Source organism: Panicum virgatum, chromosome 4N, assembly GCF_016808335.1.
Source record: "Panicum virgatum strain AP13 chromosome 4N, P.virgatum_v5, whole genome shotgun sequence".
Taxonomy (NCBI): domain Eukaryota; kingdom Viridiplantae; phylum Streptophyta; class Magnoliopsida; order Poales; family Poaceae; genus Panicum; species Panicum virgatum.
Genome location: NC_053148.1, coordinates 34,373,723 through 34,444,784, shown reverse-complemented (window position 1 = coordinate 34,444,784; position 71,062 = coordinate 34,373,723). Strand labels below are relative to the sequence as shown.

At 47.8% G+C, this 71,062-nt stretch overlaps 2 protein-coding genes and 2 long non-coding RNA genes across 9 annotated transcripts; 3 read left to right on the top strand and 1 right to left on the bottom strand.

Annotated features, from left to right (window-relative positions):
• Positions 1–17,432: 17,432 nt before the first annotated feature.
• LOC120670791 lies at positions 17,433–18,302 on the bottom strand. Of its 2 annotated transcripts, none has more exons than XR_005673371.1 (3): positions 18,070–18,302; positions 17,892–17,984; positions 17,433–17,484 (listed from the first exon to the last, which is right to left on the bottom strand). It is a non-coding gene; the product is annotated as an uncharacterized LOC120670791 (long non-coding RNA). The 2 variants fall into 2 exon arrangements; XR_005673372.1 differs by having other exon boundaries at positions 18,082–18,302.
• A 2,881-nt stretch (positions 18,303–21,183) lies between these two features.
• On the top strand, positions 21,184–24,620 carry LOC120670622. 5 transcript variants are annotated; one of them, XR_005673280.1, is made up of 5 exons: positions 21,184–21,866; positions 22,547–22,608; positions 22,810–22,885; positions 22,973–23,051; positions 23,514–24,618. It is a non-coding gene; the product is annotated as an uncharacterized LOC120670622 (long non-coding RNA). The 5 variants fall into 5 exon arrangements; XR_005673281.1 differs by having other exon boundaries at positions 21,188–21,866; positions 22,973–23,640; positions 24,115–24,620; XR_005673279.1 differs by having other exon boundaries at positions 21,190–21,866; positions 22,973–24,016; positions 24,115–24,620.
• Positions 24,621–44,602: 19,982 nt separating this feature from the next.
• On the top strand, positions 44,603–49,601 carry LOC120670617 (ent-kaurene oxidase 2-like). Its single transcript, XM_039950762.1, has 8 exons — positions 44,603–44,921; positions 46,949–47,109; positions 47,590–47,751; positions 47,858–47,998; positions 48,164–48,418; positions 48,522–48,680; positions 48,778–48,972; positions 49,082–49,601. Exons 1-8 carry the CDS (start codon positions 44,792–44,794, stop codon positions 49,397–49,399), a joined length of 1,521 nt encoding a protein of 506 aa, XP_039806696.1. The 5' UTR covers positions 44,603–44,791; the 3' UTR covers positions 49,400–49,601.
• A 7,498-nt stretch (positions 49,602–57,099) lies between these two features.
• LOC120670803 (ent-kaurene oxidase-like 3) lies at positions 57,100–60,315 on the top strand. The gene is made up of 8 exons (XM_039950971.1): positions 57,100–57,283; positions 57,583–57,743; positions 57,967–58,128; positions 58,232–58,372; positions 58,458–58,712; positions 58,897–59,058; positions 59,187–59,381; positions 59,694–60,315. Exons 1-8 carry the CDS (start codon positions 57,190–57,192, stop codon positions 60,018–60,020), a joined length of 1,497 nt encoding a protein of 498 aa, XP_039806905.1. The 5' UTR covers positions 57,100–57,189; the 3' UTR covers positions 60,021–60,315.
• The last annotated feature ends 10,747 nt before the right edge of the window (positions 60,316–71,062 follow it).

Sequence of the window (71,062 nt, the reverse complement as noted above, 5' to 3'; positions counted from 1 at the left end):
ACCCCGATTGCGGTGAGTATCTGACCTTTATACCTTCCAGTCAGAAATGTGCCATCAATGCAGATCACTGGAAGACAACACTGAAATGCTCTAACACAAGCACCTATGCAAACGAAGGCTCGTTGCATAATTCTTTGCCCCCTAGTCACGGCTGGTACGAGGTATGCGTCATAAAAGCTTCCAGGATTTCTAGCAGCAACCTGGGATAACATACGAGGTAGGTTATCATATGATGCCTCGTATGTGCCGAACCGCATCTCGAACACCCTTTGTTTAGCCCACCATGCCTTCAAATAACTAATGGTGTACTGGTAAGTCTGCTCAATGTGTCGAACAATCATTTTTTGCTCATAATTTAGGTTGTCCATAATGAACCCAAACATTTGCTTTGCAACAAAGTCGCATGATATATTACGATGCAAGGGAAGAACTTCTGACAGCATACAAGTGTGCTCTGTCATAATGGAACATTTCCAGTTCGACTTCCATTTTCCCTTGAATGCATGTACTCGCCATGGACATCCATCATTCACACACTTCACCTCATATTCTTTACTGCCAGACTTTACGATTCTGAATTCTCGTTTCAATGATATTGCCCATAGTCTCACAGCATCTTTTACGGCTTCAATGTTTGGATATGTTGCACCTTGCACTACCTCATTCCCTCTGTACTCCCACTCCTGATTTCGTACGTCTTCTGCGACATGACTGCCAAAACCATGCTCCTTCCACTCTTTTGGCAATGAGTACTGCTCGTCATCAGATGAGCCCTCATATTCTTCCATCTCTATTGCGGTTTGGTCTTCTGCCTCCATCTCGTCCACAATGCTATGTATCCTCTCTCCCTCATCAGCAAGGCCCTGTGGTCCCATGTTTTGGTTCTCTGTCTCTTCTGACTCATCTTACTCAACATAATTGGTCTCTCTTCGAATACTCGGAGTTGCTTAATCTGCACCATGTTGGATTTCATTTTGTGTCTTCTCCCGGATTTGAACAAGAATGGCCAGAGGCCACCCATGCTCTAGAGCTGCTTGCATGTACTTCTGCCAGTCATCAGTGCTGTGTATCATCATCAATTCCCATAAATCACTTTCTACCTCCCAATTAACAAGAGACTGGACGGTGATCACATGTGTCAACGGATCAACACGGAACCCACGCTGCAGCCACTTACATATGGAACCAAAACTCCTTTCCAAAGGTTTATCTATGGCGCTAGATGTGCACTTAAAGACAGAAAGATCTACTCCATTTGGCCCATACAAAATATTGTAGTCACCATAAAATACTTAAAACTGCATCTTACTCGACATATCTGTATATCACAGAATACTTATCGAGTTATACTCCTTACTTCACTACCTTATTCAATAATCCGTCAAAACTAAGTATGAAATTCAACTACAACGTATAAGTATTCATAACTACGTGATGACACTCAAATTCTATACTGCATATGCCAAATTCTATTCTAAATCATAATTAATTTATAAACACGTCTCTAATAGTACTGCAATTGTAATAATAAATACGCAGTACTAATTTTCTAAACTAATTTACTACTACGTAACTAAAAACTAAAGTATCATTAAACTCCTACTTAAATGGTTCTACTATAGCACTAATTAAATTAAATTGCTCTACAATACCAATGAAAAAAATACATAAACTAAATGTACTAACCTACAGATCACAAGTGCTGAATCCGGCAGGGCTTCGCCGCTTCTCTTCTCCTCACCCCTCTCTTTTTTTTCTGGAATTTTGGTGGAATTTTCGGGCTCAAATGAGGAGAGAATAGGGGTCGGATGAGTCGCCCGAGGGGGGGGCGACAGGCCCCCTGCCACGCCTGTGGGCGGGGCCCAGTGGTCGCCCGAGGGGGGGGCGACAGGCCCCTTTTTTTTGCCAGGGATCTCGTTGCAAATTTAAAGAAAAAAATTATACTTAAGGCATGTCGCCCTATGGGGGGCGACCGGGGGTATTTTTGAAATATTTCAAAATGGACATATATTTTTGAAATTTTAATTTTTTTTAAATATAAAAAAGAAAAAAAGGGCCAGATTGAGGGGATGGGGAAGTAGTTTGGGCTGCGACAAATGGGCCCGGAGGAGAGGGATAGCTGGCGATTTGAGCCCAAGACCCAAAAGAAGATTGGGAGGTCAGTTTTGTAGTGTTATTTCATATTTTTTTTATACATATACATACTATACACTATGTATATACATTTTTCTACCAGAAATTTTGGGTATTCAACTGAATACCCATGAATACATATGGGGCCCGCCCCTGCAGCCAGGAATATAGTTGGTTGAACTCGTTGAAAAGTACAGAACCGGTCCTGTATGTTGTCTAGCTAACATCTTCAAACGATTGATTTGTTCTTCCGCTGTTCTTTTTCCTTGCCCGAGTCTAGGCTAGAAAACGGCAAGATGGTTCATAGTTTGCATTTGTCTTGACGTTCGAGGAAGCTGCATGCATTATTTGCATGCGTACGCAAGATAATCCAGTGCTGTAACCTGGCCAAACGTTTTCTCTGCTAGTCAGATCAAAGGAGAACGATGCTATATACCGACAACAATTTGTAGTATAATACGTTGTTAAAGTGGGATTTGGTCTGTGCGTGACAACCACTGCTGGAATCGGCTACTTTGCCGTGTGCCTGAGGCACACGGCGAAGCCAAAAAGCACACGGTGAAGCTCCCACGGCGAATAGCGGCGACGGCAAAGGCGGCTTTGTCGTGTGTTATTTATTGCGCACACGGTAAATAACTTTGCCGTGTCTTTGCCCGGGCACACGGCAAAATAAAGCATGGGACGGCGCGGGGACGGTGACGGCGGCAGGCAGATAGAAATATGGCATCAGTTCTATACCTGATTCTATAGAACTGATGCCATATTTCTATCTTCTTATTTTCTTTTCTCTCTTTCTTTCATTCAGTCTATAGTCTGAAAACTGTGACAAATGTGAAATATCCTCTGATCTCTCTTTCATTGAAAGTTGGCAGGAAGTCAGAATTTAGTCTTGTTTTCACTATTGTGAATATCCAGGTATCATTATTCCCCAGCATGTCTCCTATGAACCAGGTAAGAATGTTCGTAGCAGGCTCATTATTCCTAAATTCTCTTGTCACTTGACTTTGTATCAGGGGAAAACGATGTGATTTGCATGGTTCAGTAAAACATGATAAGTTTAAAAGGTTTGACTAGCTTGAAACTTGCGAATAGGTAAAATGAGTTGGCACGGTGCCCATAGCAAAGTTTAAAAGATTGTAAGCTTGTACTTTTCCGTTGCTCCCAATGTAGTAATATCCCTATAGTCAAGGGCAGATCCCGAATTCGAGGTTTGGGTATTCGAAATTTTCAACGGGTGGAAATTTTTTGTTTGCAGCCTAAAGTATATATTCATAACACATAATTAAGTACTAAAATCACAATAGTTATCCTAACTTAAAATTGTTCGATGCATAGATAATATATGTACTAAATGATCAACATATCCAAGTTGAAACACGTGAAATAAATAGATGATAAAATAGCAAACTTTTCTTAAAAAGGTGAAGTAGTGTGGATGGGGAAGCAGTTGGGCCAACCCAACTGGGCTTGAAGGAGTTGAAATAGTGAGCCAATTGAGCCCAAGATACAAAGTGCAATAGGAAAGTCTGTTTTATGGTGTTATTTGGTAATTTTTACATACTCATGTTATACACTATATAAACAATTTTTTTGTCAAAAATTTTAGGTAGTCAATTGAATACCTAAGAATACACATTGGCCCCTGCCTATAGTCTGAACGTGGATTGTTCAGAGACATACTGAAGAATCTAGATAGAATATGTCGGTACCCTACAGCTGGGGTACCCACTCCTACTGTGCCAAGACTCGCATAGTTATCCGTAACTACGCTCTAAGGAGCTGAGCAGCCGGACCCTTGGGGTCCGACTCCATCTCACCGGACCAACGGTCCCGGACCCACTTCCCTCTAGGGGACGAGTCCGGTGTCACCACGTGTCCTAGAGGTGGAAATGCTCAGCACCTGTGACTGCGGACCCGGACCCCCGCAGGTGGGTCCGGGACCTCCACGTGCCATCCGGGCTCCCGCAGATGGGTCCGGGACCTCCACGTGCCTATCCGGACCCCCGTGAGCTCTCGACTCAGCTAGCTGCTCGGGAGGGGTCTGGAGCCGCCACGTGTCACGCAGACGCGGGCGCGGACACAAGCCTTCCGCTGGAAGCTCCCTCACCCACCCGCATTAAGTGCGAGTGGTTGAGGCGGGCTTTGCTGCCTCTGGGCACGGGGCAGCTTTTGTCAGTCCACACTGTGGATCGCCAGTTACCGAGGCGGCTCGTCAGTTACCAAGACAAGCATTAAAGACTCAGCGCCGTGCTCATGGGTGACGAGTCATGATGACCAGCTACTGGCTGGAGCAACATTGCACGCTGCTACAGTGGACTGAGTTAGTAGTTCGGCGCTTCATCATGACCTCGACGCGCGGCTGCAGAGACTAGACTCTACTCTGACAGGACAACTGAAGACCATCCCTGGTCAGAAGCTACGCACGGAAGCCGACGACAAGATCTCCGGATCTGAGGCATTGAAGGCCAAAGTGTAGTTTATAATACATCGCCGGGTCCACATGTCGGGGTCCCGCTCAGTGTACGTGCTCCCCTTGGACATATAAAAGGGAGAGCACGCCCGCTAGAACAAAAACACAGATTCGCAGACGCTCTCTGGACGGGGCACTAGACACGCCAAGACTCTCAACCTCTTGAGAGCGTAAAAAATACAACACACAGTGGACGTAGGGTATTACACTCCGGCGGCCCGAACCACTCTAAACCTGCTGTGTTCATCACGTTCCACCACCGAGATTGGGCTAATCCTAGCTAACCCCCGAGTACTCACCCTCTGGGTTTAGGCGGGTGCATTACGCCACCCGGCTGTGGGTTTGCACACCACCACATTTGGCGCACCAGGTAGGGGGCACTTTAGCTAGTTTTAGTTCATCTCTTACTCATCTCCATGGTTCGGATGGTTGAGCACTCCCACCATGATGACGACATAGAGATGACGGAGGGTGTGGCGTCATCCATGCCACGCGCCTCTCGCCTTCCTGCGCCAGGGGCAACCGTGCCCGTGGAGCAGCCACCGTCGGCAGCGGCGCGCACTGCACGTCGGCGAGGGTTAGGGCGCCCGTCAAGTGCCCCCTCACAAGCTACGAGCGGCGGAGCGACAAATCCCAGCTCGCAGCATACCTCACTCTTGTGAGGAAGCCCGCTCCGGTGGAAAGCCGACTCCGGTCGCACCAAGCCCGCTCCGGCGGAAAGCCAACTCCGGTCGCACCAAGCCCGCTTCGGTGGAAAGCCCACTCCGGTCGCACTAAGCCGACTCTAGTGGCTCTCTCCGACGTTAAGCCGACTCCGGTCGCACCCCCGACTCTACATCTCTGTAAGTCCTACCCTTAGAGGCCCAGCAGGGAATAAAACATTTTCCTTTGTAACTAGGTAGTACTTTCGTGTGGTCCAGTCCAGTGAGCCTCCCCCGTGGAGGGGTCCGGACCTCTACAAACCAGGTTCAGGGAAGCGTACTCACCCTCCGGGGAGGTCCGGAGCCGTGTAGCCACTTAGCCTGGTTCCGTACCCTAAGCCTGCATGCTCTACCTCCCTAGGGCGAGTACCATAGTACCTAAGACTGGGGGCCCGGAGGTCCGGACAGCTCCGGCCTCATAAACCCGTGTTCTGGCTTATATCGCACATCTCATGTACATCTAGTTATAAGGAAAAGTTTATTCTCAGTTCGCCTCTAAGGATGTTATATTCCAATTTTAATCTACGCATTCTGTTTGCGCTAACCCCCACGTGGCTTCTTACTCTTGTGTGGTGATTGTGGTCCGAATTGAGTTGGCTAGTTAGTTACTTAGTTCGAGACCCCTCATGGAAGAGAGGGGTTCGGACCCCTGGGAACCTGCAGGTTCAGGGAAGCACACTCATTCTCTAGGGATGTCCGGAGCCGTGTAACCGCTTAGTCTGGTTCCGTACCCTAAGCCTGCACGCACCACCTCCTGTGAATGAGTGCCATAGTACCTAGGACTGGGAACCTGGAGGTCCGGACTTTCTCTTAACCTAAAGGCCAGCCCCTTGAGCTCCGTTCACTGAACCTAGCTGTCTGTTTCAAAGGATTACAACCAACAGGATTTGGGACCCGTGGGCACGCTACTAAGCATCTACCTTGAGTCATGTGCAGGTCCAAACGTGATGATGCAGCAGGTGACCCAAAGGATGGACGACGTAGGACAAGACCCTTGCGGCGTGCACCGCTGGGCGCCAGAAGCAGCCTAGTTGCTCACAGTAGTGGTCCCATCTGCGGGTTCGTTGCCTCTCCCGAGGCGGGCCCGGGGGCCTCTGTCGGTACCCTACAGCTGGGGTACCCACTCCTACTGTGCCAAGACTCGCATAGTTATCCGTAACTACGCCCTAAGGAGCTGAGCAGCCGGACCCTTGGGGTCCGACTCCATCTCACCGGACCAACGGTCCCGGACCCACTTCCCTCTAGGGGACGAGTCCGGTGTCACCACGTGTCCTAGAGGTGGAAATGCTCAGCACCTGTGACCGCGGACCCGGACCCCCGCAGGTGGGTCCGGGACCTCCACGTGCCATCCGGGCTCCCGCAGATGGGTCCGGGACCTCCACGTGCCTATCCGGACCCCCGTGAGCTCTCGACTCAGCTAGCTGCTCGGGAGGGGTCTGGAGCCGCCACGTGTCACGCAGACGCGGGCGCGGACACAAGCCTTCCGCTGGAAGCTCCCTCACCCACCCGCATTAAGTGCGAGTGGTTGAGGCGGGCTTTGCTGCCTCTGGGCACGGGGCAGCTTTTGTCAGTCCACACTGTGGATCGCCAGTTACCGAGGCGGCTCGTCAGTTACCAAGACAAGCATTAAAGACTCAGCGCCGTGCTCATGGGCGACGAGTCATGATGACCAGCTACTGGCTGGAGCAACAGTGCACGCTGCTACAGTGGACTGAGTTAGTAGTTCGGCGCTTCATCATGACCTCGACGCGCGGCTGCAGAGACTAGACTCTACTCTGACAGGACAACTGAAGACCATCCCTGGTCAGAAGCTACGCACGGAAGCCGACGACAAGATTTCCGGATCTGAGGCATTGAAGGTCAAAGTGTAGTTTATAATACATCGCCGGGTCCACATGTCGGGGTCCCGCTCAGTGTACGTGCTCCCCTTGGACATATAAAAGGGAGAGCACGCCCGCTAGAACAAAAACACAGATTCGCAGACGCTCTCTGGATGGGGCACTAGACACGCCAAGACTCTCAACCTCTTGAGAGCGTAAAAAATACAACACACAGTGGACGTAGGGTATTACGCTCCGGCGGCCCGAACCACTCTAAACCTGCTGTGTTCATCGCGTTCCACCACCGAGATTGGGCTAATCCTAGCTAACCCCCGAGTACTCACCCTCTGGGTTTAGGCGGGTGCATTACGCCACCCGGCTGTGGGTTTGCACACCATCACATTTGGCGCGCCAGGTAGGGGGCACTTTAGCTAGTTTTAGTTCATCTCTTACTCATCTCCATGGTTCGGATGGTTGAGCACTCCCACCATGATGACGACATAGAGATGTCGGAGGGTGTGGCGTCATCCGTGCCACGCACCTCTCGCCTTCCTGCGCCAGGGGCAACCGTGCCTGTGGAGCAGCCACCGCCGGCAGCGGCGCGCGATGCACGTCGGCGAGGGTTAGGGCGCCCGTCAAGTGCCCCCTCACAAGCTGCGAGCGGAGGAGCGACAAATCCCAGCTCGCAGCATACCTCACTCTTGTGAGGAAGCCCGCTCCGGCGGAAAGCCGACTCCGGTCGCACCAAGCCCGCTCCGGCGGAAAGCCAACTCCGGTCGCACCAAGCCCGCTTCGGTGGAAAGCCCACTCCGGTCGCACTAAGCCGACTCTGGTGGCTCTCTCTGACGTTAAGCCGACTCCGGTCGCACCCCCGACTCTACATCTCTGTATGTCCTACCCTTAGAGGCCCAGCAGGGAATAAAACATTTTCCTTTGTAACTAGGTAGTACTTTCGTGTGGTCCAGTCCAGTGAGCCTCCCCCGTGGAGGGGTCCGGACCTCTACAAACCAGGTTCAGGGAAGCGTACTCACCCTCCGGGGAGGTCCGGAGCCGTGTAGCCACTTAGCCTGGTTCCGTACCCTAAGCCTGCATGCTCTACCTCCCTAGGGCGAGTACCATAGTACCTAAGACTGGGGGCCCGGAGGTCCGGACAGCTCCGGCCTCATAAACCCGTGTTCTGGCTTACATCGCACATCTCATGTACATCTAGTTATAAGGAAAAGTTTATTCTCAGTTCGCCTCTAAGGATGTTATATTCCAATTTCAATCTACGCATTCTGTTTGCGCTAACCCCCACGTGGCTTCTTACTCTTGTGCGGTGATTGTGGTCCGAATTGAGTTGGCTAGTTAGTTACTTAGTTCGAGACCCCTCATGGAAGAGAGGGGTTCGGACCCCTGGGAACCTGCAGGTTCAGGGAAGCACACTCATTCTCTGGGGAGGTCCGGAGCCGTGTAACCGCTTAGTCTGGTTCCGTACCCTAAGCCTGCACGCACCACCTCCTGTGAATGAGTGCCATAGTACCTAGGACTGGGAACCTGGAGGTCCGGACTTTCTCTTAACCTAAAGGCCAGCCCCTTGAGCTCCGTTCACTGAACCTAGCTGTCTGTTTCAAAGGATTACAACCAACAGGATTTGGGACCCGTGGGCACGCTACTAAGCATCTACCTTGAGTCATGTGCAGGTCCAAACGTGATGATGCAGCAGGTGACCCAAAGGATGGACGACGCAGGACAAGACCCTTGCGGCGTGCACCGCTGGGCGCCAGAAGCAGCCTAGTTGCTCACAGTAGTGGTCCCATCTGCGGGTTCGTTGCCTCTCCCGAGGCGGGCCCGGGGGCCTCTGTCGGTACCCTACAGCTGGGGTACCCACTCCTACTGTGCCAAGACTCGCATAGTTATCCGTAACTACGCCCTAAGGAGCTGAGCAGCCGGACCCTTGGGGTCCGACTCCATCTCACCGGACCAACGGTCCCGGACCCACTTCCCTCTAGGGGACGAGTCCGGTGTCACCACGTGTCCTAGAGGTGGAAATGCTCAGCACCTGTGACCGCGGACCCGGACCCCCGCAGGTGGGTCCGGGACCTCCACGTGCCATCCGGGCTCCCGCAGATGGGTCCGGGACCTCCACGTGCCTATCCGGACCCCCGTGAGCTCTCGACTCAGCTAGCTGCTCGGGAGGGGTCTGGAGCCGCCACGTGTCACGCAGACGCGGGCGCGGACACAAGCCTTCCGCTGGAAGCTCCCTCACCCACCCGCATTATGTGCGAGTGGTTGAGGCGGGCTTTGCTGCCTCTGGGCACGGGGTAGCTTTTATCAGTCCACACTGTGGATCGCCAGTTACCGAGGCGGCTCGTCAGTTACCAAGACAAGCATTAAAGACTCAGCGCCGTGCTCATGGGCGACGAGTCATGATGACCAGCTACTAGCTGGAGCAACAGTGCACGCTGCTACAGTGGACTGAGTTAGTAGTTCGGCGCTTCGTCATGACCTCGACGCGCGGCTGCAGAGACTAGACTCTACTCTGACAGGACAACTGAAGACCATCCCTGGTCAGAAGCTACGCACGAAAGCCGACGACAAGATCTCCGGATCTGAGGCATTGAAGGCCAAAGTGTAGTTTATAATACATTGCCGGGTCCACATGTCGGGGTCCCGCTCAATGTACGTGCTCCCCTTGGACATATAAAAGGGAGAGCACGCCCGCTAGAACAAAAACACAGATTCGCAGACGCTCTCTGGACGGGGCACTAGACACGCCAAGACTCTCAACCTCTTGAGAGCGTAAAAAATACAACACACAGTGGACGTAGGGTATTACGCTCCGGCGGCCCGAACCACTCTAAACCTGCTGTGTTCATCGCGTTCCACCACCGAGATTGGGCTAATCCTAGCTAACCCCCGAGTACTCACCCTCTGGGTTTAGGCGGGTGCATTACGCCACCCGGCTGTGGGTTTGCACACCACCACATTTGGCGCGCCAGGTAGGGGGCACTTTAGCTAGTTTTAGTTCATCTCTTACTCATCTCCATGGTTCGGATGGTTGAGCACTCCCACCATGATGACGACATAGAGATGACGGAGGGTGTGGCGTCATCCGTGCCACGCGCCTCTCGCCTTCCTGCGCCAGGGGCAACCGTGCCCGTGGAGCAGCCACCGCCGGCAGCGGCGCGCGCTGCACGTCGGCGAGGGTTAGGGTGCCCGTCAAGTGCCCCCTCACAAGCTGCGAGCGGCGGAGCGACAAATCCCAGCTCGCAGCATACCTCACTCTTGTGAGGAAGCCCGCTCCGGCGGAAAGCCGACTCCGGTCGCACCAAGCCCGCTCCGGCGGAAAGCCAACTCCGGTCGCACCAAGCCCGCTTCGGTGGAAAGCCCACTCCGGTCGCACTAAGCCGACTCTAGTGGCTCTCTCCGACGTTAAGCCGACTCCGGTCGCACCCCCGACTCTACATCTCTGTAAGTCCTACCCTTAGAGGCCCAGCAGGGAATAAAACATTTTCCTTTGTAACTAGGTAGTACTTTCATGTGGTCCAGTCCAGTGAGCCTCCCCCGTGGAGGGGTCCGGACCTCTACAAACCAGGTTCAGGGAAGCGTACTCACCCTCCGGGGAGGTCCGGAGCCGTGTAGCCACTTAGCCTGGTTCCGTACCCTAAGCCTGCATGCTCTACCTCCCTAGGGCAAGTACCATAGTACCTAAGACTGGGGGCCCGGAGGTCCGGACAGCTCCGGCCTCATAAACCCGTGTTCTGGCTTATATCGCACATCTCATGTACATCTAGTTATAAGGAAAAGTTTATTCTCAGTTCGCCTCTAAGGATGTTATATTCCAATTTTAATCTACGCATTCTGTTTGCGCTAACCCCCACGTGGCTTCTTACTCTTGTGCGGTGATTGTGGTCCGAATTGAGTTGGCTAGTTAGTTACTTAGTTCGAGACCCCTCATGGAAGAGAGGGGTTCGGACCCCTGGGAACCTGCAGGTTCAGGGAAGCACACTCATTCTCTGGGGAGGTCCGGAGCCGTGTAACCGCTTAGTCTGGTTCCGTACCCTAAGCCTGCACGCTCCACCTCCTGTGAATGAGTGCCATAGTACCTAGGACTGGGAACCTGGAGGTCCGGACTTTCTCTTAACCTAAAGGCCAGCCCCTTGAGCTCCGTTCACTGAACCTAGCTGTCTGTTTCAAAGGATTACAACCAATAGGATTTGGGACCCGTGGGCACGCTACTAAGCATCTACCTTGAGTCATGTGCAGGTCCAAATGTGATGATGCAGCAGGTGACCCAAAGGATGGACGACGCAGGACAAGACCCTTGCGGCGTGCACCGCTGGGCGCCAGAAGCAGCCTAGTTGCTCACAGTAGTGGTCCCATCTGCGGGTTCGTTGCCTCTCCCGAGGCGGGCCCGGGGGCCTCTGTCGGTACCCTACAGCTGGGGTACCCACTCCTACTGTGCCAAGACTCGCATAGTTATCCGTAACTACGCCCTAAGGAGCTGAGCAGCCGGACCCTTGGGGTCCGACTCCATCTCACCGGACCAACGGTCCCGGACCCACTTCCCTCTAGGGGACGAGTCCGGTGTCACCACGTGTCCTAGAGGTGGAAATGCTCAGCACCTGTGACCGCGGACCCGGACCCCCGCAGGTGGGTCCGGGACCTCCACGTGCCATCTGGGCTCCCGCAGATGGGTCCGGGACCTCCACGTGCCTATCCGGACCCCCGTGAGCTCTCGACTCAGCTAGCTGCTCGGGAGGGGTCTGGAGCCGCCACGTGTCACGCAGACGCGGGCGCGGACACAAGCCTTCCGCTGGAAGCTCCCTCACCCACCCGCATTAAGTGCAAGTGGTTGAGGCGGGCTTTGCTGCCTCTGGGCACAAGGTAGCTTTTGTCAGTCCACACTGTGGATCGCCAGTTACCGAGGCGGCTCGTCAGTTACCAAGACAAGCATTAAAGACTCAGCGCCGTGCTCATGGGCGACGAGTCATGATGACCAGCTACTAACTGGAGCAACAGTGCACGCTGCTACAGTGGACTGAGTCAGTAGTTCGGCGCTTCATCATGACCTCGATGCGCGGCTGCAGAGGCTAGACTCTACTCTGACAGGACAACTCAAGACCATCCCTGGTCAGAAGCTACACACGGAATCCGACGACAAGATCTCCCGATCTGAGGCATTGAAGGCCAATGTGTAGTTTATAATACATCGTCGGGTCCACATGTCGGGGCCCCGCTCAGTGTACGTGCTCCCCTTGGACATATAAAAGGGAGTGCACGCACGGTAGAAAAAGGAGGTTCAAGTCCAAAAAACCAAGACAACTGAGTCACAACTCTCAGAACACTCTGAACATATCCTCCCTCTCGGGCTCAGATAGCACACTCGGGGGTCAGGCAATACAACACACAGTGGAGGTAGGGTATTACGCTCCGGCGGTCCGAACCACTCTAAATCCTTGTGAGCTTTTCGTGTTCATATGCCTCTAGATCGAGCATTCCTTGGCTGTCCCCAAGCTCATCCTGCACTTAGGATTAGGCGGGTGCAATCTGCCACCCGGCTGGAGAAATCCTCCGACATTTGGCGCGTCAGGTAGGGGGGTAGCTTGGTTTCCACTTGATCGCCCACTTGGCATCTCCATGGCTCGGATTGTCGAGTCCCATGACCACCCGATGGGGGAGGGCGTGGCGACACCTACGCTGCAGGCCTCTCGCCGTCCAAAGCCGAGGGTTGCTGCCCACGGTGCGCAGCAGGGTGCAGCGGAGCACGCCCCTAGAGTCCCCGCGCAGGCCGCTCCGAGCGAGCCGATAGCCGCGGCCAGGGAGCTGCTCCGCAACCCGCCAGATCTGGCAGCCTCGCCGGACGTGATGAGGCAGTGGCGCGACGACATCAACCGCCTCATCATCCTGGCCCAGGCCACCCCCGGCTCCACGGGGACTGGGTCGGGACAGCATCAACGATAGGGTGGCGCACCAACCTCTAGGCGCTCTCCTACAGTGGGAAGCGCGTGGACAGCTGATCTGCGGGTAGAACTCAACTGCAGGCGTGCGAGAGAGGACGCCCGCGTGACCATGGAGCGGGCACGTGAACGCCGGCTCAACATTGAGGGTCGAAACCTCAATGCCGATCTCGGCGCGGCAGCACCAAGGTCCCAGGGTCATATCCAGACCCCGGTGGCTGGTGTGGGCTGCGTCGCGCTCGCGGAGCATCGTCGCATGGTGGCCTGGCCACCCAAGTTCCGGCCGCACCTGCCGGAGAAGTACGACGGGACGACCAACCCATCGGAGTTCCTGCAAGTCTACGTCACCGTCATCACCACGGCAGGGGGTAACCACGCCGTCATGGCGAGTTACTTACACATTGCCTTGACCGGGCCAGCCCGGACTTGGCTCATGAACCTCTCTCCCGGGTCGATCCAGTCCTGGGAGGAGCTCTGCGCGCAGTTCACAGCGAACTTCACCTGCGCGTACCAGCTGCATGGCATGGAGGCCCACCTCCATGCCGTGAGGCAACAACCCGGAGAAACTCTCTGGGCATTCATCTCCCGCTTCTCCAAGGTACGCGGAACCATTCCATGTATTTCAGATGCATCCATTATCACTGCCTTCCGCCAGGGGGTCTGTGACCAGAAGATGCTAGAGAAGCTGGCCGTACATCAGGTGGAATCCGTTACCACCCTGTTCGCCTTGGCGGACAAGTGCGCCAGGGCCGCTGAGGGCCGTGCATGGCACTCAGCCCCTCAAGCTCGGGCCGCCTAGACGGGTGGTCCGGGTTCCGCTACTCACTGCAGCGACGATGAGGAAAGCCACGGCGTCGACACGCCGCAATCTGGCACCCCGGTCGCTGCCATAGTGCCCGGGGGCTGGAACTCGCGCGGCAAACGCCCGCGCCAGCAGAGCCGTGACAGCGAGCCATGCCCTGTCCACCCCGGGAGCCACCACAGTGCCTCCGAATGCTGCGAGATCCAGAAGCTCGCGAAGCACGTAAATAAGCGGCGTGAACAAGCCTCCAGCGACCACGAAGGCGATCAACATACTGATGGTCGCTGAGAGGTCCGAGCAACCTACGAAGGAGGTCCCAGCGGTCCCCCCAAGCGGAACGTGATGGTCCGGCCATCACGAAAGACAACAAGCGGCCCTACCTCAGGGGTCCGGCCAGGTCCCGACCCGGAAAAAAGGCAGAAGTCCCAGACTTCGACGCACTGGAGCTCCAACACGCTCCACGTGCACGCTCCCCAGCAGTAGATGACCTCTCCATGAGGGCATCAACTCAGGCACCCGTGTCTGAGGGCGTCCGCGAAAGATGGCTGCTGGGACCATCCGCCTAGCCTGCCAAACTAGGCGAAGGGGGTCGGACTAGCACCTCGAAGCTAGCGGTCCCGGCGGTGCTCCATCTATGGGGTCCGCTAAGGATTGTGGGCGCCACTGAGAACCCCGATGCATGGATCTCCGAGATTCGGGAAGACCTCGAGGTGCCACATCCAAGATGCTCAGGGAGGTCCCGATGCACGGATCTCCGAGATCCGGGATCACCTGAAAGACAAGATCCTTCCTAAAGATATGTATCCGCTGAGTACATAGTGCGGTTGGCTAGGTGACACACGGTCCGCCGTGGCGCCAATCGCATCTTCACGCGGTGCATCAGCCAGGAGGAGGGCTGCGAGCTGCTCGCAGAGATCCGAGGAGGCGAGTGCGAAAGTCATCCTTCGAGGTATCCCGCACATCGGTTGGAAAAGCCTTCCGGCGTGGCTTTTACCGGCCAACTGCGCCTTCAGGATGCAGCTGAGCTGGTGAGTCCTGCGAAGCATGCCAGACTCATGCAAGCAAATGCACACACCAGCTCGAACCCTGCAAATGGTTCCACCCGCTCGGCTATTGGCTGTATGGGTGGAATAAGCCGACTCCGGTCGCACTAAGACGACTCTGGTCGCACTAAGCCGACTCTGGTCGCACTAAGCCGACTCTGGTGGCTCTCTCCGATGATAAGCCGACTCCGGTCGCACCTCCGACTCTACATCTTTGTAAGTCCTACCCTTAAAGGCCCAGCAGAGAATAAAATCTTTTCCTTTATAACTATGTAGTACTTCCGTGTGGTCCAGTCTGGTGAGCCTCCCCCGTGGAGGGGTCCGGACCTCTGCGAACCAGGTTCAGGGAAGCGTACTCACCCTCCAGGGAGATCCGGAGCTGTGTAGCCGCTTGGCCTGGTTCCGTACCCTAAGCCTGCATGCTCTACCTCCCTAGGGCGAGTACCGTAGTACCTAAGACTGGGGGGCCCGGAGGTCCGGACAGCTCCGGCCTCATAAACCCGTGTTCTGGCTTACATTGCATATCTCATGTACATCTAGTTATAAAGGAAAAGTTTATTCTCAGTTCACCTCTAAGGATGATACATTCCAATTTCAATCTACGCATTTTGTTTGCACTAACCGCCGCGTGGTTCCCACTCCTGTGTCCGAATTGAGTTGGCGGGCATGTGGTTTAGATTGGGACCCCCTTACTGCTAGAGGGGGGTCCGGGTCCTTAGGAGCCAGCTTCGAGGAAGTGGTGCTTGTTCCCGGGGGTGGTCCGGAGCCTTGTGCAGCTGCTTAGCCTGGTTCCGTACCCTAAGCCTGCGCACTCCACCACTATGTACCAGGTGCCCTAGTACCCGAAACTACATACCTAGAGGTCCGAACCTCATTCTAGCTTGAGGCCTGGCCTCCTAAGCTCTGTTCCATAGGTCTGGCTGCGTATCTCAAAGGACCTCTGCCAACGGGATCCGGGACCACATGGGCAAGTTACTAAACGCCAGTCCTAAGATGTGTACAGGACGGGGGCCAGAGTACCTGGAGACCAGCAGCGCCAGCTACTGGCGTTGCAGGGGACGAATTCCTCGTGGAGAACACCGGCGCGGTCCGTCCGAGCAGGCGTCAACCACGACATGGATTTATCCCCACCTGCGGGTTAATACCTCACCCGCAGGTGGTCCCCGGGGCCACTGCCGGTAAACTCAGACAGGAGTACCCTCTCCTAGAAGACAAGGATGAAGGCGCTCAGGAGCGGCAACCACAGACCACGGGTCCGGACCACGGGTCCGGACCACCGCGGACAGGTCCCGAACCTCCGCGGGCCGGACCTGGGCCTCTACAAGTGGAAGCCGGACCTCCAGGAGGCCTGAGTCATCGAGCCAGCCAAGGGACCCGGACCCAGCACCCTATTTGGGTAGGAGTCCGGAGCCCTCGCAAGCCCCTGTGGGCGCGGCCGCCGACCCAGGGTCCGGCGCCGCCACGTGTCCCACAGGGCCGACCTCCGGACCTCCGCTCCCGCTTGGGCAGGGGTCCGGAACCGCCACGTGCCCCTGTGGGCGCGGCCACCGACCCCCTGGTCCGGTGCCGCCACGTGTCCCACAGGCACGAGTCTTCTCCTGAAGCCAGCCCTCCTGCCGCATTAAATGCTGGTGGTTGGGGCGTGCGCTGCCAGAGCAGGGCATCGGATACCCACTCATGGGTTGGACAGGCGTGACATGACAACATAGTAAGCCTGCCTGTTTCCAAGGCGGCTCGTCTGTTACCGAGGCACGCAGCAGTGTCTCAGCACCGCGCGCGTGGGCGACGAGTCATGATGACCAGCTACTAACTGGAGCAACAGTGCATGCTGCTACAGCGGACTGAGTCAGTAGTTTGGCGCTTCATCATGACCTCGACGCGCGGCTCCAGAGGCTAGACTCTACTCCGACAGGATAGCTCAAGACCATCCCTGGTCAGAAGCTACGCACGGAAGCCGACGACAAGATCTCCGGATCTGAGGCATTGAAGGCCAAAGTGTAGTTTATAATACATCGCCGGGCCCACCTGTCGGGGTCCCGCTCAGTGTACTGCTCCCCTTGGGCTTATAAAAGGGAGAGCACGCACGGTAGAAAAGGAGGTTCCAGTCCAAAAAACCAAGACAACTAAGTCACAACTCTCAGAAAACTCTGAACATATCCTCCCTCTCGGGCTCAGAGAGCATACTCGGGGGTCAGGCAATACAACACAGTGAACGTAGGGTATTACGCTCCGGTGGCCCGAACCACTCTAAATCCTTGTGTGCTTTTTGTGTTCATATGCCTCTAGATCGAGCATTCTTTGGCTGTCCCCAAGCTCATCCTGCACTTAGGATTAGGCGGGTGCAATCCGCCACCCGGCTGGAGAAATCCTCCGACAAATACCATTGAAAATAATTTTCAGATAAAAGTCATCCTAGAACATATGACAGACTCTTCCATGGCATTTCAGGAAGTGGCAAAATACAATTTCAGAAAGTAGCATTCATGTACAAGTTAAAATGCATACCATGGATCAGCCCCAGATGATATATGGACCCAACCAACAGACTTTGCAAGCTCCACAGTTTTAATTTCCTGGAATCATTAGAAATATTGCAAACTATTTGTATCATGGCAATATTTTTCAGCCAGTTAGCTCATTATTTTGAGCACCATTACTTGTAATGCAGCAGCAACTCTCTCCTGAAATGTCAGGTCATGTATCTGTATCTAACCTATAAACAAGGCATGTACACATACAGCCAAGTTACAGTTACAGTATTACCAGAATTTTAGTTTTTTTAACCAAGCTAAATAACAAGGCAAAGTAAGAAAAAAATATTAGTCTTTCACATGCTTTAAATCTCAAGAATGTATGTCCACACTCAGCTCTCTGCACATAAGTTGGACCAATCAATCAACATGTATAATCTTGCCTAAAATCTACTGTAACTGATAAGCTTCTGAACATTAATAAACGATGTCGTGGCCAAAAGGAGTACCTCGAGGTTGTGGAAGCCATCCCCAGCCCGGATGGAGATCTTTCTCAGCGTGTAGCTCTAGCCGAGCTTGAAATCCATGTAGAGCGCAACAAGCTGCCATGGAACACAAAACAAATTAACCGTGAATCCCATGAATCAAACAAGCCAAAAGGAATAGCATGTCTACTGAAGCAAGCACCTCCAACTGCACCTTCATCTGGAACTGGATGTTCACCAGATGCGGCTGCGCACCGTCCGACCTGCCGCGGTGCTCGCGCTCAAGCGCCGCCCGCGCATCGAAGCCGGTGTCAGCCCGACGAGGAGGTGTTCGGGGGCGGCGTGGTGTAGCCGAAGGGGGTGGCGGGTGCTGTGGTGGTAGCGGCGGCACAGAGCCGGTCTCGGAGCTCGTCGTGGTCGGAGGAGCGGGACAAGTAGGGAGCCGTTGCCATGTGCCTAGGATGCTGCTCGTGGCCCCTCACTCCGAGCGGCTCCCCGCGCCAGATCTGGATCCCGCGGGAGCAGGCGGCGGTTGAGACCAGAGAGCAGAGGAGCGCCGTCGGGGAGAGGCGACGGAGGTATGGCCGGCCGGGAGCGGCGAGCCCACCGGCTCAGCTCGGCTCGGTTCTTGTCCTTTGCCGACGGTGGAGGGTGGAGGGGAGGCCGCGCGGCGTAGGTTAGGAGGCGAGCGGGGCGCGGCCGACCGCGCCTCTGTCTCCCGCGTGCTGCCACTGCCGGCCGCGCTGCGAGCTGGTCGGCTAGATCCATGCCGGCCCATGGCGCTCGGAGGGGTGAGGGGCGAGGAGAGACGCTGCCGGGAAAAAGGCGCCAGGAGAGAGAAAAGAGAGCAGGAGGAGCGCCCGCAGAGGGAGAAGGGGAGGTGGCGGCGACAGCGGGGAGGGAGAGAGCAGATATGGAGAGAGAATGGAAGGGAAGAGAGAGAGGGGGTTAGGGTTTGTGACTTGGGGAGGGGTTTATTGCAAAAGCGCCCTACTGGGATTTTTTACAAAAATGATAGGATTTTGGAATTTTTGTTGAAATAATGATTAGTTGGAGGGTCTACTTCGTAAAGATATTAACATGGGTAGGGTTGTTCTGGGCTTATTTGCAAATTCTAGATAATAGAAGGTCTTTTTTGCAAAATTTCCAAAACAAGGGCTGCTCGACATGCGTCACCTTTTCTCCGTGGGATGCGGCGGTGCGAGCACCAGGCAGCAGCTATTAACAATTTTGATATCCCTACTCTATATCAACTATCTCTTATTTTATTCAACCTTCTCCAACTATCCTATTTCTTTATTTTTTTTCTCTCTCTCTCTTCTTCCACTCCCTTGCCACACCCTCCTGCTCCCTCCCGCCGGTGAGCTGCATCCTCCCTTGCTTGCGGCGCGGCACCACGGCCCCCTGCGCGGCGGCAACGCGGCTGGCCACGCCGGTGACCCACGGAGCCGCACAGCCCCTCCCCTGCTCCCACCTCCGGCGACCCATGGAGCCCCTACCCCCTCGCCGCGCCCCTCGCTGTGCCTCCCCGCCGCTCCGCACGCCACGCGGCTGCACCTCGCCTATGCTCCTCCACCTCCAAGGCCGGCAGAGGCCATGCGCGCCCTCCCCTACTCCCTTCGCCGACGAGGCAGGAGACTAGCGGCGCCTCGAGCTCGGCTGCTTCCTAGTGCTGCTCCGCGCGCCTCTCCGACGCGGCGCGCGTGGCGGTGACGACGAGCGGGCAGCGATGCTGAGGGCGAAGCAGCGTGCGCGGCAAGCAAACGAGCTGGCGGTGCGGCGAGCGGGCGGTGGCGTGGAGGGCCGAGCGGCGCAGCGTGCGCGGCACGGTGCGGCGAGCGGGCGGCGGCCCGGAGTGCGTGGAGGCCGAGCCGTGGCTTTTCGCTCCCCGGCGCCATCCCTCATTCCGCGCCGGGCCTTCTCCTCCCCGGCGCCGGCGAGCGCATGGCCACAGCACCGGCGGCGGAAGAGCCGGAGCCGCGGCGCGCGAGGCCCGGACCGGCCGGCGGCAGAGGGGCCGGAGCCGCGGCGCACGAGGCCCGGACAGGCCAGCGGGCGTAGGGGACGGAGCCGCGGCAAGTGAGCCCGGCCATCTCCTCCGGCGGCCATCTCCTCCGACGGCCGCCCCTCCTCCCTCCCCGGCTCTCCTCGATCCGCGATGGCCGCTGCAGTGTGGCGAGCCGGAGCCCACGCGCGGCGTGCCTTGCGGCGGCATGGCGAACAGGGGAAGGCGGCGGGGAGGGCGCCACGGCCACGGTGGAGGCGTGCGGAGCTGCGGCGGCGTCGGGCGTTCCCCTCCTTCCCTCCCTCCCTCTTCCCCTGCGGTCGGAGCTCGGGCGGCGGGGCTCGGGTGGCGGGGCTCGGGCGGCACAGCGCGGCCGGCGGTGGCGGCGTCCAGCGGCGATGGTGGCCCGGAGCAACAGTGGCGGCGTCCAATGGCAGGCGGTGGCGGCGGGGGAGCAATGGAGGCGCATCCTCGGCGCGGCTCCTCGGCTCTGCTCTTGCCCCGGCGCGGGCGGAGCTCTCTCTCTATCTCGTAGCGCGGCAGACCGGCGGCGGCTCCTCACACGGCGCAGCGCTCGGCGGGGCGGTGGCACAGCCCGTGCGGCGGCGGCGGCGGCTCCTCACATGGCGCAGCGCTCGGCGGGGCGGTGGCACAGCCCGTGCGGCGGCGGTGGCGGCGGCGGCTATGGGGCGCTCCGAGGTTGTTGGGCGGGCCCCTCGCCACCGTGGCGGCGTAGCGGGAGGCCGCTAGCCCCGCTTGATTTGGCGGACCGCTCCGCATCCGCAACGATTGCGGACACGATAGCGTCCCCCACTGCAGCGCTTTTTTCGCTAAAGCCTACTGCAGTGTGAGATAGAGAACGCGCTTGCGGACCCGGTGCAGACAGCCTAAGCTTTCGCTAAAGCCTACTGCAGTGTGAGATAGAGAACGCGCTTGCGGACCCGGTGCAGACAGCCTAAGCACAGATTGAAATTTTTCTAGAGCCACCCACAAATGCGTCCCCCGCTGAGTACCTAAACTATTGCACCCAGAAAAGTGTACCCAAAAATACAACTCCATCAATATCAATGGCTCACAATCCCAGGCTTCAACGCACCCCCTCCTCCCACGGAGACATATCCTGTGCAATCAAGCTTATGGTGCAAGCTCGGGTGGAAGAGATGCACATTCAAGATTTTTTTCAGAATTTTTTGAGATTTTTTTAGTTGGATTACACGGTGATTACACCATAAACTTGATTGCACACGATATATGTCTCCTCCTCCCACGCCCGCCCACCCCCGAACCCATACAATCCTTCGGGGTTCGAATCCCACCCCACCAACGCCATCCTCTACTATTCTCTCTTTTTTTTCTCCCCCTCTCCTTTTCCTCCTCACCGCGGCTGCTCGCCGGCGCGCGCGCGCCCTAGCCGCCGCTCACCCACACCCTAGCTGCCGCTCACCCACGCCGGCCAGCGCTGCTCGCCTGTGCCGCTCGCCCGCGCCGGCCGAGCCGGCCGCGGCGGCCGCCCTCGCTCCATCGGGCGCGGCGCCGGGGCGAAGCGCGCTGCAGATCCGGCCGCTGGAGATCCACGCGCCGGTGCGACGCGCAGAGGCAAGCACCGACGCGCCAAACCCTAGAGATCTGGGCCCGGTGGCGTCGACCTGGCGCGGGCACAACATCGCCGCCTCTCTTCGCGTGGCCGGAGATGGCTTCCCCACTCACGCCCATGCTACACTCAGCCTCCTCTCTCCCCGGTGGCTGCCACCTCCCCAACCCCACGTCCACGCCTCCTTTCCCCGCCTATTGCCGCCTCTCCTCGCACCCTCCACTGCCTGCTGCTCCGTGCCGGGGAAGCCGCCTACGGACGGCGAGGGCGCCAGCCCGGCTGTGCGGCAGGCGGAGCTGCCGGCGAGCGGCGAGGCGCCGTGCTAGGGAGCAGCAGGGCGGAGCCCAAGCTATCGAGGGACTGCAGCACTAGCTTGTTGGCCGCCAGGCAGCAGACCAACATGGTGGGTAAGCAATTTGGTTTCTTGATTCCCGAGTTGACTAACTTGTGTTCTGATTGTCCATGTACATGAGTGAAAATACCATTGATCCAATGCTCTGATTTAATGATCCTCGGAAGCAATTTTTAGTACTCCCACGTATGTATTTTTAGTGAAGACTGGCACTGTATTCATGTTAAGGAATTTCAGCTAAGTGAAGAGAACAATTTCAGCTTGGTGACGGAAGAGAAGCATCTAATATTCAGACATATAGAACATTTTTTTTGTTTCTTGGTGTATTAATAATTCAGACATACAGAACAATCTGCATCCTAAGGAGCTTAACCAAACATGTAATTAGAATGTATCACCTCTTGTTGCGTGGGCTGCAGTTACTTGTAATGGCCATGTTACTTGTAATACCAAATTGAAATGTAATACCAAACTGAAAGCTCATTTAGTTGTCATGCCTGGGCTGCAGTTTTGAATTTAACTGGGAGGTGATTTTATACATTAAGTTGATAGGAGCGACCAATTAGTGCCGAGGATGGAACCACATCTCAAATATGCTGACGCCTCTTTCATTACTTTGTGCCAGATTCATGCATTTGATTGCAAAATTTCATAAGCAGTGAGCTATCTGGTGTTTCCCATCATCTGAATCCCGTGTATTATGCTTATCCTTGATTTGACATTTTTTCCAGGTTCGTTGAAGGGGACTTCGATACATATGTCTCTCAGCTTAGAAAGCCACATGTTTGGGGAGGTGAACCAGAGTTATTCATGGCTTCGCATGTTCTTTTTTTGTGGCATTTTAAATGTATGTCATCAGTGTAGTTTGGTTACTCTGTCAATGCAGCTAGGACTGCACATCGGGGATTTCTTGGATAGCACCATAGTCTATACTGTTTGTTTTCCTTGCTGGTTTTCTTGCTCTTACTTATTGTCTGCAAACCAACTTTCTCAGCTGAAGGCCACATCTTACAGTCAACGTGTGCTGCCAAAGTCAGCTCAAAATGGGGTAGTTTCGTAAGACCTTTCAGGTATCAGTAATCACTTGCTGCCTTAATTCTACAGAGCTAAGCTTTGTTAGTGCGTTACTCTACATTTATATTTGTAACTACTTTCAGTGCAAAAGCAGCTGGAAATGAGATTATTGGAATTGATTTGGGAACTACTAACTCATGTCTTTCTATTATGGATGAAAAGGTGAGGTCCCCGAGTAAAGACTGTCCCTGTCCTTTTTTCCCTGTCGCTCTCATTTATCTAGCTGAATCGTCAATCAAGTGACTGCAGAACCCAAGGGTCATAATAAAAGAGATAAAATATGTGTTAAGCCTTACAATTCACCTTGACCATTTATCTTTGCAAGTTACATGCTTTCAACTGTTTATTACTTGGATTATCAGGATATATATTATCTTTTGATTGGTAACAACATTAATTGTTTTAAGCTTTGGCACTATGCTATTGTGAATTTTTTGTTTATAAAAGAAAGTAATGTATTTATATGAAAACACGGTGTATGTATTTTGTGTTGAGTTTTGTCATGCTGATTTAGGCAAGTCAAATGTTCAGGTAAGTGCTAATCAGATCTACCAAGTACTATATCAGAAGTTTGTGTCAATTGCTTCTGATGTCACATTCTGAGATCATGTTTTATTTGTTCAGTAGAGTTTGGATTCCCAAATTCTGAAGACAAGAGTTCTTGTTTGCGAAGGCTGAATACAAGAGTTCAGACTCACAGAAGCTGCTCTAATTTGGTTTCTGGACCAAATGTGTTCGATTTCATAAATATGTATGGCCTCCACAAGCTTAATACGTAGCAACTGGCAAAGCTCTTTAGCCTTGGTTTTAGTTACTGCTGGATGGAAATTTACTTTTACCTTTTTAGCATTGCTGCTCAACTAAATGGCTGTTTCAACAGCAATTTCATATTCAGTTCCCATCAAGGGATCAATACTTCTTCCAAGCAACTCAGTTCCTGAATTATGAGCACTGCTGGACTCTGGTGTGCTATTGTAGTGTCTTCTGTTCTCTTAATATTCAGAATGTGCCTCGGCAACTTGTTTGAGCTTATGATAATGCTCAAACATTACATGCTACCTTATGAGTTATGATCAATATACTGCCAATGGCAGTGCTACTTCTTTGATTTGATATTTCTTATAGGAGTAAGTTGTCACTCCATGTTTATATTAAGTCATTGCAGAAGTTACAATGTTACTGCACACAATTGAAGGGGTAACTGATGTTATTTACTTCTTTTCAGGTTGCAAAGAGGAGAGAGAAGTTGCTGAATTACATGCTGTTCCTTAGAGTCACTCCAACACTTCCGAATACTTTCATCAATTTTGCTGTTCTTGATCGGGCTTGTTTTGGTGACGCCAACATTGCTGGGCAAGAAAGAGGCGCACAACAGAGCACCAGAAGGCACTGCAGCTAGCACCAACTGATCGCTTGCACGCCACCCCAGCGCCCTCCTTCCCTGTACATACTGAGGCTCAGCGCATGGTGGTGGCTCCATGACTTCAGATCAAATGGAACCTGTCACTAGCCACGAACATGACGAGGGTCCCAGCACTGTCTCCACTTTTGGGAAAACTTTTGTGCTGATATTGTGAAGGGGATGTACATATCATGGATTCATGGTCGCCTCATGCTGGACTGCTTTCGATTCTGGTGTTTAACTGATTCACTGATTACTGTATCTTGCACACTTTAACCTGAGTCAATCAATACAGCTGATTGAATGATCATGAACATCTGTTATCTTTATCGTATACTTGTGAAATATTTTTCTTCAGCCTTATCTGGTGTGTTGCGTGTGATCTTGTTCGAACGCACCAGGGGACCAGGAGATGGAAATGGCCTATCATTCTCGATCTTTGCTTTTAAATCAGAGTTTCAGACATACATGATCATTCATAGCTATTCGGGGGGGGGGGGGGGGGGGGGGGGGCATTAGCTTTGTGTTGACGATAGTGCTTTTGCAACTCGTGTTTCTTTTGAAATCTTCAATTTATCCGTGGCGTTAGTATGGGCACATTACTAGTGACCGGTAACTCATCGATATTGTACCAGGCGATAGCAGGATAGTAGCTCACGGAGCTCGAAGCAAGTGTATGACCGGTGTGAGGACTAAGTTAATTATTTTACCGTAAAAATAGTGACATATATGCAGATGCACCTGCACGAGCAACCTACACACATTTGCACTAACACTATGTCGGTTTAAATATTACGAGTAGTTTGCAAGATAAATAATTGAACTATTTGTGCAAAAATATGCATCCTAGTGTATTAAACTATCTCTTATTTTTTTCCTAGTTTATAAAAAAGAAAGTGCATCACAATATTTGTTGGACATTCTGAGGTACATCTCGTCTGTTCAATTATTTTAATGATTTAATTTGCACAAAAATATATTCATGTCATTCCTCTTTTGATACTTTTATTACTTAACAAAACTTATTCATGTTATTAATTATTATAAAGCATCAATCTGGATGAATCTATGTGCATCTTTAATAATAAATAGCTTTGCAACTGTAGGTCTATCCTGTGTTCTTGGAAAAAAAATGTGCACATTATATATGGATTTATGATTTTTCATGTGAATGCATCATGAACATTGAACAAAAAATTAAAAATAAAATATATGCACACAGTATGTACATTTGTAACATTTTTTGTGCATCCTAGTATATTACACAATCACATTATTTATTTCTTGGTCTATAAAAGGAATGTGCATCAAAATGTTTGTTAGATATTTTTGGGTACATCCCATATGTTCAATAATTTTGATGACTTTTATCTGCACAAAAATATTTGCATATTATTCCAATATTTTGTGTTATTTAACAAAATATATCAAGTTATTTAATTCTTTACAGCGCATCAATCATGATAAATATATGAGCATCGTCAATGAGAAACAAGTTTACAATTTTATTACCTATAGTACAATTATAAGTGCATCCTCTAGTGTTCTTGGAAAAAAAATGCTTATGTGAATCACTATAAATTTATTATTTTTCATGTGCAGCCCATTCTAACATGCCACCTCTCTCTCTCTCTTCCAGAGCCACCAGCTACGGCTACGCCACACTTTGGCTACGGTACACCTCGGTTTTTGTGCCCTCTCTTCACCTGACTCAGTTTCTGTGTCCTCTATCGCAGCTGCGCGCACTTGCGCTGCGAATACTGACCCATGCGAGAAAACCTCTAGCCATACAAAAGCACAGAGAGAACGAGGGGAGAACAAACAAACTCCAAACTTCAAACTCAAATTACTCATGCAAATCTCAACAAATGAAAGTGAAATCTCATCCATAGATGCGCGACCACAGAACCTAGTAGATCCAAGAAAAAAGATCACAAAACAATCAAGAATCCACCATGAATCGAGTGAAAAATCAAATGCCCCATTAAGAACTCGTATTTGGAAAAAAAATCAAAATCCGAGCCGATTCGCGAAAGATTCGAGAAGGAATTGAATCAATATTGCTTACAAAGATCCTAGCAACAAAACCCCTCAAGAAATCCTGCCCAAATCGCAGCCAAAGTGAAGAATAAAAAATCACCCAAAAATAGCTCCAAAAATAAGGAAAGGATAGATGCTTGAGAGCACAAGATTGAACATGAATTTGATCTTTGGATTGCCTCACGAGATCCGATTACAAGCCACTCCTAGCATCACTCAAAGCTCGGATGACAAAAAACTCAAACAAAGATCCACTCTCCTTTCTCTCTCAAACCCTAACCTAAACTTTCACAAACCCAAATGAGAGCGTCTCTAAAGGCTTGGCTTCCCCAACCAGCCAACTCAATAGATATAGGCCCCTGGCCATGACCAAAATACCATTACATTAATCATACAACCCAAATACCCCTCAAGGATAAAACCATCCAAGTCTTTCTCAGAGCATCGGATGGACGCCCTATCTTCAGGATTTTTCTTCGTCTTGACGCAAGCTTCGTGATGGCGCAACATGCCCTCCTCACCACCATCCGACCGCACTAGATGCGCCCCCGGTTTTAAGGACCAAACCGGCAAACCAAAGACGCCTGGTTTTGAGGCCCAAACCGGTAAACCTGGCGATGCCCGATTTTGAGACCTAAACCGGTAAACCTGCCACCTCCGATGTCGACGCATGTCCGGTCTTTGCAAAGCTTTGACGCCTTCATGTCTTTTGTGCTCCCACCACACAGACAGCCTATTTGAGCTAGCCATCGCCTTCCTCCTTGACTTGATCGATGCCGTCTCCATCACAATTTTCTCTCTCCATATACTCTTGCTCTAATCATGCACCATGTGGATCGCCCATGACTTCGCCCGAACTCCTCGGATCCCTTGGCATCAAGCCTCCACTTGTCCTTCACCACTGCATGATGCATTGGCGCCAAGCGTCTTGCTTGCCCATCCTCACCGCATGGAGTGGCGGAGCTGGGATTCAAATTGAGGGGGGCTCATTTTCCTTTCTTCTTCTTCCTCCCTCCTTCCTTTTTCTTCTTCTTCCTCCTCCTTTCTTCTTCCTCTTCTTCACTCATGCTTGCAAAATGTTGGGGGGCTCCATGGGTTCTATGGGAGTAGGGGGGCTGGAGCACCCCCACCACCCCCTAGCTCCGCCACTGCCCGCATGGTACATTGCACCCAAGCTGGAGCTCGCCCTTCACAGCAATGTCGTCGGCCATCACGTCGCATCCTACAACTGAACATCACGAGCCAATAGATACATCAAATCCACACAATGTTGTGATTCACGCATCATCCAAAGGTGACCACCATTGGTTCTCAGACATCAGCACACAAACTGAAAAAATAGAGAAAAAAGTATGAAAAACGACTTGAATGAATCAAAAGCAAAGTTTATTGTTGTTTCTTCATCCATTTTTAGCAAATATACCCAAATCCACATAAATATGCTATCAAGATATGCAACTATAGTTATCTAGTGCATTTGAAATCTATTCAAGAAAATGTTTCAACATATAGCCAATCATAACAGAACTAGTCTATAAGTCTAAGGTGTAGAGCTCCATAAATATATACTGACGATCACTCAGTCTCTCTCGCGGTTAATTCCTTGAACTTGCCACAGACTCCTGTCAAGCCCGAATGAGGTATTTGTCATAAAGGCAAGTGTCACCATAACATACTTTTTTCCGATCACCTTGACAATTGACGTCATCTTTCTACTAGCTAGGAAGCTTTCTCCATGAAGGAAGGAGTGTCCTCTTCTTTCCGAGTGGCGGGCCTGCCACTAGGGCCACCCAGGCCATGGCGGCATGGCCCTAGTCGCGGCCCAATAATCTCCACTACCACTTTTTAATTTTAATCTTAAATCTAGAGATCCAATCCACTTAAAAGGCCCAATAACTAGAGACCCATGTACATCTCCAAATTTGACCCTAGTCATGGGCCGGAGCTGGGTCCGCCCCTGCTTCTGTCCATACAAAGTCAAAGGGTCCTTGCAATGAGCTATTAAGGTTTCAAGACACCAGCAGTGCACCAAACTTACAAAGTATGCATGGTTCAACCCTCGAACCAAATACTCCCTCCATATATTTATAGTGGTGTTAGGACAGAAAATTGCAGTTCAATTTAGTGTAAATCTATGATCCGAAACGTCAACTATTTGCATATGGAGGTAGTACAAGACAACATGACCTTGCAATCACTCTCTAGGCTTAATCTAGCAGCATGCTCTACTTGCCTTGGATAACGAACTGGAGCAATTTGTTAGCTCGAATGTCTTTCAAATGGATACGGACTTCTCTGAACTCCAACATCTTCAAATGATCGAATGGGGTTGGTATATATATAGCCAGGGGTGGATCCAGGGCCCAGCGAGACTCTGGGCACCTGCCCGAGAGCTCCGTGCAATAATAATAAACCCGTGCATTCGTAGGATTAGGAATCTGGCGCGGATGCTAACCGGGCATCACAGTTCCGAGGCCATTTGTCACGGAGCAACGCGAATGATGAGGCTGTTCGTAGCTGACAAAAGAGATCAAGATACCAATCTCCCCTGACCGGCCTCTTGGCATCTGCTGCATGCGCATCACGCACAACAACTACTTGCAGCGCCGGCCATGGGCACAATTTTTAATATGTCTACTACCCTCCTAATAAGTATCTTCTTGCATTTCCAAGTCCAAGGTGCCGATGCTCGTCGTGAACCGCATGACATAGGAGTACATAACAATGCAACTATCAATTGTCTAGTCTTCACCGTCCTTTCAATACTGTCATCATGAACTATGTGGAGCACCTGCCTCAGTACGGCTGCCTGGTTTAATAAAGAAACATGATACCGACCGAGGAGCTGCTTAAGCTTAAGCTTCGGGAAATTTTTTAGCGAGCTATAAAATAAGTTTGACTTTGAAAGATTTCTCGACACAGGTTTAAAATAAGCTTAAGCTTTCTGGTTTAACTTTGAAATTTTGCCAAAACAAATAGTATCGATCGTAGAAAGATTTCTCGACACAAGTTTGCATGTATCCTATAAAATATAGTACAAAACGTACGTGATGATTGCAGGTTTTTCAAGCCGTGCAATTTATACTTTGCGTCAAGTGACCAGAATGGTTCCTGAATATGGATAGTGCAATTGCTTATTAATTGCACTATCCAGACTTCCAGAGTGTGCATTGCTTAATTGACCAATTAGACTTCAATTTAGCACGGAGACTCGTATTATTTGACTATTATAGTTACTCTTATATGATATGGTAAGCGATATTTTAGTATTATTCTTTCTGCGGCAGGCGTTGTGTATGTTTTTTTTTGGGACACGGCGTTGTGTATGTTGACAGTGAAGCGTGTCGTTCCCTCTCATATTCTGAATTTATTACTCTTTTTATTAGGATCTGATCATGGACCATCCGTTCCCAATAAACCCACTCTGATTTGTTCAAAAAAATAACATGACCCGAAGAATGTATGGTCCGAGCTCGGCCGAAATTTTTAATCTGAAACCCAAAAAACCCTATCTAACATGATCTGATCCAAAAATTATACATTAAAAATCAGGTTTTACCTAATCCAATCCAAACGTGACCCAACCATGTGTCAGGGTAGGCTCGGATTGAAAATCCTATTTTTGTGGCAGCCCCGCCCGACATAAACCGGCTTAAGTGCGTTAACCATCATCAAAACGACAATCAGGGTTAACACGCACTTAAAACGGAGCAATCCGGCAGTGCTGTCGGGTAAAATCCCGATAAAACCACTTAAACCTGGATCGAACAAAGCAGCATAACTCACACGAAGGCGAGTCCAGAGATTACAACACGACACCAAAAATTACAACACATAGAGTTTAACAATCTGCAGTAATACAAACCAAGTTCAACATTTAACAAAGTGCGTTGTACAACAAACATAAAAGAAGTTCACCAGAGTCCTTTATTTTAGCGGAAAGTAAACACGAGAACTAACGACGATATTGGTGTCACGATGAAGCCCGATTCATGACATCACTCGTTCTTGTTATCGGTGGCCGGGGACGGATCCCACTCCACGGACCAACCAGGCGGGAGAGTGCAAGGCCAGGTCAAACTGGCAATCATGTCCTCAAAAGTATTTCCTGAAACAAAATGAGCCACAAGCAAGGCTGAGTATTCTAATACTCAGCAAGGCTTATCCGACTGAGGGTATACTTAGCCCTTTAACTAGACATGCAAGGCTTTTGGCTTGCGGGGTTTGTTTTGCCGAAAAGCAGTACAGAGTAGATCCTTAATCTTAGGTTTTAGCTTTCTGGTTCTAGTTCAATTAACCACTCTAGGTGAGCATCTATCCAATAGCATACATGGTGGAAACAATTATTTTTCATCAATCAACCATATTTATCATCATCACCTTTCACTTCTTACTCTATGTAGCAGAAGGGTTAAGCAGTCCCAAACCGTGAGAAGCGGACGATTCGAATCGAATTTGTTAACCTGGCCAGGCAGACCTAAACACACGTCACGTGGTTACTCCCAGAGTCACACGTGCGACTTTTCCCTTCAATTCCCGCTTCACGGAACAGGCCCACCGCCCTCGACTACAGAGCCCTGCCCTGCACCCGTCATTAGCTAGATGAGAACGACGTCAAGACGGTGGGAAGGTATGTTCCGGCCGCGGTTCAATCCAGTACTTAAGCTTACCGATTACCATATTCTCGGCATGTGATTAGTACGTTCAAACGCTTAACCACCACTACCGCACACTGCGGTCTTATTACTTTTCACTAAACAAACGGGGCATCCCGAGTATCACGACCCCGCCCATAGACCTTATAGTTGTAGCAAGTAGTAAACAACCAACTCCTATATTTTCTCGCGAGTGACAGGAAATCACTCGACTTCTACCGAATCATTAGCAGAGCTAACTAGCGACCTACACATACTAGTGTTCAAGCATCGGTACCTAGGATCATGCAACTACGGTTCCAGTCAACTCCTATAACTTAAATGCACAAGTAGATAGAAACAACAATAAGTTGCGTTAATTAAAATAGAGGAACATGCTCCGGGGCTTGCCTTCCTGGGCGTAACTGGATCTGGGCTCTTCCGAAATCGGGTTCGGGTCTTGCGCAGCTTCAGTTAGATTAACTTGAGCTTCGCGTTGCTCACTCTCGGACTCGGGCACCAGCTCGTAAGTTCCGTCAGCGAGAGTAGTAGTATCTATATGAGATGCAATGCACATGGATAAGTCGTTGTGATGGTAAGAATTTATGAATTATTTCACAATAACGGTGTAAAGCAAACAAAACCCGAAGTTAAAGAGTGAAACACTTTCATTCATATTTTATTGGGCAATCGTTTATAGAGTAGCAACTCAACATATCTAACTACATAAGACATCATGATCAATAGCTCAAGAAAGCTATACTAATCTCCTAAACAAGTGGGAGTAATTTCCTATAGCAATTAAATCATGGTTGGTTAATAATTCAACAACTCAGCACACATACAGTATTAAATTCAACAAAAATTACATCAAACATAAGGTAAACAGAACTAGCTATCCTGCAAAATTCATCCCAACACTTGTAGCTAACTAACCAGAACAAATCATGTAATCAGACAACTCCTAGAACAAGATTGAATTACACAGGTTAGACCAGAGTATAAAAGAAACTCAAACTTTAACAGTAGGTCTAAAAAGGGATAAAATAGCTACTGTGAATTTTTCAGGATTTATTATGCACAGAAATAAATAGGAGAAAATAAACAAAACATACATCAGCTCATCAAGATTAATTTTTAGATCCTGTTCTAGTCATGAACTGGGGCTCAAACTCTATGGACAAACTAAACTATGCAAAAAGAACACTCAGAAATATTTTCATGATTTATTATCAATATAAACTATTTATCATAATTAATATCTACTAAACAAGCATTAAATCAAAGAAATAGCTACACAAATCTAAAAATATTGAAACTTGGAAAGTGGTGCTAATTTAGTATTGGAAATACGCAGAAAAAGTTTCATACATATATCTAAGTCATAACATCAAGAAATAAAAAGCAAAATATTTTACTAAATCTAGCCAAGACTAGGGTTTCATCTAGTTACAAAGGTCAACTGGTGCTCAAATTTTTACACAACACTAAGCATGCCATTTAATACCTACCAGCCGAAAATCACCTATAGATTCTAAGTAGAACACCTAGAACAATTATAGTCTTTGAAATATAATCTTTTTCCTAGATTAAAATACAGACAGAAAATAAACATGTGCATGTAATGAAAGTTGTAGATATGGTTGCAAGGATTCCAAAACAATTGGATTTGCATTTTTCCGATTTCTCTACGAATTTCTGGGAATTTTCAAAGTTTGCTTTTTTGAGTTTATGGCGTTTTTGCATTTGGCCCCCTGGACTTTTGGCTCCTTCTCCGGGGAGACCCCTGGCCGCAAAACAGAGGAGCAAGGGCGGCGCCATTTCCTGCACACAGGGTCGCCGGCGGCGGGGGATTCGTAGGGGAAAAGAGAGAGGGGAACACGAGCTACCTTTGGAGGGGCTTGGAGCTCGCAGACGTGGGCTGTGGTGGCCTTGCCGCGGAGAGGGGCGGCCGGCGGCGGACTTGTCCGCGGCGGCGGTGTTCCCGGCGGGGAAAGGAGGGGGTGGCTGGGTGTAGGAGGTTCTGGGCGGCGAGGTGGAGCTATCTAGGGGGTCGGTTGAGCGCGAAGAAGGGCGGAAGGGTGAGCTCCGCGGCGACCTAGGGAGGGGCGGCGCTAATGGTGGCGGCGCTGGCCGTTCTCAGCAAAGGGGCGCGCGGAACTCGGCTCACGGGCTCAGGAGCGATGAAGAGAAGGTCGGAGACATCTCTGAGCATAGAGGGGAGGGTCTGGGCGAGTCAGGCGAGGGGGAGGGCGAGGTGTGGTCGACCGGGTCGTCACGGCGTCGCCGTGGCGGTTCGGCGGCCATCCTCGGCGAGCGCGCCGTGGATTGCGACGCGTGGCGAGGACGAGAAGCTACAGGAGAAGCTGAGGGTGGAGCGGACTGGAGGCGCGGCGTGGGAGCGGCGCGTGGCCGGGAAACGGCGCGCGGCCGTCGGCTCTGCTCGGTCGGGCAGGAACAGGGGAGGGGAGAGGGGAAAAATGAGAGAGAGAGAGAGAGAGAAAGAGAGTTGATTGATTCAAAAATCAAATTTTTCTCAAAAAATACTTTTGAAACTTAGAAAACTTCGAATACGAAAGTTGTAGAGAAATAAAAAAAACCTACCACTTTTATTTCAGGAAAATGTTTAACCGAGCAAAGGTTTAAAAGTTATTTTAAATTTCCGGAAACTATAATTCAAACAACTTATCATTTCATGTGATTTTTATCCTTTGTACCCCTAGAGTTCAACTGGACAATTACAAATCTTTTCATGGTGAACATGTCTATTCATTTTTATAAGCCTACTTGCTTTGGTTTGAAAGTTATTTGAGGTTCCTGACCTATGCACAAAAACACATATACACGCATACATACTCATGCATTTGTTTCGATGTTTCTTGATTAAGGTACAAGATTTGGTCCTAATGACCCTGGTTTAGCTAATGAAACACCTGGGGTGTTACAGCCTACCCCCCTTAAAAAGAATCTCGTCCCGAGATTCGAGTAACTAGGCTAAGTGTTGAAGGTGTGTGTACCTTGGAGAGAAGCTAGAAAACCACGATAATGTTCATTTAGATAGGTTTCAGTTTCCCAAGTGGCTTCTTCTTCCGTGTGATGATTCCACTGGATTTTGTACATTTTAACTACTTTTCTTCTCGTTACTCTTTCTTTCCGATCCAAAACTTTGATAGGGTATTCCACATAGGAAAGGTCCGGTTCTACCCGTATATCCTCTTGCTCGACAATCTCCGTGGGAACTCGGACACATTTCTTAAGCTGAGAAACATGGAAGATGTCGTGTATGGTGGATAGTTGCGGAGGAAGTCTCACTCTATAGGCCACGGGTCCACAAATTTCGATGATTTCATAGGGACCAACGTATCTGGGAGCTAGTTTTCCTTTCACTCCAAATCTTTGTACACCCCTGGTTGGAGAAACCCGAAGGTATACATGATTTCCAACTTCGAATTGCAAGGGATCTCTTCTTTTGTCGAAATAGCTCTTTTGCCTAGATTGTGCCGCTTTAAGATTTGCTTGGATTACCCTCACTTTTTCTTCTGCCTCAGTTACAAGATCAGGTCCAAATACTACTCGCTCTCCGACTTGCGACCAGCTTAAAGGAGTACAACACCTCCGACCATACAAGGCCTCAAAGGGTGCCATTTTCAAACTTTCTTGATAGCCATTGTTGTATGAGAACTCCGCTAGAGATAGGCACTTATCCCAACTCTTGTCAAAGTGAATGACACAAGCCCTCAACATGTCTTCTAAAATTTGGTTTACTCTCTCTGTTTGTCCATCGGTTTGAGGATGATAAGCTGAGCTTCGAATCAGTTTGGTACCAAGAGAAGCTTGCAATTGTTCCCAAAAGCGTGCTGTGAATTGGGTACCACGATCAGAAATGATCGTTTTAGGTACGCCATGTAGGCACACAATGCGATCGAGATAAATCTCGGCATATCTCTTGGCATTATAGGTGGTGTGCACTGGGATGAAATGGGCCGTCTTTGTAAGTCTATCCACGATAACCCAAATGGAGTCGTGCTTCTGGGATGTGTTTGGCAATCCAACAATGAAATCCATACTTATGTCTTCCCATTTCCACGATGGGATAGACAAAGGTTGAAGAGGGCCGGCTACCTTCAAGTGGCTGGCTTTTACTCGCCGACAGGTATCACATTCGGAAACATACTTAGCAATTTCCCTTTTCATCCTAGTCCACCAGAAGTTTTGTTTAAGATCTTGATACATTTTGTTACTGCCTGGATGAATGGAGAACTTGGAAAGGTGTGCCTCATCGAGGATTTGCTTTCGGAGCTCATGATTCTTTGGAACGACTATGCGGCTTTCGAACCATAGAATTCCATGGTGATCTTGGCGGAAACACTTATATTTTTCTTCCCCTTGGGAGAGCTTCTGCTTGATGATGTTAATACCTTCATCATGTAGTTGCGCCATGATAATTTGATCGTGGAGGGTTGGTTCAATGGAGATGTGGTTTAACGTGCCTTGGGGAATCATTTCCAAATTGAGTCTTCTCATTTCAGAACATAGTGTCTGGTCATAAGATTCCATAGTTAGGCAATTACAATGAGTCTTGCGGCTTAGTGCATCCGCGACTACATTGGCCTTGCCCGGATGGTAGTGCACCTCGAGATCGTAGTCTTTGATTAATTCCAACCATCTTCTTTGTCTCATATTTAGATCGGCTTGAGTGAAGATATATTTGAGACTCTTATGATCTGTGTAGATATTGCAATGAGTTCCCATAAGATAGTGTCTCCAAATCTTTAGAGCATGAATGATGGCTGCTAACTCGAGGTCATGAGTAGGATAGTTCTGCTCATGTGGCCGAAGAGATCGTGAAGCATAGGCAATGACTCTATTATCTTGCATGAGCACACAACCAAGACCCGTACCTGACGCGTCACAATACACGTCAAAGGGCTTGGCATTATCAGGTTGAGCTAGGACAGGGGCCTTAGTCAGCAACTCCCTTAGAGTGTGGAAAACTTTCTCACATCTTTCATCCCAGACAAATTTGATTCCTTTCTTCAACAGTTCGGTCATAGGCTTAACAATTTTTGAGAAGTCCGGAATGAAACGACGATAATATCCAGCTAGACCAAGAAAACTGCGAATTTGATGAACGGATGTAGGAGATTTCCAGTCCATCACTTCTTGAACTTTACTAGGATCAACGGCTATGCCTTCACTGGATATGGTATGACCCAAAAATTTCACCCTGTCTAACCAAAATTCACATTTGGAAAACTTAGCATATAACTGATGATCTCTAAGACGTTGAAGAACGATGCGCAAGTGTTTGGCATGGTCCTCCTCATTCTTGGAATAAACAAGGATGTCATCAATGAAAACCACGACAAACTTGTCAAGATCAGGCATGAACACCGAATTCATAAGGTACATGAAATAGGCAGGTGCATTGGTGAGGCCAAAGGACATGACTAAATATTCATATAGTCCATATCTTGTAGAGAAGGCTGTTTTAGGAATATCACAGGGTCGGATTTTGATCTGATGATATCCAGAACGAAGATCCAACTTTGAAAACACCCTAGCTCCAGCCAACTGATCAAATAAAACATCAATGCGGGGAAGGGGATATTTATTTTTGATTGTCACTGCATTGAGAGGCCGGTAGTCCACACACAACCTCAAACTATCATTATTTTTCTTCACAAATAGGGCCGGACAACCCCAAGGTGATGCACTAGGGCGAATGAAACCTTTGTCAAGAAGTTCTTGAAGTTGAATTTTTAATTCAGCCAATTCCTTAGGTGGCATTCTATAGGACCTCTTTGAAATAAGTGCAGTGCCTGGCCGCAATTCAATAACAAACTCTATGTCCCTATCCGGTGGTATTCCTGGCAAGTCATCCGGAAAAACATCGGCAAACTCGCATACCACTGGGATTTCTTCTAATCTGGATCCGCTCATGGCATATGCACAAGAATTGGTGCACTCTGAGGAGGGTAAATAAAGAGTAGTGGTTCCTTGGGTTGGAGAGTTTATTTCAACGGCTCGGGAAGGAATGTCTAGGGTTACTCCATGTCGAGTCATCCAATCCATTCCCAAAATAACATCCAGGCCTTCCAGTCCTAAGATGACAAGATCGCTGTTGATGATTTTACTACCCAGCTTGATTGGCACAAGGCGTATCATTTGATTAGATGCAAATTTACCACCGGGTGTTGATATCATGTATGACCCCTTCGTATGACAGAAATCAAATCCCATTTTTGCACCAAATTTTTCACTAATGAAACTATGTGATGCACCGGAATCAAATAATATCACTGCAGGCTTGTGATGGATAGAAAATGTACCCGTCATTACTGGCGCTCCTTCCGGCAGTTCTGCAAGAGTGGTGAAGTTGACCCGACCTTGCTTGACCTGAATAGCCTGCCTTCTTCCCTTGTTCTGGTTGCTTTGAGTAGACCCTTGACCCTGGTTTTGTTTCTTAGGCTGCGGACACTCTCGGGCAAAATGAGTTGAACTCCCACAGTTGAAGCAACGATTTTTGTCGCCTAAACGGGCTGGTGGTGGGGCGAATGGTCTGGGACCAGTTAGCTGAGGAACAGGAGGTCGCATCACACCCTGTTGCTGCGGTGGCCTAAGAACCCAACGCCCTGGCTGAGGGGCCTTCTGAGGAATTGTAGGAGAAACATTCTGCACGAAACGATACCTCGGTGACTGAGCACTCGAGGGTCCAGGTGGAGCCTTCCGCTTCTTCTCAGCACGATGAGCCACAATGCAATCCTCTTGGGTAATTGCCAGATTAACCAACTCATTGTATGTATCGACTTTAATGGGGTTCAGACGTTCTTTGAGTTTGGTATTGAGTCCTCTGCGGAAGCGGTCGCGCTTCTTAGCATCTGTGTCAGCATGATAGCCCGCATACTGACAAAGACCATTAAAAGCTTGGGCATATTGGATAACCGTACGAGTCCCTTGAGTAAGAGCCAGGAACTCATTCAGTTTCCTTTCCATAAGACCCTTTGGAATATGGTGACCCCTAAATGCATCCTTGAATTCATTCCAAGTGACAATGTGATCGGCCGGAAGCATGCCATGGTAGTTATCCCACCAAAGACGCGCAGAACCGCGAAGCTGTTGTGCGGCAAAGAGAGTCTTATTTTCCTCCGAACATGGCACCAGAAGTAGTGCAAACTTGGACTCGATTGTGCGAATCCAAGCATCCGCATCCAGTGGTTCCTCTGTCTTGTGGAACAGAGGAGGCTGGGTTGCAAAGAAATCCTGATAACCAGCAGCTTGAGGTTGATGGGCGTGGTGTCCACCTCGCTGCTGCCCTTGGACAAGTTGGCGAAGCAACTCAGTCTGGGCGGCCAGGACTTCCGCAAGGCCTGGTGGTGGGGGTGGCGGCTGCTGCGATCCGCTACCACTCGCGTTCACGAAACCCTCCGGATTGCCACGCGTAGATCCCACCATCTGGAACATGCAAAAACTCTTTTGTGAGCAAGTAATATATAATGCCCCAAAATACAAAAGAGTAATGCAGATAAATGAAACTTGCATGAATTATATAACAGCATGGACAAAAGGTTGTTGTTTCAAGATCAACTCTTGACAGCAGAGGGGTATTTTAACATTCTACTCAAGCACTTCGGCAAATAAAGTCCTTGGCTGAGTTCGGTAACTTCCTATATCCAGACACGACAGACAGAACAGAGTCTAGATAGACCTTAATCGTGAAAAAATAACACGTGCACAGGTGCAAACCTCAATATTCCCCACTACCCACATGTACAATTATTGATTTCCAGTTTAAGATCATGATGCATGCACGACCTATTCATCCTCACAAAACAAACAACTGCCAAATAGCTTTGGACTTACGGGGTTAGCGCCGGTAGCATAGCACAAAGTTACGTCTCTCCCTATATATGTCTAGCCGAATTCTAACTGTTCTTAACTTAACGTAATCGCGGTTAGTGTACCTACAAAAGATGCATAGCATGTATATATATGAATATTCACGACTGGACCCTTCGTGCCAGCACTCACGAACGGCCCCCATGTGTCCTACGCCACATGGGTAACGCATATGCAGTTGCCCACATATTCACCCATACATTGCCATTCACTATAGAAATGACAGCCATACAATTTTCCGCCGCATGGCCAACGTTAACATACGCTACTCAGTGGCGTATTCACAAGTTTCTTTACTCCCAATATAATCGACCGAGGTCGGTATATTGGTAGCAGCTCAAGTAGGCCACTGCTTGAGCACAGCGTTCGGTTCGCATCACCGACGGGAAGGTCAGACTCCCTCAGCTGACTGAGGATCCTTACCTTCTCACCTTAGCGTAGGTGTGTCGTTACAGAATTTAAGGGTTGATTGAGCACAAAATAAGGTCTGACGGAAAGTAAGTGCTGGAAGTCAGGTACATAAAGACATAAGTTAGATAGCCACCTAGTAACTTCCCATAATTTCCCTAGGGCTTTATGAACTAGGCACCATCCTTAACGAACCAATGTATTTTGCAAACGCAATTGTTATGGTCCAAAATTAATTAAAATCCTTCAAAAACTCGTCACATTCTCTGGTGCACGCTTTGTTCGGCTCTGATACCAGCTGTGGCAGCCCCGCCCGACATAAACCGGCTTAAGTGCGCTAACCATCATCAAAACAACAATCAGGGTTAACACGCACTTAAAACGGAGCAATCCGGCAGTGCTGTCGGGTAAAATCCCGATAAAACCACTTAAACCTGGATTGAACAAAGCAGCATAACTCACACGAAGGCGAGTCCAGAGATTACAACACGACACCAAAAATTACAACACATAGAGTTTAACAATCTGCAGTAATACAAACCAAGTTCAACATTTAACAAAGTGCTTTGTACAACAAACATAAAAGAAGTTCACTAGAGTTCTTTATTTTAGCGGAAAGTAAACATGAGAACTAACGACGATATTGGTGTCACAATGAAGCCCGATTCATGACATCACTCGTTCTTGTTATCGGTGGCCGAGGACGGATCCCACTCCACGGACCAACCAGGCGGGAGAGTGCAAGGCCAGGTCAAACTGGCAATCATGTCCTCAAAAGTATTTCCTGAAACAAAATGAGCCACAAGCAAGGCTGAGTATTCTAATACTCAGCAAGGCTTATCCGACTGAGGGTATACTTAGCCCTTTAACTAGACATGCAAGGCTTTTGGCTTGCGGGGTTTGTTTTGCCGAAAAGCAGTACAGAGTAGATCCTTAATCTTAGGTTTTAGCTTTCTGGTTCTAGTTCAATTAACCACTCTAGGTGAGCATCTATCCAATAGCATACATGGTGGAAACAATTATTTTTCATCAATCAACCATATTCATCATCATCACCTTTCACTTCTTACTCTATGTAGCAGAAGGGTTAAGCAGTCCCAAACCGTGAGAAGCGGACGATTCGAATCGAATTTGTTAACCTGGCCAGGCAGACCTAAACACACGTCACGTGGTTACTCTCAGAGTCACACGTGCGACTTTTCCCTTCAATTCCCGCTTCACGGAACAGGCCCACCGCCCTCGACTACAGAGCCCTGCCCTGCACCCGTCATTAGCTAGATGAGAACGACGTCAAGACGGTGGGAAGGTATGTTCCGGCCGCGGTTCAATCCAGTACTTAAGCTTACCGATTACCATATTCTCGGCATGTGATTAGTACGTTCAAACGCTTAACCACCACTACCGCACACTGCGGCCTTATTACTTTTCACTAAACAAACGGGGCATCCCGAGTATCACGACCCCGCCCATAGACCTTATAGTTGTAGCAAGTAGTAAACAACCAACTCCTATATTTTCTCGCGAGTGACAGGAAATCACTCGACTTCTACCGAATCATTAGCAGAGCTAACTAGCGACCTACACATACTAGTGTTCAAGCATCGGTACCTAGGATCATGCAACTACGGTTCCAGTCAACTCCTATAACTTAAATGCACAAGTAGATAGAAACAACAATAAGTTGCGTTAATTAAAATAGAGGAACATGCTCCGGGGCTTGCCTTCCTGGGCGTAACTGGATCTGGGCTCTTCCGAAATCGGGTTCGGGTCTTGCGCAGCTTCAGTTAGATTAACTTGAGCTTCGCGCTGCTCACTCTCGGACTCGGGCACCAGCTCGTAAGTTCCGTCAGCGAGAGTAGTAGTATCTATATGAGATGCAATGCACATGGATAAGTCGTTGTGATGGTAAGAATTTATGAATTATTTCACAATAACGGTGTAAAGCAAACAAAATCCGAAGTTAAAGAGTGAAACACTTTCATTCATATTTTACTGGGCAATCGTTTATAGAGTAGCAACTCAACATATCTAACTACATAAGACATCATGATCAATAGCTCAAGAAAGCTATACTAATCTCCTAAACAAGTGGGAGTAATTTCCTATAGCAATTAAATCATGGTTGGTTAATAATTCAACAACTCAGCACACATACAGTATTAAATTCAACAAAAATTACATCAAACATAAGGTAAACAGAACTAGCTATCCTGCACAATTCATCCCAACACTTGTAGCTAACTAACCAGAACAAATCATGTAATCAAACAACTCCTAGAACAAGATTGAATTACACAGGTTAGACCAGAGTATAAAAGAAACTCAAACTTTAACAGTAGGTCTAAAAAGGGATAAAATATCTACTGTGAATTTTTCAGGATTTATTATGCACATAAATAAATAGGAGAAAATAAACAAGACATACATCAGCTCATAAAGATTAATTTTTAGATCCTGTTCTAGTCATGAAGTGGGGCTCAAACTCCATGGACAAGCTAAACTATGCAAAAAGAACACTCAGAAATATTTTCATGATTTATTATCAACATAAACTATTTATCATAATTAATATCTACTAAACAAGCATTAAATCAAATAAATAGCTACACAAATCCAAAAATATTGAAACTTGGACAGTAGTGCTAATTTAGTATTGGAAATACGCAGAAAAAGTTTCATACATATATCTAAGTCATAACATCCAGAAATAAAAAGCAAATTATTTTACTAGATCTAGCCAAGACTAGGGTTTCATCTAGTTACAAATGTCAACTGGTGCTCAAATTTTTACACAACACTAAGCATGCCATTTATTACCTACCAGCCAAAAATCACCTATAGATTCTAAGTAGAACTCCTAGAACAATTATAGTCTTTGAAATATAATCTTTTTCCTAGATTAAAATACAGACAGAAAATAAACATGTGCATGTAATTAAAGTTGTAGATCTGGTTGCAAGGATTCCAAAACAATTGGATTTGAATTTTTCTGATTTTTCTACGAATTTCTAGGAATTTTCAAAGTTTGCTGTTTTGAGTTTATGGCGTTTTTGCATTTGGCCCCCAGGACTTTTGGCTTCTTCTCTGGGGAGACCCCTGGCCGCAAAACAGAGGAGCAAGGGCGGCGCCATTTCCTGCACACAGGGTCACCGGCGGCGGGGGATTCGTAGGGGAAAAGAGAGAGGGGAACACGAGCTACCTTTGGAGGGGCTTGGAGCTCGCAGACGTGGGCTGTGGTGGCCTTGCCGCGGAGAGGGGCGGCCGGCGGCGGACTGGTCCGCGGCGGCGGTGTTCCCGGCGGGGAAAGGAGGGGGTGGCCGGGTGTAGGAGGTTCTGGGCGGCGAGGTGGAGCTATCTAGGGGGTCGGTTGAGCGCGAAGAAGGGCGGAAGGGTGAGCTCCGCGGCGACCTAGGGAGGGGCGGCGCTAATGGTGGCGGCGCTGGCCGTTCTCAGCAAAGGGGCGCGCGGAACTCGGCTCACGGGCTCAGGAGCGACGAAGAGAAGGTCGGAGACATCTCTGAGCATAGAGGGGAGGGTCTGGGCGAGTCAGGCGAGGGGGAGGGCGAGGTGTGGTCGACCGGGTCGTCACGGCGTCGCCGTGGCGGTTCGGCGGCCATCCTCGGCGAGCGCGCCGTGGATTGCGACGCGTGGCGAGGACGAGAAGCTACGGGAGAAGCCGAGGGGGGAGCGGACTGGGGGCGCGGCGAGGGAGCGGCGCGTGGCCGGGAAACGGCGCGCGGCCGTCAGCTCTGCTCGGTCGGGCAGGAATAGGGGAGGGGAGAGGGAAAAAATGAGAGAGAGAGAGAGAAAGAGAGTTGATTGATTCAAAAATCAAAATTTTCTCAAAAAATCCTTTTGAAACTTAGAAAACTTCGAATACGAAAGTTGTAGAGAAATAAAAAAAACCTACCACTTTTATTTCAGGAAAATGTTTAACCGAGCAAAGGTTTAAAAGTTATTTTAAATTTCCGGAAACTATAATTCAAACAACTTATCATTTCATGTGATTTTTATCCTTTGTGCCCCTAGAGTTCAACTGGACAATTACAAATCTTTTCATGGTGAACATGTCTATTCATTTTCATAAGCCTACTTGCTTTGGTTTGAAAGTTATTTGAGGTTCCTGACCTATGCACAAAAACACATATACACGCATACATACTCATGCATTTGTTTCGATGTTTCTTGGTTAAGGTACAAGATTTGGTGCTAATGACCCTGGTTTAGCTAATGAAACACCTGGGGTGTTATAATTTTATTATTTCTTTTGACCCGATTCAAATCCGACCCAATCCGACGATAATGAGGTCTAGGACAGACTTGTTCACAGTGGAAGAGACTTTTCACTTCTGGTACGGAGTGACTGGATTTGAACCAATCTTTTTATAGAATTTTGATGAAACTTTTTTCATAGGTAAGACTGTTTAGGATTTCCTTCATAGCCCCGGCAACTTGTGTGGGAGATTCGGCATTGAGTGCATCTCTACTATTTTTAAAATAAACAATACATTCTTGATCCGTCAATTGAAATCATAATCGGAACCCGAATATATCAATCGGAATCCTAATCGGGATCAGAACAAATGAATCGAAATCCCGGTCGGAAACCGGATAATCAATAACTTGCATTGCGCGGTCACGCCATAGCCTGTGCATAAGGTGAAAAAGAGGATAAAGTTGCTAGTCTCATATAAACCCACGCATCCGTAGCAAAGCACGAGCATTGTACTAGTCTTACAAAAAGAAAATAAAATTGTAGCTTTACACAAAACACTTCATATGTTCCAATTATAGATTATTTATTTTTCTGGACACATACTTTTTGTTAAATATCTATATATAGTATATGCCTAAATGCATAGTTAAACTTATGTACCCAGAAAAATTAAAATATTTTATAATTTAGCAAAAGCTAATGGTCTGTTTGGGTGAGCTAAAGTTGAGTGTTATTTTAGCACGTGTATGAGTGACAATATGTGCTAAATTTTTTAAATCTTGATTAAAAATTTAGCCCACTCTATTAGCATACCCGTTTGGATAAGCTACTGCCAAAGCTCGGCATTTTTATCTATTAGCACTTAAAAACAAATGAAAGATATATTAAAAACAATTAATTTTTATCTATTAGCACTTGAATACAAATGGAAGATATATTAAAAACAATTATACTGTACGTTTACGACATGACCATTTTATAGTGAGATGGCAACGAGTGAAGTATTTCCGAAAAAAAAAACGAGTGAAAGTAGTGAGCCAGCCATGTCGCAGTTCTTGGAGGTCCGGCGGCCTGCAATCACAAGTCCGATCCGGTTGTCGCATCGATCGCGTGTCTGCTCACTTTTCCCTTCCTCCCCACGCGGGGCGGCCACGTCTCCCTCGCTCCCGCCGCCGTCGTCGTCCCGCGCCTTTTCTTTGCCTATAAAGCGGGCCCGTCGCACCGCGCTCCGCTGTCGTGTGTCATCTTCAGTCCCCACTCCCCACTCCGCCGCGCTCCCCATTCCACATCCGGCCCCCCACGCATGGAGTCCCTGGTGGCGGCGCTCCCCACGGGCAGCGCGGCGGCGGCGGCGGCCGTCGGCGGGCTGCTGACGGCCGCCGCGCTCGCCGGGAGGGCTGGCGCCAAGAACAACCGCTCCACCGCGCCCCCAGGTCAGTCAGCCGACGGTGATCCCCCGCTCTCTAGTCTGGTTAATGCTTCTCCGGGGTCCCCGATCGCGTCCTGCTCCCTCACCCGCCCGGTTCCTTCTCGGCGCCGTTCATCCGTGGGGGTGACGGACGATTTCTAGAAGAAATTCCTTCGGCGTCTCGCGCAACCGAGCCCACTTTCTTTGTGCGTGCGAATAAATCCTTCCTGCCTGCGTTTCTTATCGTGGATTCTAATGCTGCTAGAAAAGAAATGTGTGATTTTGATGTCGTGTGCAGTGTATCTGGGCCACGACCGAATCAGCATTTTGGGCGTGCCTGAGGATAGTTTTAAGGTAGAGCTGTACTACTAACTTCTATGCCTAATTCTGTCCATTAGTGCCATCTGTATCTGAACCAAGTACTCGCCGTCCGTCCCGACCTCGTGTTCCGGCAGATTCTTTGTCTGACAATTAGAGATAATCTAAGAAATTGCAGGCGGTGTCGGGTTTAAAAGGAAAACCTCATAACTCATGACTCACTCAAGCATGAAGATGAGAGTTGGCAACCAAAGAGAGAGAGCCTCCAGACGTCTGTGACAAGAGATGGTATGGAATAGGGATAGCTCCAACTCCGCCGCCCTGCCCACCAAGCACCCCATGGTCCCGATGCATGGACACTGAACAATAGGGTGTGTATTTAAGCAAGGAAAGTGCTTTCTGAGCTCTCACAAAGAAAGCTGCACGAATGATAAGGAGCAAACAGTGCGTATTAGTGGCGGAATATATTCACTGAATCTGGCACTTTATGGCAGGACAGATAAGCATCAGCTATGATCTTGTTCAGCCTTTGCTACTTTATGGCAGAACAAATCATCAATTCTGATCTTGCTTGGCTGTTTATAGCTCTGACCTTCCACCAACTGACAAGCAACAAGTCAAGTGATGTATGTTTCTTCCTGACAGTTATGCAAGCAGTCGGCAGCCTTGCGATTTCCTACAGATCTTCCAAAAAAAAAGATTTCCATTTGGAGTGTCATATGGACTTTTAATATTTGTTCCTGCAAATATGTTGCTTGAAAAATTGATTTTTAATAATCTTAAAAAAAGGATAAACTGCTGAAAATGATCAGTCCCAAGCACATTCTTACATTTCAGTACCTTCTTAACCATTGTTGCCCAATGCACTGTCGCTCTCACAAAGAAAGCTGCATGTACAATAACGTGCAAACATTATGTAGTTAGTTGCAGAGACAATATGTTCACTAGATTTGCTACATGATCACCGAATACATAAAGAACGATTATGATCTAGAGCTGTTCATATCTCAGACCTTCCACCAACTGAAGCAGCAATTCTACTGATCTATTTTTCTTCCTGACAGTTATGCAAGCAGTCAGCAGTCTGGAGGATTCTATGTGCATTTTGACAGGGACTTCTGATATTTTATCCCTATGCAACAGCACTTACTGTAGCCTTGATTTTGCTTTTGGTTAAAAGGGTGAATGTTCTGAAATTCTGATCGTGCAATGCGGAAAAGGAGCATCCAGAAACTTTAGTACCTTTTTGAAATGGTTGCTCATGAAACAACTTTAGACAAGTTTTTTTGATGTGTTATGTTCCCTGGTTTTGCAGGTTTCTATTTCAATTTATCAACTGTCCAGAAACTGAAATTAAAGTATTTTGGAAAAACCTCAATATGGAGTTTTTAAATAGAACTAAGTAAATATTTTTACATCTTACCATAGTATTTCGTTGAAGTATAAGATAACTGAATAACGCTACCAAAGTCCAGGAATCTTCATGAATACACAAATAATTTATTCTTGTGACTTGATATTGTATGGGAAAACTATATTTGGGCAATCATGTGCTTAGTGCCACGAAGCAACTCAAGAATGACCAAGCCTTAGTTTACCAGGTTTAGCATTTACTGAACCTATTCTCTTATCATCTACTACAGCTTCATGACGAAACAGGGGTATTTCAAATTTTCAGTCTATGTCAGAACAAAAGGACTAAACCCTCAAGATCTTCCATTTCTTTCCATGCAGCTGTTCCTGGTTTACCAATTGTTGGCAATCTTCTTCAGTTGAAAGAAAAGAAACCCCACCAAACCTTTACAAAATGGGCTGAAATTTATGGGCCAATTTACACTATAAAGACAGGTGCTTCTTCTGCTGTTGTGCTCAATTCAACTGAAGTAGCCAAGGAGGTTAGTTGGAAGTTGTGTGTTTTCATCTTTTTAGTTCTGTTACACACATCTTTGTGAGTTATTGCGATACATTATTTTCCTGAGATTCAGGGAATTCGTGGCAAATGGACCTTTTGTGGTGTTACCATGATCGTTGCATCAGAAACTCTACGTTTTCAATTCTTGCCCTTCTAGTGTTTTTCCTTTCAATTTGACTTTCTAATGGTGATCTTAAAGCAAATATTTATAAGAGTTCTGTTCGCATCCTAAGATCATAGTTTAAAAGCTGAACTGATATTATTCCTGCTACAATGTTTCTCATGATGGATATAAGTCCGTCTTTAGTTATCCCTTTTGCTTAAAAGAATTATCAGGATAAAAGTTAAAGCACTATTTAATTTTGAACTCTGTATTAACACAGTTAAACTGAGACACAACTTAGTTTTTTAGGTATTCTATTAACATTCTTTCTTCTCAATGATTATGATTCCGTCTTTATAGGCAATGATTGCAAAATTCTCATCCATATCTACCCGAAAGCTGTCTAAAGCATTGTCAGTGCTCACTCACGACAAAACTATGGTTGCTACAAGTGATTATGGTGACTTCCACAAAATGGTCAAGCGTTATATCATGACAAGCATGCTGGGTACTTCTGGCCAGGTATAGGTAACAATTTAACATCATACGATTCTAAGAAGTGTTCTTGAGTGGCAACCACAATTTTATTAACTGTGGTCTAATAAGATGATGATTGCACAAACTTCAGAAAAAATTCAGGGACACAAGAAACATGATGGTTGATAACATGCTGAGCACTTTCCACACATTGTTAAATGATGATCCAAATGCTCCTTTGAATTTTCGGGAAGTTTTCACGAATGAGTTATTCAGATTATCCCTGATTCAGGTAAGTCTACCTTTAGTGTGGTTACTTATGCTGCTTCATAATTTTTAGTGGCATTCACACATACCTCGGTTAGAACTACCTTCTGTGTACGTATAAGGATGTTAAAACGGTTTGTTTATTAGTATTATATTTCTATAAATTTGAGATTGCCTATTGCAATTTCAGGCTTTAGGTGAGGATGTTAGTTCAGTCTATGTGGAAGAGTTTGGGAAGGATATATCAAAGGAGGAAATCTACCGGGCCACAGTAGTTGACATGATGATGTGTGCAATTGAGGTCGACTGGAGGGATTTCTTCCCATACTTAAGCTGGGTTCCAAATAGGAGTTTTGAAACAAGAGTACTGACTACAGAAGGTAGGCGAACAGCAGTTATGCGAGCCTTGATCAATCAGCAAAAGAAAAGAATTGCACGTGGAGAGGTAACAGAAAGGCATACTTCGACAGTTTGTTTAGAGAGAAAACAGAAATGTTATTCTTGAGTTTGTAAGTCAATAAACTGACTAGGATATTCTCCAATTTCAGACTAGGATATCACATCTAGACTTCCTGCTAGCAGAGAATACACTGAACGATGAACAATTGCTAATGCTTGTGTGGGAGGCAGTTATAGAAGCTGCTGATACTACTTTGGTCACTACTGAGTGGGCCATGTATGAGGTTGCAAAGCACCCAGAAAAACAGGTAAATATTGACACTTGTTTTTCACCTTCCTGAAAGACTTGCAAGTCCTTATACTTCTTTGGTCACGACTGTTAATCACACATCTTTTGCCCATCAGGATCGCCTTTACCAGGAAATCCAAGAGGTCTGCGGTAATGAGATGGTTACAGAGGATCACCTGCCACAGTTGCCGTACTTGAATGCGGTGTTCCATGAGACCCTGAGGAGGCATTCTCCAGTTCCTCTAGTGCCTCCAAGATATGTCCATGAGAATACTAAATTGGCTGGCTATGTTGTTCCAGCTGGCACAGAGGTGAGCACAACGATGGCAGCAAGCTAACTGTTGCATATTGCTTCGTTGCATATGTAATGTTGGCCGCTGATATAATAGTTGAGTTCTAACACATTCACAAATATGCTAGATGGTCATCAACCTGTACGGATGCAACATGAACAAGAGCGACTGGGACGAACCCGAGGAATGGAAGCCAGAGAGGTTTCTGGATGGGGGGTTCGAGTCTGCCGACATGTACAAGACCATGGCCTTCGGGGCAGGAAGGAGGGCCTGTGCTGGCAGCTTGCAGGCGTTGAACATCTCGTGCACAGCCATTGCGAGGTTTGTGCAAGAGTTCGCCTGGAGGCTAAAGGAAGGTGACGAGGACAAGGCTGACACCATCCATCTCACAACCAACAGGCTTTACCCGTTGTATGTGTACCTGAAACCTAGAGGAAGGAAATGAGCGTCATTTCTCGGGAGGTTACTGTACTTGTTCAGTAATGTGCTGTTTGTGTATGAAACTTTTGGGATAAAAACTCTGTATGCTGTGGTAGTTTTTTTTTTCTGTGGCACTTAATACTAAGAAGTGTGTACCATGTAGAAGTGGACAAAAACTTGCAGCATATATTAGCGAATATCGATTGCTACAGAGGCCATGTTACCCACTTGCACTGATGTTTGCTTCGTTCGATGAAAGATGTATGCTATGTAGTTACAAATTTAGTTTTTGGTTTCCTACGGGTGCAGAGTAATTGGTTGGCTGAAACATTACTGGTACTGAACATTGTGCATATTTGTTGGAGGACCCCCCCCCCCCCCCCCCCCCCCCCCCCCCCACTAAGGCCTCCTTCAAAGGTTGCAGGTGATATCGCTGGCTCACATGGAGGATAGAAGCAATAAAAGAGGAAGAAAATATGGAGCATTAAACGTAGAACACGGCAGCATAGATAGAAGTTTTTTTGGAAGATGTGCGCGATCAGCGATGGCAGGCTCGCTAGCGCATACTCCCTCCATCCCTAAATAAATGTCACTTTCGCTTTCCGAGAAATAACTTTGATTAATTTTATATAAAAATATATTAACATTTATGATGCATAATTAATATCATTAGATAGATCTTTTAATCTAGTTTTTTAACAAATTTATTTGGAGATGCAAATGTTGCATGCTTTTTTTACAAATCGAGTCAAACTTGTGGCACGCACACCGACAGCGACAGTTAGAAAGGAACAGAGGGAGTAGCTTTTTTGTTCTCTCTCTTCCACGTCGGAAAAAACACTACTGCAGAAACGATTTGTAGGGGCGGGCGAAAATGTATTTTTAGGGCCGGACAGCGTAACCGCCCCTGCTTTTCGCAACTAAAAATGGCGGTTTGCAGGGCAGGTACAAGGGCCGCCTCTGTAAATGCATTTTCAGGGGCAGGTGGGGGGGTCACCCACCCCTACAAATCATTTTCTAGGGGCGGGTGACCCCCGCCCCTACAAATGCGTATCCACGGGCAGGTGGGGGGTCACCTGCCCTAAAAATCGTTTTCCATACTAATCTGAAAATTCGTTTAAATCAAAAAATATAGTAAATAATATCAAAAAAAACTAAAATTTATACCATACACGTATTATTAAGATAGAAGTCCATATTAGGGGCAAAAATTACGTGTCCATACATAACAGAAGTCCATACTAATCCGAAAATTACGTGTCCGTACATTACAGACGCACAGACGGCACGATAAATGATAGAAGCCCATACATTACAATAAACATCACATTCAATCCATACAACTAGCTACTAGTGCTTACTACCACATATCCATACAGAACACAACGAAATAATACAAGCACACCTAGTCCAACGTGAGTCTCACCGCGGCGACTGCGGTGTTGCTCCCTGGGTACGACTGAGGATGGGCACATAGTCGTGGCATCAGGCACAACTTTCTTGAGTGCTTGCCACTTCCAGGGTCTCCTCATCTTTGTAATTATTATTCTTCGGAGCTATAAAAGAGTTGTGTTAGCAAAACGGCAGCTGGACAAGTTCTTAAGTTTTAGTTGGATAGTTGTATACATAAGGATTGGAGTAATAACTGTACCATAGTAATTCTTCATCGTGGTTGGATTCTTCCTGGCCGCCCTCTGCAACGTCCATTGGCTGTGTGTTATCCGATGGTGTGCTCGGTGGTGTCTCCATTACTTCGGTGGAACCAGATCCCCATTTGTCTTGAGGAGGCGAATCTTCTTCTTCAACCAGATCTACATGAGAATGCACATGAGGTAGTGTAGTTTACGGATTGTTTTGGTGCTCAAGTATGTAGATAGGGGTGATGTATAGACAAGTTGAACCATAATTAATTGCAGATGACGTGCTTCATGTCCACCTCCTTGTCCACCTCCTTGTCTAGAAGTCCCCGCACCCTGGTCACCTTGGGGTTGCGGGTACAGTGTGTATCGGAGTGGAAAGTTGCTTGGTGCTGCAGGAAGAGTGACAATTGTTAGAGGGAACAATTTAATATTAATAAAGCAATGGTCTTTTGTAACTGCAGTTACCAGAGATGCTCGTGGCTAACTCGATTGCTTGTGGGTCGCCCGGTGGAAGAACATCAGCACGAATCCAAAGTGGCCACATGCCCAAGTAGAAACCCCTCCTGCATGAACTCTACGGACGGTTACATGTACAACACTAGGTATAGCGTTCCTTGGAGCGAATGTGTTCACCCTGATTGAGAAATCCACTCTCCTCGTATGAATGTCGCGAAGGTTACATATGTTCGCGAAGATTCTAGGTAATATCGTGCGACACTGCAAAAATAGTTGTGGTGGCATTCCATATATGAGAAGACTGAGTGGTACGTTATTTCCTTGTGGTTGTTATTGTCTACCTTGTATCTGGTGCTCTAGTGGAATAGACTCATCCAAGAATAAAGTAGTGGAACCATAGACGGGCGTCCATCCTACGATCGCAAGGAAATGCTTCTCAACTTGGATGTATGGACAACTCAAGATGCGAGTGGCTTCGTCGAATGTTTGGGTTAGCAACACATAATTGCCGAACAAACGTAAGACATTATCTAGCGGAAGCTCTATCCCAGTGTTGTCCAATATCACTCGCAGTAGCTCGGTGTGACTGACAGAATGGAGGACTTCTACTGGAGTATGCGGACATGGAGGAAACTTAGTAATTATTAAGAGGCCCGCAAAAACCTGGGCGTAGGGGTGGTAAAGGGCCTTAATTTTTTACCTAGATAATCTAAGGGCCGGGCCCTAAAAGGATCGGGCTCTAATCTTATTCAATTTTGAGCTAAAAAAATTGAGGGCCAATTAGGATTGTGAAGAGAGCATTAGGGCCATAGCCCATTACCACTCCTACCTGGGCGTGCAAGTTGAACTCTTGTTCTTCAAAGATTATCAAGTGTTGATAGTTGAAATGTGCCATCGGTTGGTCACCTAAGGGTGGGGTGGCGCCACGGCTTGGGGTGACGGCGGGGAGGCGGCGGACACGGAGGGGAGGAGGCGTGCGCGGCGACGGAGGGGGCGGCGAAGGAGGTGGCGGGAGGAGGCCGGGGGTGTGCGCGGCGGCGGAGGAGTTGGCAGGGAGGTGGAGGCCGGGGGAGTGGCGGCGGCGGAGGAGGTGGCGGGGACGAGGCCGGGGGCGTGCGCGGCGGTGGCGGAGGTGGCGGGGACGAGGAGGCTCAGGGAGGGAGCGGCGAGGAGGAGGTGGGCGCGGCGACAAGGACGAGGCGGGCAGCGGGGAGGTGGCAGGGAGGCGCCGGATCTACGTTAGGGCGCGGCGGAGGTGGCGGAGGGAGCAGTGGAGGGGGCGGCGCGGGGGCGGAGGGGGCGGCGTGGAGGTGGCGGGGGGCGGCGAAGGGGGCGGCGGCGGAGGGTGCGGCACGCCGGATCTAAGCTAGGGCGCGGCGGGGGCAGCGGAGGGCGCTGCGGCGGGGGACCGGTGGCGGACGAAGCTGCGGCGGAGGGAGCAGCGGCGGACGGTGCGGCCGGGCGGGGGAGTGGCGGCGGAGGGAGCACCGAAAATTTTGGCAGCCTGCCAGCGTCTTCTCGCGCGCGCCAGGGAAATCTGAAATTTTTTCTAAGTCCTTTGATATTTATAGGAGCTCGATTTGTAGGGGCGGGTGGGCGCATCACCCGCCCCTAAAAATCTATTTATAGAAATCAATTTATTGAGGCGGGTGATGCCCCCGCCCGCCCGTATAAATTTTTGTCTATATATATATATATATTGGACTTGGCTTTTTTTCTTTGTTTTCAGAGAGCTCGAGGATAACCCTTTCCGCCGCCGCTGCCCGACCCGCCCGCCCCCGCCTCCAGCGTCGTCGCCCTCCATGCCCGCAGCCACTTCCACCCGCGCGTTCCCTCCCGCGCCGACCCGCATCGTTCCCTTCGCCCTCCACGCCCGCGTTCACTTCCGCTCGCGCGCCTCCTCCCCCCGCCCTGCTGAACCCACGCCTCCTCCGCCGCCCGTGGTCGTCCTCCTCCGCCGCCTATAGTCGAGCTCCTCTGGCGCCCGTGACCCGGATCTTCAGCTTCGGATTTGAGCTAAGGTGAGATTCTTGATTTATTTTTATTGTTTTTTTCTATATAACATTAGCTAGTTAGTGAAATTAGAAATTTAGTTAGTGAAATTAGATAATTTGTTTGAGAATAAGAAATGTAGTTATTGAAATTAGCTAATTAGTTAGACAATAAGAAATGTTGTTAGTGAAATTAACTAATTAGTTTGCCAATAGGAAATTTAGTTATTGAAATTAGCTAGTAAATTTGAGAATTGAACACATGTTATTTTATGTATGAAATATGCATAATTTTTCTATGTAGGCATATGGCAATTGGTGGATTTGGTGGTGGTGTGCCGCATCAGGATTACTCTTTGCCCCTGGTTCGCACTCCTGGCATCACTTTCAACAGATTCAACAGGGCTAGACCGAGGCGATGTTCTCAACAGAACATTACAGCTCCAAGCATAGTATGACCCATCTTTTGAGTATGATCCTTTTTCGTTCTGATTAATAAGAATGGTTGATACTTATTAATATTTTGTTACCTCTAATGCAGCAGATCGATTATTTTAAAGGGCTTACTGAAGTACTACAATGCCTAGGTGGTACACCTCTACAGGTGGAAACCACAGAACGCCTACAATTCAAGAAAATGACAAGCTCTTTCGAGATACCATTAAGACAAGATCCAGGTACCATGATGCCAATAGTGGCTAGTGGGAAGGAATTACCAGTTCAAATGACTTATGAAAGAACTGCCATAAAAACATGCCTTTTGGAACTTCCGAGCTATGGTAGCTGATTCCAGATTTGTCATGGTTCAAAATCCAAGCACTTCGACGGAATCAACATGATATTGTTAGTCTCTGTGAGAGCCTTTCACGAGATAATCTACATGATATAGTAAGTGAATTTTATTAATTTAAAGAATTATGATAGTTTGTACATGACATAGTATGTGAATTTTGTTAATCAAAGTATTTTGTAATATTTATATTCCATCTCTATTGCAGGATATATTTGGTAACATCTTTGTGGCGATGGAGCAATTGGGTTATTATTCAACTGATGAGGTATCGGTACATACAAGGAAAGGTCTCTACCAGGGTTCTTTTCAAGTTCGAACCACGCCAGATCCTACCGTAGAACCAATGTTCACCATCTACAGCAAAGCACTTCCTCGTAGAAGTGAAGCAAATGACAGCGCACTTATCCATGCATTGATTTTCATTAACGATGCTCTGGGGTACAAGATTGGCGATGTTAAGTATGTTGACTACCTCTTGCTTCGGAATAATATTTGTTAGATGATGTAATGTAGGCATTCAATTCAACTTTTGTTAAATCTTCTATCTCTAAGTGTAGTTTGTGAGTTGTGACTATGTATTGCACACTATTCGTGTAGATGTGAATTTATGTTAAATCTTCGGATGATGAGCCAATGCGTCTCCCAAAACCAATGGTTGGTTTTAATTTGTCGAACGAGTTATGGTTAGTGAACAACAGATTGCTACCTGGACCGGCTGTTGGGCCACCATACTTCTATTATGAGGACGTGCCACTTGTCCCAAAAGGTGTTTGAGGTAAAATATCAAGATTCCTCTTTGATATTGATCTAGAATTTGTAGACTCAAAATACTACTTTGCCGCTGCCAGAAAGAGAGGCTACATACATAACCTGCCACTCGTGAATGGGTCACCTCTAATTCCGATACCTCCAAAGACAATATTTGATGCCTTCCCTCTTACCAAGAAGTGGTGGCCCTCGTGGGATCCAAGACGGCAATTTAACTGCCTTTTATACTTGTGTGGCTAGCGCTAAGTTGTTAGAGAGGATTCGCCTAGCCCTAACAAATTGTGAAGATCCGCCTCCTGTAAGAGTTCAAAATATGTGCTCTCCACAGGATTGGTATTCGCATGAACTATGGCTAATCCACACCATTGAGATCTAAATCAAGTGAGAGACAAAGAGAGCTCCATTGGAGCAAAAAAAACAAACAAAAAACCTTACATATATTTGTAGGGGCAGGGGGTTGAGCCGCCCCCATAAATGGAGCCATTTGTAGGGGCGGTTGGAGGGGGGGTTAGCCGCCCCTAGAAACGCAATTTGTAGGGGCGGCTCACCCCACCCGGAAAAATGAACCCTATTTTTAAGGGCGGCGCGCGGCGGAGGGGGGTGAGCCACCCCTACAAATGGTGTTTCTAAGGGCGGGTGAGTTGCTACAGTACCGAGGTCTATTTGTAGCAACGAGTCAAATTTAGGTCCGCTCCTAAAATAATTGAACTGTTCCTATAAATCTTTTTGTAGTAGTGAAATCTGACGCAAGCCGGCGAGTTCGACCGCCGTTGGAGGAGGCTTAAAACACCCCTTGTCGCTTGAGTAATCTGCCATACTAATTGCAATCACGGAGTTGCTAGGCCTAGCACCTAGACGTCCGATCGGAACGCTAGCGTCGGACACGTCAGGCAATGAAAAATCCCAACGCAACATGCACTACATGTTGCATGTAACATATGAGAAATAACAAAAAATTCTTTTACAAGCTAGCGAACACGTGGGGAAAAAAACCACACATAGGTAAATGTTTCACGCAACATTTCATCTTAAAGATGTTCCACTGCACTAAATCATTTGTGCCTAACTCTTTTCCTGCTAACAAGTAATTGCAACATAAAAAGAAAGAAAAAAGAAATCGGCACATGCTAGATCACTTGCTGCAACATCCACCGGATCTAACGCGAAAAACAGGGCAATCTCAACATCTAAATTCAGTTCCCGTCTAGTAAAAAAAAAACCATTTCCCGCCGGCATGGACACACCTTGTCGCGAGATCGGTCGCGTGGTGATGAGATGCCGGCAACGCGTCCAGTTCTGGCGGCGCAGTCCTCTTCGCGTGGTGGGTGGTGGTGCGACAGGAGTGCTTGGCATAGCAGGAACGTACCAGCAGTCAGGAAGAGACCTTGGAGATACGGAAGCAGTCTGAATAATACTTTGACCATAACGCGCCGCGTAGCCATCCGTGGAGGTGTGGGATAATTTTAAAGCTAATCTTAATGGAGGTTTTATGGTATTATCATTAATTTTGCTGACATGATAAGAAAAAAGAAGTATAGAGTTTTATAGGATGTGAGAAAAATTTCATTACCATGAAATTCATGTGGTATAGTTACCTAATTTATAGTCTAGTTAACCGTGCCATAAAATTGTGTACGGAGACTGACCTAAAGAAAAGGAGCAGGAGAAAAGAAAAGGGTACCTTCTTTTACCGGTATTCATACACAGTTTTCCTGCCACGTGTTCTGACTTCTGACCGAAGGATACCTTCTTTTACCGGTATTCATGCACAGTTTTCCTGCCCCGTGTTCTGACTTCTGACCGAACCTGTGAACAATGATCCCTGGGGCGTCGTGATGGAATCGGCAGGCAAGGTAGATCGAGGAACCAGTCATGCATAAAATGCAACTAGTCGTCGTCCTCCTCTGACGATCCTCACCTCGGCGGCGTCTGTCGCGGTCGCGGAGCAGTGTTTTCCATTCTTTTTCTTCCCCCGCCTTCCGACTCGCTGACGGAGCTACTGTGGCCTGTACGACTAGTCGCCTTGTCCTGCCGTGCTCGCCAGCATATATAAGAGTAGCCACGCGCTGACACTGCCGCCCGTGCCCACTGCCTCCCAGCTCCGCTCTCCACTCCGCCGCCGCGCGCGCGCTAGCTCCGATCCAGCGCGTTCCGATACCCGAGTAGGATGCAGTCCGTGCTGGCGGTGGCGGCCGTCGGCGGGCTGGTCGCCGCGCTCGCCGAGAGGGCCAGCAACAAGAACAGCATCAACTTGCCCCCAGGTGATCATGGCGACCTCGCCGCCGGTTGCTGCGTTGGTGACCGCGTCCAGCTTCTCGCTTTGCTGCACTGCATTCGTGTCCTTTATTTTTTTAAAAAAAATAATCATCCGATCTTGACTATTTTAGCTCTGAGTTTCCACAAAACTGACAGAATCTACCTTAACTGATCTTACCCGCCGGCTTACTGACAATTATGCAAGCAGTTGTTATTATGTATAATGTATTAGTACAGGCTTACAGCCACATCTATCTATAGAAACTAAATCTTGGTTGCCTCTATGCATGATCTGGGCATGCAGCTGTTCCTGGTTTGCCTATTATTGGGAACCTTCATCAGCTGAAAGAGAAAAAGCCTCAGCAGGCCTTCACGAGATGGGCTGAAGACTACGGTCCGATATACAGTATAAAAACTGGTGCTTCTACTGCAGTTGTTCTCAACTCAACCGAAGTTGCCAAAGAGGTAATAAGTTGGAGCCGTGTTCTATAACCATTTTAATAAATAGGTTGTTTTTGTTAACGAGCGGGCATGAGATTATGCCTATCTCATTGATACAGAAGAAGAGTACAACCGGCTACCGGTAACACGGAAATTGCAGCCTTAGCTCCTGCTGTGTTATTCAAATGCCGGCCTCCGCTTTGATTAGAACACAGTACATATTATTATGTCCTGTCTCTCATTACAGGCTATGGTTGAAAAATTCTCATCCATATCTACTCGGAAGCTAGCTAAGGCGGTGTCGATTCTCAGTCGTGACAAGAAGATGGTTGCCGGAAGCGACAGCGGCGAATTCCACAGAAATGGGAAGCGCCATATCATGAAGAGCTTGCTGGGTTCTTCTGCCCTGGTATATATGGCTCACAACAATTCCAGAACCATACAGTTTTACATAAACTAGTTCTAATCACCGAGAGTTCTGAAAAAAAATGACGCGATCGCGCAAATTTCAGAAACAATATCGGGCCTCAAGGGACACCATGATCGATGACATGGTGAGCACTTTTCACAAAATGGTGTCTGATGACCCAAAGACTCCTCTGAACTTTCGGGAGGTTTTCACGAGTGGGCTATTCGGCCTATCTGTGGCTCAGGTAAGTCTGCATCCAGTGTTAGTTGTTCTTGGCAATGGTGATACTTGGGTGAACAGCTTCAGACGATAGGACTCCTCTTATTCAGGCTTTGGGTGAGGACGTGAGTTCGATCTACGTAGAAGAGTTTGGGAGGGTTTTATCGAGGGACGAAATCTACGAGGCCGTTGTGCATGACTTCATGTGGTGTGTTCTTGAGGTCGACTGGAGGGACTTCTTCCCGTACCTCAGCTGGGTTCCGAATGAGAGCTTCGAAACAAAAGTGCTTACCACCGAAGCGAGGCGAACCGCAGTGATGCGAGCCCTGATCAATCGGCAGAAGGAAAGAATTGCACGCGGAGAGGTAACTCTTATATATAGTCATCTTATTTGGATGGTAATGTTTTTTTTTGGGGGGGTGCAGAAATTTCCTCTTAACGAAAAACGTGCGCATGCACAGTCGAAAAATAAGTGTGGGGAAACAGCAAGATCATCAATTTTATTACTTTTTAGTTTAGATCACTACTAATCCTATAAAATGCATGCAGGCTAGGTTGTCCTATCTGGACTACCTGTTAGCAGAAAATGCAGAGCTGACTGAAGAGCAATTGATCATGTTGATATGGGAGGTAGTCCTAGAAGCTGCAGATACCACTCTGGTCGCAACAGAGTGGGCCATGTATGAGGTAGCCAAGAACCCAGAAAAACAGGCAAGTACTTTTTGAAACTAATAAATTTTTAGTTTCCAGAGGAAAAAAACTAGATACTGACATGATACGCCGCCTTTGTTGACTGACGACTGTGTTACCCCCATTTCCTTCAATTTGCACAACATCAGGATCGCCTCTACCAGGAAATCCGAGAGGTCTGTGGCAACGAGACGGTCACCGAGGAACACCTGCCACGGTTGCCCTACCTGAACGCCGTGTTCCAGGAGACCCTGAGGAGGCACGCCCCAGTTCCAATACTACCCCCAAGATTTGTCCATGAGAACACCAGCTTGGCAGGCTACGACGTTCCAGCCGGCACAGAGGTAATAATTAACCACAACAATGACAATCAATCTACTCCCTCCGTTCCGAATTATAATTCCCAAATTTGACCGTTTGTCTTATTCAAAAATTTTACACAAATATTTTTAAATTTAAATTATTTTTGAAGAACTTGTATAAAGCAAACCATCACAAAAAAGTGATATTTTGCACAAAACTTTTGTATAAGACGAGAGGTCAAACTCTTGGGGGTTAGAAAATCAAATGAATTATAATTTGGAACGGAGAGAGTGGCAAATAAAATGTTGGCTGCGGAATATGGGTTGTAACATGTTCAATCACAATTATGCTAGGTGATCATCAACGTGTACGCGTGCCACATGAACGAGAAGGACTGGGACGAGCCGGACGAGTGGGAGCCGGCGAGGTTCCTGGACGGCGGCAGGTTCAGATCTGCAGAGACGAACAAGACGATACCCTTCGGCGGCGGGAGGAGGATCTGCGCCGGCATGATGCAGGCGACGAACATCGCGTGCACGTCCATCGCGAGGTTCGTGCAGGAGTTCGCCTGGAGGCTCAAGGAAGGGGACGAGGACAAGGTCGACACCGTCCACGTCACGGCCTACAAGCTCGACCCTCTCTGCGCCTACCTCACGCCGAGAGCGAGAGGAACTGAATGAGCTAGTAGCATGCAGTTCTAGGGCAGCAGGTTGCTGCTCCTGCTCGATCTAGAGCGAAAGCCACATGGCTGATGGTACTGCAAATAAAAAATAGTCAGAATTTGTGTAGCTTTTCCTTGGACTACCAAACCGTCGTCGTTCAACCGAACACCATCTCTGACTGTTGACCTGTGATGAGAGATATTATTGGTTATCAGTCATTGCCTCATTGGAGAGACCGGTCGGGTCGTCGCTGATGAGACGTCATATCATTGGGATCCAGTGCATATTGATGGATTTTGAGTAGAGTCTACAAGAGAACTTCCATTATTGTGGCCCTGTTTAATTCGTAAAAATTTTCCTACAGTACCTATCACATCAAATCTTCGAATATATGCATAGAGCATTAAATGCAGTTGAAAAAATAATTAATTATGCAGTTTAACTGTAAATGAAGAGACAAATCTTTTAATCCTAATTGGCCTATGATTAGGCATTAATTATCAAATAACCTTGCCGCCATGGTCCTCTGCCACTGAGCATGACAACAAGTCGTCGAAGACAAGTCTCAAAACGTCTCTGCCTGGGGCTAACAAAACGATATGGAACTTAAACGGATGGCACCTCCTCCGCATCCCCACCGAATCCCTCCCATGGTTTTCTTTTTCGAAAGACCCGATAAGGTTTCTGAAAGTAATTGGATGCTCGTAGGCTAAAAGGAGAAGAATGTGAATTAGACAACTTAAAATCTTAACCTAGAGCTCCAAGTAATTTGCACAAAAATTTAAAATAAAATATGCTATCTTGATGTGCAACTACAGTTCATATAGTGTGAAACCCTCATTCCAAAAGAGTTAAGCAACCTATAGCCAATCTTATCTTAATCTATACTAAGAAAATAAAGGCACACAAGTTACAAGTATGAAATGCGGAAACATAAAGAAAAGATGAGAGGAAGCAAATTTTTGACACGAAGATTTATCACGTGGTATCGGTAGTCACTAAGCCATCCCTAGTCCACATTGTTGAATCACTCTATCGAGAGTATTGCTTCTCGATCACTAAGTCTCTTTCGGGACTCATTAAAACTTGCTAAGTTACCACGGTCAGCTTGATGCCCGATTTCCGCTAAGGTGTTTCTCCATGAAGGATAGGAGTCTCCATGTCCCTTGCACAAAGTCATCCACACCAAATCAGAGAGTCGTAGACTTGCCAGTGAGCCACCAAAGCTCCAAGGAGCCGGCACTATGAGGTACAAGCTTGACCAGCTCTCAAGCACAGCACACAAGGCACACAACCTTGCTTTCACACTCAAACTTGAGTTAGCATAGAACTTTCACTTACAAAGTTTATGCTAAACCTAATGAATTGATTAACTTGCTCTTTGGATGGCTTGGAGATGTTCTTCAATGTGTATGGGGTGTCTCAGGTCTCCAGCAACCTTAAAATGTTCAGGGTGAGGCTATTATATAGCCTTCCAACTCGAAGTAGCCATTTGTAGCCGTTGAAGACTTTTCTGTGTAAGCATCGATTTAATCGGTATCATGTCATCAGTTTAACCAATCACTAATAGCTTAAATTAGCTGTTGGTCCTTTCTGACAAGCTTTGCAGTTGAAATATGGTACCACCGGTTTAATCGGTGCTAGCATCAGTTTCAACAGTGCTAAAGGATCTCTGCAGCTCTTTAAACATGCTCTCTAGACATTAAAATGGTGCTTGCACCGATGTTTTTTTTCCATTAGCATCGGTTTAACTGGTCACTCACAAGAATCAGTTTCATGTTGCTTCGTATTTTGGTTATAACTCTATTTTTGAGATGAACTTCGATTTCGATGATATTGTACTCTGTAGAAAGATTGTCAAATGCTCTACAAGAATCCGCAGAAGTCCATCTCATTTTACCAAATTTTGAGCATCTGTCCAATTTTCAAACTAGTCCAACTTGCCGGCAACTTCCGCGCAAGTCGAACCAGCACAGCTACGCTAGTTGTGATGTCCGCGCCGATGTGATGACTGCAGAGTGCTGTCGACGAACGTGACTGCAGAGGATTTCGTTCGCGCATTTCACGCCCTGCTCGGCCCCGCCCCCCCTAAATGCCACGTCGCTCTCGGGTAGTAGCGCGGCAGCGCTGGTTGCGAATGCAGCAAACAAAAGGCAGTGCGCTTTAGTTTCAGTGACAAGGAACTTAACCTGTCTTTTTGCCCATATATAGAATTGTCATAGCAATTTTATATCTATATATCACTCAGTATAAATATATTTGGTTATGTTGTACTATTTCCGATATGCTTGTTGGTTTTTTTATTATAATAGAACCAAACTAACCTTCTAAATATGTAAAACTAAGTGGTACTTGAATTATCCTTAGGTTACTCAATTCGTTGTAGCAAATATTGATGCATCATGCCTATTGGCAATCATGCATTTTCTGAAGCCAGCAAACTGGAAGGTTTGCGTGTAGCCGGACAAGTCGAGTCGATCTTAATGTCGTATGTAGATTTACCTACCTCACTGAAGCTGATGTGCTAATTATGAATGTATATACCTATCCTGTAGTGTTGAATTAAAAGAACATCTCACACTCCAGAATCATTGTATCTGTAAGGATCGGGTGCTCTTAGCCTAAGAAGGGAATCTCACACTCCAGAATCATTGCTTCATGGTTGATTTTTTTGTTTTCATGCTCTTTTATTCTGTTAAAAAAATTAAGCCCGTGGCAGCGCACGGGCATGATCCTAGTCAGTTTTTATTGTTAGATATCAGGTTCTCTGTTGCACCAAGATACAAACACACAACAGCAGGGACACACAAATGTAGAGAGGAAGAGTTGTTTCTGGATTGCTTTTCTTTTCAGTGAATTCCATCTGATGAAAGAGACCTCCTATTTATAGTAGGGGAGGCTCAGATGAATACAAATTTATAGTGTTTGAACTCTTGAATTTCTTCTCCTCTCTTCATTAATTATCCACCATTCCAAAGTCAAGTTCACATACTATTGTTTTGACTGTCTTGAACTTTGAATCATAATACTCCCCCTTGGCCATTACATATTGAAAGCATCTAGGCCCCTAGTGAGTTTTGGAGCATTGATTGACAACACGATTAAAGGACTAACTTGTTTGCATGAGATTATGAGCAGGAATTTAATTATGAAATTGGTATTAAATGAGATGGCTCATGTGTTGCAAGCAAGTGTGTTTATCCCATTGGCATAATATATGTGACAAGCAAAACAAGAAAAGAAAAGATAGAGCAAGATATTCATGGTTTATGTAAAGGCTCTAATATTTGCGAAGGCTTGTTAGAATTATGATGGGATTCGAAATGACAAGTAAAGGTTTTGTGAATGAGATGTGATATGCTTATACATAGTCTCAAATATGGAAGAACTTGTCACTTGTGATAAATGGCTGTTAACAAAAGCAAGCAAGGCAAAAGTGAATGAGACATGAGTTTATGCAAAGATAACGTCTCAAAATGGTAAGCTTGCATAAGTGATTGTATTGAGAATTCGAATTGATAAAGAAGATTTCATGCATGACACAAATCAACATGAGTTCAAGATGGACGGCTAGGATAAAGGTAGAGGACCGAGAAGCGTGTTTCAAGAGGCTACGCAAGCGATGGCTTGTGGGGAGCAAAGAAACCGATACGGGTCGAAGGCCGGAGATCCTAGAGTCATGGAGAGCTCTATGTTGAAGAGTGTCATTATTCAAGTGAAGAAGGTGACTTGTGAATCAAGATGGATTTCATGCTTATGCAATTGAAGATTCAAAGTCACTAGCTCAAAGCGGGTATGCTCAAAAGAATGAAGATGTTGATGCCCTCACAGTATTGATCGAAGAAAGGATGGCATGATCATAATGTGAAGCTCAAGTTGTGATTGTGGTAATTGTATATTTCATTTATGCACTTGAGTATAGGTATACCATACTATCAAGAGGGAAGCAACATCAGTGGGTTTAGACAATACCAAAAGTGCTCAAAATAGTCCCTAGAGAGAATAGCCTAACAAAGAGAGCTAATTGCAAAAGTCAGAGAGGGACCGGTCTGACCGGTCTGAGCAGGCAGAGCTCCAATGGCTAGTTTATTTGAACTGACCGGTATGGGGGACTGGTCTGACCGGTCTAACACTGACAGGGGCAACGACTAGTTTTTGAGAGAGGGGTATTTATACCCCATGACTTCACCCATTCGTGGGTGCTGATGCCATAACTTTCAGAACACATTTGAGAGCCTTGTGAGCACTTGGAGAGTTGTCCCCAACCTCTCTTTGTGAGAGTTGCTTGATTCAAGTTAAATCTTTGAGTTGGGTTGAGTGAATCCATTTCTTGAGAGTCATTTGAGCAAGAGAGATTGAGCCCTAGCTTTTAAGCACTTGAGGTTGCGTCGGCCAACTCGATTGAATCATTTGTTACTCTTGTAACTTTGGCTCGTAGACGGCTAGGTGTCGCTGGCTAGCTCCCAAGGTTGTGGTTAGCAGCGGCAAGTTTGTTGCAGTAGCGATTGTGTGCCACGAGGGCACATGGTCATATAGTTGAGAGAGGAGATAGCTTGACCTTGCGGTTGCCATAAGCTTCCTCAACGGAGAGTAGGATTCACACGTGGGTGCACGGGGTGAATCCGAACTTCGGTAAAATAAATCACCGTGTCTCCTTTGCATCATCTTCATTTCGGATTGTTTTATATACCTTGCATTTATAGTCTTCGAGTTTGAATTGTGCTTCCGCTCGATGTACTTGGGTGTGCTCTACTTGTGTGTAGGGAACTAATTATATTGATAGAAATACTCTGCAAAATATAAATTTCAAGTTTCATATAGATTCAAGCTTGAGAAGGGGGATTTTTCCTGTTGGTTGGTCTGTCTTCCTGCACAGACCGGTCTGGTGGACCGGTCTGTCCCAGCAGGGATTAAGTGCCGAATTTTGAAAAAAAGCCTATTCACCCCCCCCCCCCTCTAGGCTACGACATTGTGTGATCAAGATCCTTTCACATATCATGTGTATGACTCATTAAAAACTCCCCCAAAAAACCCAGTGGGAAAAAAGGTAGGAGAAAAGAGTACACATGTATTGCTTATGTTGCACCTGTTGCCGCATTAAAAGCCTTGCATGAGAAAACTTAGTCGGAAAAAACTCATCAAGGGAAAAAAAGTACAATAGTTGATGCTGGATCAAGTCTACAGGACCTATCTGTGATCTTCGGGATCATGATCATGAGCTATGGCTTTGAGGTTGGTCTCTCCCTGAATCTTGCAACTCTCTAAGTCACCTCATGCCAATCCCACGAACGCATCTATGAAAGCTAGAAGCTGGCAGAGACTTTGTAAATAAATCTGCAAGATTTTCACATGACTTAGTTTGCATGATGTTTATCTCCCCGCTCTTCTAGAGCTCACGGGGATAAAAGAATTTGGGAGCAATATACTTTGTGAGGTTGCTCTTAGCATAGCCCATATGCACCTATGCAACAGAGGCCGTGTTATCTTCATAGATAATGGTGGGGTGTCGACGAAATTCATACCACACGACTTCTGGATGTGCACGATCATCCATCAAAGCCAAACACATTCTCGTGCGGCTTCATACAAGGCAATTATATCTGAGTGGTTGGTTGATGTGGCCACTAGGGTCTGCTTCATAGACCACCATGAGATGGTTGCACCACCATAGAGAAACACAAAACCAGTTTGTGATCTGGCATTATGGGGTCAGACATATAGCTTGCATCAACACAACCCACCATAGTTAAGTCCTTTCTTGGAAACCATAGCCCAAGGTCCTGAGTGCCCTGTAAGTATCTGAGGATGGTTTTTATGCCAACCCGGTGCCTCTTATGCAGTTTGCAAGGTACATTAATGCACCAATGGCACGGAGGAACTTAAGGTCCCAAAATTTTATCATCCTCTTCCTTGGGTCGAAATAGTTCTTTATCCACTTCCAATGACCGAACGACCATGGGCGTTTTTAGAGGGTGTCACTTGCCCATATTGAACTTTTCAAGTACCCTCTTTGTATAGGTGGACTGGTGTATAAACACTCATTCAGAGAGATGTTCAAGCTGTAGGCCCAAACAATACTTTGTTTTACCCAAGTCTTTCATCTCAAACTCCGTCTTGAGGTAAGTCGACGCTTCCTCAATGTCCCTTGTGGTCCTAATAATATTCAAATCATTGGCATAAACTAAAATGATGCAAAATTCGTATTGGATTTCTTTATGAACACACATAGAAAATCATCATTATTTGTGTAACCTGTTTTAAGGAGAAAGTTACTCAATCAGTTGTATCACATCCTTCTGGATTGTTTCAACCCATATAGTGATCGTTGCAAGCGGATGCTAAGCATGTTGTGGTTTTGATTTGATCCAGGGATCTTAAGTCCTTCAGGGACTCTCATATATATTTCCAAATCAAGTGACCCATACAAATATGGGGTCACAACATCCATCAACTGCATTTTAAATTCAAGTTGGCTACCATAGAGATAAGATATCAGAATGTTATGCCACTCATGATAGGAGAATAAGTTCCATCACAGTCTATGCCAATCTCTACGTTAACCCTTGCGCCACTAGCCTTGCTTTGTATCTTACCACCTGACCATATTCATTCCTTTTCCGGAGGAAGACCCATTTGCATCCTACAGGAACAACTTTTGGAGGTGTTGGGGCTGCAGGCCCAAAAACCTCTCTTTGGCAAAGTGAGCACAATTCTACCTCAATTTCTATTTTCCATTTGTCCCAATCAGAGCGCTTCCAGCACTCTATCACGGACTTTGGTTTTGGATCCGGATCCATTGAGTCAGCAATTTTTTAGGCAAAATATATATTGACAATAGTGGTATTTCTATTAGATGATTCTCCTTATTCCACATAATTAGTGGCGGTTTCCTCATTATCATCCTCCTGCTCACCATGATTTCCCATAACGATTGAGATAGGGTGTTCCGATCCACCAATGCGATATTGACGCGCGACACACTGGGGTTTCCATCTTCAAGATGGGGTCGTTCAAGGACCTTCTCATCTTTAGGATGAGTCGCTACTCCGGGGACATTCTCAACTTTAAGTTGAGCTTCTTCAAGTGATTCTTTGAGTGATGCAAGTGGCTCAGGTGCTTGTCTCTGCGGATATCTCCACAAATGGTTATCCTGAGCACCCAGAGGTATGCCCTCTTCCTAGGATTAGGGGAGACAGTAGAGTTGGCAACCTTCAAGGGTATCTGAACTCTCTCCTGCGCATTTAATGCAGGCATATGCGACCTATTTACCCTTTTATGATAAGTGAAGGTATTTAGCAGCTTATTTGCAAGGTTTTGCAAATGTATGATTCTTTAAACTCCCAGTTCAGACTTACTGGTGCATGGAACTAAGGATGGCAACCCAATTGTATTCCATTCAATTTCCCGGCATTGTTCTCGATGCCTATCTCCTCCTAACGCTGGGAAATGGTCTTCGTCGAAGACACAGTCAGCGTACTGAATTGTATGAAGGTCCCTAGTCATAGGCACTAAATATTTGATTATGGATGGAGTCTCATAACCAACAAAGACCCCCAACTTCCGATGAGGTTCCATTGATGTGTGTTGTGGTGGTGGTATTGGCATGTACACAGTGCTGCCAAATATACGCAGATGGGAAATACATGGTCCTTTTCCACGCACCAGCTGTGAGGGGGATGTTTCACAATATGCAATTGGCCTGAGCTGGATCGGCATTGTAGCACTGCATGGCCCCAATAGCTGGTTGGCAGCCTACAATTTTGTAGTAGTGACTTGGCAATCCACTTGATCCTTTTGATCAAGGACTCAGCTAGACCATTTTGTTTGTGGACATGCGGGACTGAATGCTCTACCTTAATGCCCAGCTAAGTAATAATCATCAAAACTTTTTGACCTGAACTCACTAGCATTATTCATCCAGAGCGAATGAATGCGGTTATCAGGGACACTCATTTTTAGCCTGGTTATTTGGACAATGAGCTTTGAGAAAGCATAGTTTCTAGTGGACAATAGGTCCACAAAGCTCCATCAGGTGGACCCATACACACTACTACAATTCTAGATTAAGCGAGGCACTTAAAAATAGCTTAGAGGCGGACATAAAAAATAACCGCCTCTATTAATACCCAGCATTAACATAGGTGGTATCTCTTTTTAACAGAGGCGGTTGAAAAAAACACCTCTCAAAATTAATTAACAGAGGCGGTCATCGTAAATGCGACCGCCTCTGTTAATACTTCTATTTTCTGAGGCGGTTTTGTTATATGGGCCTGCCTCAGTCAAGGGACTGGGCCCAATATATCCAAAGGAGCCCGACTCCACCAAACCCTAAGTCATTCTATTCCTCTTTCTCTTTCACTCTTCCCTCTCCTCCCGCGCTGCCAGCTCTCTCTCTCTCTCTCTCCCCGGGCCGGCAGCGGGCTTGGATCCGGCGGAATGGTGACTGGGTGTGCCGAGCGGGCGAGCGGGACGGCCGGATCCGATGGCGGCGCATCCAAATTCGTGTCTCGGTGGTGCTCGGGGCGGCGGCGGCTCTGGGGCAGACGGCAGCGGCTCCGGAGCGGCGGTTGGCGTCGTCCCCCAGGCGGCGGAGACGGCCCCGAGCGGAGGCGGCGGCGCCGCGACCGGGCGGCGAACGGGCAGCACACGACCGGCGGCCAGCGGACGGGCGGCGCAGGCTGGCGGACATGCCCAGATGGGCTTTGGCGGGCCCAGATGGGCTTCAGCAGGCTCATGTCGAGTTTCTATTTTTTTTATTTTTTAATTCAATAACAGAGGCGGGCGGGACAACCGCCTCCGAAAATGCTTCATTTTTAGAGGCGGTTGCCTATGCCCGCCTCTGAAAATGTTTTTTCAACCACCTCTGAAAAGAATAGTGTAGTAGTGACATCAGCACAATAAAGTATCTAAACGGCCCAACAGGGCCGAATAGGTACACAAATATCGCATTGTATCCTATGAAGGAACACAAATCCCTAATCTTCACGAGGGATGGTCTGGTGATTAGCTTTCCCTTTGCACATGTGGTAAAAATAAAATTTTCGGGATTAGGGAAGCCCCTAACATCATGGCTATCACAATTGTTGATGATTCTTCTCATCATACTTGTCGGTACCTCAGGACTGGAGTACCCCCTCTTGCTATGGCAAGACTCGTGTAGTTATCCGTAACTACATCCTAAGGAGCTGAGCAGCCGGATCCCTGGGGTCCGGCTCCATCTCACCGGACCAACAGCCCCGGACCCGCTTCCCGCTCGGGACAGGTCCGGTGTCACCACGTGTCCTCGAGAAGAAAGCGCTCAGGAACAAATCGGCCGGGGACCCCGGACCCCCCGCGGGGTCCCGGACCCCCATATACTATCCGGACCCCTCACCGGGAGGGAACAGACACCCCGCATAGGGGGTCTGGAGCCGCCACGTGTCCACAAGCACGCGCGCAGCTGCCAAGCTTCCTCGGGAAGACTTGGCCACCTACCGCATTCAATGCGGGAGGCGTTAAGTGCGCTCTGCCACAGTAGAGCCCGAGGAGACTTTCGCCAGGCTGTACTGTTGATCGCGCGTTACCAAGGTACATTGTACAGCCGCTGGCGCCACTCACGCCACGCACGTCAGTCTGCTGCACCAGTTAGACACGACAACTCGGCGATGGAGTATCATAATGCCTACATGGTAGACCCAACAGTCTACGCCGCAACCTACACTGCCTCAACGGGCGCCTCGCCGATGAGACAGGAGAAGACCCCCCTCGGTCAGAGAGTCTACAGGACGATGAAGTGTATCCGGCAAGAGATTCTCCATCACTGTAGCACCACTACTGTCTAGTAAAATATACATCCTTGTTGGGCCCACCTGTCGGGGTCCGACGCCTGTGTACGCGTCCTCCTTGCTCTATAAAAGGGAGATGCCCGTTAGAGGAAGGCTCAGGTCCGAAAGGGGACTGGAAGGCAGAGGATAGACTCATCCACCGACACTAGAGCAATACTACTCTCAAGTGGACGTAGGGTATTACGCTCCGGCGGCCCGAATCACTCTAAAATCCTCGCGTGTTCTTGTGTTCTTGCCCCCAAGCTAGATAGGCCTAATCGCTTCGCGCAATCCCGAGTACACCCCCTCTGGGATTAGGCGGGTGTGTTCCGCCACCCGGCTGTGGGTACCCTAAAAAGCCCACGACAATACTCAACCCAGGATGACCCAATCGGGCATGCCATATTTGAAATGATTCCTCATTTCTGGATATGGTTTTCATAGGAACATACCCTTCAATGGGTTTTATGTATGTGTAGTACATGTCTGATGGCGATGAAGAGAGTCTTTCCACTATTTGCTATCGGTATCCGTCAAATTTAGTGATAAGCAGATATTCAATACCTTGATCGGTCTCAGTTTCTACATGGAAACCATTCGAACATATATCTTTGAAGTTCAAAAGGATGCGTTTTGAGTTGGGATACAATAATGCATCCTTCACAAAGATTTGCATACCCATAGGAAGAACCAATATGGTGCTTTCGGTGCCCACGATATGTGCAACTGCTTTCGGCAATGCTCATAATATTCCCATTTTTCTTTGTTAATGTTTGGAAAAATCTTGTTTCCCTTAGTATTGTATTAGCGGTGCCACTATCTACCAGATAGATCTCCATTTCAGCCATAGGGTCCCACGGGTTCTGTTAAACACCATGAAAGAAAAATAGGAATTTAACATAAAGCATACATTATGAGGGAAGTATTACATGGTTCCTAGGAAATATTACGAAGGTTTGGACCATCCGCTGCGTTACAAATGCTCTTCAGGAGCATACATGGCCAAACACTAATACATGCGGGCATCACATTTAACATGATATTTTGGAGATCATTCCAGGTCCCCGAATATATCAACGTTATCAAGAAAGTTTTCCTTGTTTCCACCCATTTGGACATCTCCACCGCTCATGTCGATGCTCCTGAGCTTCTAGCTTAGTGGTGAAGTGGGATTCATGTTGACGTTTCCATTTGTTCTTGCTTTGTTGGTAAAGGTCAACCAGGTGCTTAGGGGTACGACATTTACAGGACCAATGT

What these genes read in the sequence shown, in the direction of transcription:
- LOC120670617 (XM_039950762.1), top strand. Translation starts at nt 44,792, where the DNA reads ATGGAGTCCCTGGTGGCGGCGCTCCCCACGGGCAGCGCGGCGGCGGCG. An exon ending in CCGCTCCACCGCGCCCCCAG is followed by an intron (nt 44,922 to 46,948) that starts GTCAGTCAGCCG and finishes CTTTCCATGCAG; the next exon opens with CTGTTCCTGGTTTACCAATT. An exon ending in CAACTGAAGTAGCCAAGGAG is followed by an intron (nt 47,110 to 47,589) that starts GTTAGTTGGAAG and finishes CCGTCTTTATAG; the next exon opens with GCAATGATTGCAAAATTCTC.
- LOC120670803 (XM_039950971.1), top strand. Translation starts at nt 57,190, where the DNA reads ATGCAGTCCGTGCTGGCGGTGGCGGCCGTCGGCGGGCTGGTCGCCGCG. An exon ending in TCGGCCTATCTGTGGCTCAG is followed by an intron (nt 58,373 to 58,457) that starts GTAAGTCTGCAT and finishes CCTCTTATTCAG; the next exon opens with GCTTTGGGTGAGGACGTGAG. An exon ending in ACGTTCCAGCCGGCACAGAG is followed by an intron (nt 59,382 to 59,693) that starts GTAATAATTAAC and finishes CAATTATGCTAG; the next exon opens with GTGATCATCAACGTGTACGC.